The 69850-nt window shown below is 44.3% G+C and overlaps 3 protein-coding genes and 1 long non-coding RNA gene across 7 annotated transcripts; 2 read left to right on the top strand and 2 right to left on the bottom strand.

Moving 5' to 3' along the window:
- Nucleotides 1–10890: 10890 nt before the first annotated feature.
- On the bottom strand, nt 10891–29402 carry SAMD8 (sterile alpha motif domain containing 8). Of its 3 annotated transcripts, none has more exons than XM_027795529.2 (6): nt 29213–29402; nt 21253–21861; nt 19391–19486; nt 18559–18676; nt 17605–17755; nt 10891–16626 (listed from the first exon to the last, which is right to left on the bottom strand). In XM_027795529.2, the coding sequence occupies exons 2-6, from the start codon at nt 21831–21833 to the stop codon at nt 16322–16324; spliced, it is 1251 nt and encodes a 416-aa protein (XP_027651330.1). In that variant the 5' UTR covers nt 21834–21861; nt 29213–29402; the 3' UTR covers nt 10891–16321. The 3 variants fall into 3 exon arrangements, with proteins under 3 accessions (XP_027651330.1, XP_013159584.1, XP_005243592.2); XM_013304130.3 differs by having other exon boundaries at nt 29223–29402; XM_005243535.4 differs by lacking the exon at nt 29213–29402 and adding an exon at nt 29163–29181.
- A 7680-nt stretch (nt 29403–37082) lies between these two features.
- Nucleotides 37083–39107, top strand: DUSP13A (dual specificity phosphatase 13A). Its single transcript, XM_005243534.3, has 3 exons — nt 37083–37298; nt 37584–37801; nt 38858–39107. The coding sequence occupies exons 1-3, from the start codon at nt 37138–37140 to the stop codon at nt 39055–39057; spliced, it is 579 nt and encodes a 192-aa protein (XP_005243591.1). The 5' UTR covers nt 37083–37137; the 3' UTR covers nt 39058–39107.
- Nucleotides 39108–42733: 3626 nt separating this feature from the next.
- LOC101914719 (dual specificity protein phosphatase 13-like) lies at nt 42734–67052 on the top strand. Its single transcript, XM_027795552.2, has 5 exons — nt 42734–43184; nt 45875–46070; nt 63219–63426; nt 64547–64767; nt 65929–67052. The coding sequence occupies exons 2-5, from the start codon at nt 45947–45949 to the stop codon at nt 66153–66155; spliced, it is 780 nt and encodes a 259-aa protein (XP_027651353.1). The 5' UTR covers nt 42734–43184; nt 45875–45946; the 3' UTR covers nt 66156–67052.
- On the bottom strand, nt 46091–68839 carry LOC114013915 (uncharacterized). 2 transcript variants are annotated; one of them, XR_008745437.1, is made up of 6 exons: nt 68741–68839; nt 66342–66393; nt 61700–61826; nt 58444–58527; nt 51007–51435; nt 46091–47778 (listed from the first exon to the last, which is right to left on the bottom strand). It is a non-coding gene; the product is annotated as an uncharacterized LOC114013915 (long non-coding RNA). The 2 variants fall into 2 exon arrangements; XR_008745438.1 differs by having other exon boundaries at nt 46091–51435.
- Nucleotides 68840–69850: the final 1011 nt, after the last annotated feature.

The following is a 69850-nucleotide window of genomic DNA, read 5'->3' as shown; positions in this document are numbered from 1 at the left end:
CAACACATGCTGCCAGCCGTTTGATTTGTGAGGGATTACGTTCTCTTCTTCAACAAATAAACCATGTAAACATCGTAAGAATATTTGCTGTCATTCCAACCTGCATTTCAAACTATTTCCTCCTGAAAGCAAGTCTTTCTTAAGGTCACCTCTCTTCCTAGGGTGCCTGTTGGTAGGAGGCTTTACAAGCGCAGTAGGTGATGGGAGGCGGCTCGGGAGAGCCGAGCCACAGGGTTTCAGGCTGCAGTAACCTGAGCTCGGGCCACAAAGGGCCTCAGACTTCGAGGACGCTGCAGCCGGGGTCGGGCTGGCTGAGGGCTGGCGCGGGTGCCTGATGCCACTGCCCCATCTGGGTACGTAAGGCAGGCTGACTTGGGGTAGGACCACGTGGTGGGACGTGGGTCTTGAAATAGGTGGAAATGAGCAGATTTCTGGAAGCAGATATGTTAGGGGTAAGTTGGTGGTGCTGAGCAACAGGACAAGGTCAGCGGTGCCCTGCACCACGCTGTGGCCATGGCTTTTTTCGGCTGCATGTGACGTGATGCCAGTGAGCTCAGGACCAGCCATCGCCCACCCTTAAGGAGTGTGGGGTGGCCTCATTTTTATCCTGTAGGCACACAGGAATAAAGTCTGTACACGTCTGCTCTGTTCCTCAGCCCCAGCAGTCAAGAGAGTGCTGAACACCAATTCCCCGGCTGCTGCCTTTCAGGAGCGCAGGCAGTGGAGGGCAGGCTTTCCCGGCTGGCTGAGCACGGCCAGGTCGGGTTGTAGGAGGGAAACGCAACTGTAGATGCTGAAATACAGCCCAGACTTTGGGAGAAGAAAAAAAAAAAAAAAAAAAAAAAAAGAGAGAGAGGGAAAGAGTGGGGATTTGGGTTTCTTTCCACGGTCCTGGTAAAAGCAAGCCGACCCCCTGGGTTACGCTGAATGCTTGGTAGCTCCCGCACCACCCGGCAGTACATCCCATGGGAAACAGGCAACAGAGAGAGAGGTGACCTAAACCTGATCAATCTGTGATCAGCTAAAGTTTCGCCGGAGCAATCTGACACAGCTGGTTATCTGGGAGGAGAGGCTTATCTTGATAGGACAAGCTTGTTATAAAACCTACAAGAAGTGATTTACCTACAGATCTATTTTGACAGCTCTCATGCTAACAAATACAGTAGTAGTGAGTGACTTACCTTTTCCACCTGCATGATTTCCTTGGAAAACTTTGTAGTCCACACCCTCATGTGGCACAGGCATGTGCAAAGCAAGCAACCTTTGCCAACATATCTGAATCCTCCACTCCTCCAAGGGTTTTAATTTTCATTTGAATACCAAGGGTTTAGAACACACACACACAAAAAGAGCTGTGGCATAATCTACTCACTCACTCTGGCAGATTTTCCCTCTTTCACAGAAATTTGACTGTGATTATGCACTCTCAGGTTCTAGTCAGTTGCCAGGTGTAGGTGTCAGTGCAGCAGAGCTGATGATAATGATTCTTAGCATTAGGTCTGCCTAACAACCCCCAGTAAAATGTCAGATTTTAGTAATAGATTATTTCATTGACTCCTTTACTCAGAGAGGACGCGCTAGTCCAGAAATCTGTGTCAGCCTGAACGTTTGTTTGAAAGTTTTGATTAAAATGCTCAGTGTTTTATAAGGGGAAAATGCTGTTAACCTAGTTGAAATAGTTCTAATGGTTTAATTGAGATGGCTCTGTGCTTGTCATGTCAAAACAGGTATTTCAGCCATCGCCTGGAAGGACTGCCCTTTTGCTGTCTAGTAAAACTCACCCAAAGAATCTCCCCTGGTGCAATTTGGCAATTGATTTCTTTAAAAGACTTACTGATGGAGCATGCTTAATCTCTGCATTTAGCGTAATTGGTCAAGGCCATCTCCCAGGAGCAACTGTGCATACTTCATCCCACAGCTGAACAAGAGGGATGGGATTTCTTACGTGATTTTAACTCTGTATTGTAAACCCAACTGTGATTCTGAGCAGAACGGGAAGTCCCTACAGGTAACTCTTCACGAGCACGTGAACCCCAAATGCCTCCTGTGCGGAAAGCAAAGAACAGAAAATGATACAGAAACAAAAGGCAAGACAGTCAGAAGCTCTGAGTACTAACACAAGAAGATAATGAACTGTGACAGGAACAAGGGCAAAGGTGTCTGTTGCTAAGAATGAAGAAATCAGGGCTGTACTGCAGATTTACCTGCAGCAATTAATTTCACATCTCTTTCAGACTCTTTGCCCTTCTGCAAAAAGGGAGTAATGATATTGACCTCTTTTGTAGAGCTCAGCACAAAGCGAATGTTGGGGGAAAAAAAAAACTGTCCTGCTTTCCAACCATTACGTAACTACAACTTCTTTTTTTTAGTGTCACATTGAAAAACTTGCACACTCAGATGTAAAACAACAGAGCACGTAATAGAAAGGTAAGATATTACTTGAAAATCTACACAGCCAAAAATCCTCCACATTCAAGGGTGACGAGATAGGAACAACTGTGGCATCTCACAGACGGAAGAGGCAATATTACTTGTACACAGCCAAACCACCAGGAGAAAACACACACCGTTCTAAATTAAACAACTTCTTAGCTATCCCCTTTTCCTTCTGTTTGGAAGGAAGATGTGTCTAGGCATACCTATTTCATACCCTGAGAACACATTCACATTCTTAGAATTCAAACATTTAAAAAATTTCTCCTACACTATGGTTTGGAGAGACGTTGGTCTGGCACTGCTGCATATTGGTTTATGAACAGTGGGAACGCATTTTATAACACAAATGCTGAGCAATTTGTAAAATAATGAAGCATTAAAATAAATTTTAGATCACCCAAGAGTTCAGGCAGAGCAGAGGATGGACATACAGCCATGCTGCTTCATTAGAGCCACAGAGAGCTCCATCTCCCCGAGCTGGGAGCAGAGAGGAACCATGGCATTCCCGGGGTGGTGAGCTAACATGGATAATCTGGGCATTCATAAGCATATGCCACACGGAGGCTGACCCTCGATCCTGTTGCTGTACCTCCACATTTGCACTGCAGATTCCATTCTAGCAAAACAAGAAACAAAGCAAGAGTAACAACTTAAAGGTTTTTACCAAAATAGAGAACCCCATCTTTTATATCTGATGCTTTGGTTTAAATAGGCACGTGACTACTTTGGGTTAAATATTCATATGCAGAATATGAAAACTGAAATTTACTCAGCCTATATTTCACACGGACTTTGCCCGAGCACCCAGAAAGTAGCAGTTTTATCATATAAGTGGCTATAATCAAAAAGCATAAAGCTTACTACATATTGTAAGATTAAAAAAGGTCAATTTTTGAAAATTTGTATTTTGATGGAGGAACAGGAAGAAATACTTTTTGTATGGGTATCTGTATATACATGTGTTTTCAAAACTAGCCTAGACAACATGCATCAACCTAGGAAAACCATCAAGAACTATTCTAATGATCACAATGTTATTGTCTATGCGGCCTGGAAGGCAAATGGGCATTAACTTTTTTTCCAAAAGTTATCTTGTGTTAGCCAGATATAGCAAATGTGACAAAACTAGGTATAAGTTATTGCTGAAAATGACTGGCTTTCAGATACAGCGTGATGCAGAGACTTGAAAAGCCTGCGCTGGGGAAAATGGATGGCATGTGTTTGCAGACAGGCTCACAGGTGCAGGCTGTGGAAAAATTCAGCATCACTCACTTCATCAGTGTCAGTTACAACCAAAGACAGATCTTCAGAACAAAGACCTGCAAGCAATGACCCACGCAATACACATTTCTTAAAAAGAACATCACTGAGGACTGGCAACCGAACAGAGCTCTCTCACTTGATGGGTACTCACAGCAGGACACAGGCCAACAGTTCAATTAACCCAGCAACAGATTAAGGAAGCCATAAACATTAAGAGGCTAGCTAGGGCATATACAGAGAAATAGCATCTGCTTCATAGGCCATAGGGAGTGATCGCAAGGAAGGAGTCCTTTCGGCAAGAGAAGTGAGCCTTTGCTCCATTTTTGTCATGTGGAGGTAAGTCTTCTAGAAGGATGTTCTCAGACGCAGGAGGAAAGGTTCCAGGCTTCCACAGTGATTCAAGCCGAAAATAAAACTTACAAGATGCTTGTACACTGGCATCTCTGTTCTGCTTGACCACGGGAAATAGCTCCATCAAGCAGCAGCCTGCCAAGCCTCAGCTGGATGACTGTCATCCAGGGTCATGCCATCATGGAAGATTCACCCAGCAGCAGCAAACAGAAACACCTACACTTTGGGAGTGTGAATTCCCTCAGACAATTAAGTTCATGGTTTTTTCAAACACTTTTAAGCCAGGAAGGGCAGAATCACCTCCCTTTGAAAGTCAAACCCTGTGAAATTCAAGTTTTTTGACAGTGTCTCAGGTTGGGAAAAAGCAGTAATGAAAGTTGAAACAAAAACCCTAAAATAATGACCTTTGCATTAATAAACTGCAGTTTCAGCTGTATATCCACCAGCACAGTCCAGGACGACCGATTCAGTGGTACGATGGACTTCTGACCTTTGTGCCATTATCTGGCTGCTCCCATTTGTTCAGTACTACAGCGCAACGTTAACTGCACGGGCAGGTGAGCGCCAGATACGGGACAGGTCACACCGTGTACAGCTTCACCCCATCCCAGGCGGTCTCAGCTGAGCTGTGCTTGTTCCTGTGAGTGACACCTTCCGTCTCCGGGCTTCCATGCTTCCAGCACCATTTTCAAGAGTCGGCAGCTTGCTTCTGACACAGGCTGCAGTTAGTGTGAAGCGATGCTGTGGATGCATTCTGAGGCACCTGCCTCCCTGCAGCATACAGCATCACAAGCAGCCTACAGCCTTGCCTTCTCCGTGCCCCTGCGGCTGTCACTGCCAGCAGCCCCTAAGGTCGTGGTGAGCTGGCTTACGCAGACTGCTAGATGCGTGGGACTGAGAACAATTGTGTATGCTTTCTTTTTCTCTCTCTCTCTCTTTTTTTTTTTTTTTTTTTTTTTTTGTAGTTTCACTCAGCCGTTCATCGCAGGCACAAACAGGCAGTTTTACTAGCAGTGTGTTTATTTTCTTTGACTGCAGTCCTGATTTCTTACTGCTCAGGGAATTTAGATACAAGAGACTATTATTTGAAGATACTCTCACTGTTTTAAATAAGCTATCTGAGAAGCCAGATGCAGTATAATAGGTTTGTCTGATTAAGCCCACTGCAGTCTTTGGCATGCCTGGGACTACTTCTGTGCTTTCATTTTCCAGGAGGATGAATTTCAGATGTGCTTTGAAATCCTCAGAGCAGGATACAGATGTTCAAGTGACAAAAGCCAGCGCTTAGCAATCTTAATGCATAAGCATACTTCTTTTGGCGGGATCCTGGCACTCCAGCTTGCTATTCCGATCTGATGGCCGACTGCTTTCCATTAATCACTTCTGGCAGAGAAAAAAGGCTTTCCAAAGATGTTTTACCTTTGGCCTGTGCTCAAGCAGCAAAAAGGACGTCACAGCATGTAAGGCTTGTGCCAGAAGGGATCTCCAGCCTAACAGACAGCATGATTCTGAGTATTTTTGCCATGACATTCCCCACAGGTCCATCCTAAAAGACTCAACTATCTTGTCAGCCACACAGCATCGTAGGTTTCTATATCTAAATAAGGCGTCAGTCCTCTGTTACTCTGCCTGTGGTTGTAGGTAGCTGATAGGTTAGTTCACGCCTAGCAAAGATCTAGCAAGACACCACCACAGGAAGGATGATTAGAAGACATAATACAACACAAGCTTTGTAAGACTTCCATGGTTGAGGGGAAGAAAAGAAGGAAAAGGAATCAGGAAAATACAGATGTCAATCCAAGTCAGCCTCACCCTTTCTTTCCTGCATTTGGGAACATCAGTGTACAGAAATCCTTAGACAAACCTAAATTCCTCTTAGTGACCTAAAAAGGAGAAAACTTTTCTAGAACACTGCATTTCACTCAATATTAAGATTAAATATTTAGGGAAGACAGTGCACTTGATTAAGGAACCCAAGCTACCTTTATTCTGCTTCTGGTAAATGCCCTCAGAAACACTGATGAGTTTATTTGTCTCAGTGCGCTCTCATCAAACTCCCTCATTTCTTACTAGAGAGAGGTAAGGAAACCGCCTTCCTAAGCCAGCGTCTGTCTTACCTGTCTGAGAATGAATTCACACAGTTCTTCAGCTGTTAGACTGGAGTTGGAGATGCCAGGGACCTGCATCCAACCACCCACTGTCCCAGGATCCAACCGAGTTTAAATTACCACATCTTTACACATCTGGAGACTGGGGACCGGCGCCTCCTAAGAGCTGAAACAAAGAATGATACTGAAAGCTATATGCGCATTTATACATATACTATAAATTATGGGGGGCGGGAGGGTGGATTTCTTAAGATCAAGTCAAAGGGTTTCCGTAGGGTTCTTTAGTCTTTGCGCAACTCTAGGTGTAAACTATTCCTGCACCTGACGTGCTAGCATTTATTAGTATCGGATTAGTTGGCACTGGGCTTTGGACACCTAGATGGGACGTGGATACATACATACACCAGGTAGCCCAAGGTAAGCTCAGGCTACTGTCTTCTCACGGATAACGTGCTCACTGCACCAGTGCTGGCAGGGAAGGTCCTGTGACTTCCTTTTGCGCTGCAGCAATCTGGGCTGTTCTGTTGTTCCCCGCCTGTTCCCCCATGCCGCAGGGAAAGCGGAGGAGGGATTTCTGTGTATAAATAGTATGCGGAAAACCAAGGGCAAATCAATAGCCATCGCCTGACAGTCTACATCCCCAGCGAAAAGCCAAAGTGAAAACGACACAAGTTGTGAAGCATCCATCGACCACGCCAGCAAGCGCAGGCGTGGATTTAACTCAGATGCAGTTGGATGTGGTAGAGAATGCCCGAGCGGGAGCCTGGCCGGGGATTTAGCTGCTGCTGTAACTCTGTCTTGTAGGCAACCACTCCTGGAGCACAATAAGCTAATTCTGGCATGTAACCCCTGGTCTGTTCCCAGCCAGCGTGCACACTGCAGCAGCATGACACACGGTCATGCCATCGCACCAGCCCATCCCTGCTTGGACAATCCCCGTCGGAAGCACCGAGGCAGCATTTCTGCGGCGCTGGGGCAGAGGTGGCACCTGACTGTGCTTTCACGTTGCCAGCTGGCCAGAAGCAGTCATCAGCCTTCTGCTAAAGCTCTGGTTTTCAATTACTGCAACCCACAGCTCGGAGAAACAGCCCAGTTAAGAGAAAACCAGAACAATGCTTTGAAGACCGTCGTTGTGAAAGACCACCTTTGCAAGGAGCCATCTCGGGAATGGCCAGAGACCTTCAGCACGGGCTGCTTAGCAGAGACCTTCCTAGTTATTTCCAGTCTCATGACTGACGGCGTGCGATTGTCACATGAGGGGCTGTTACGCCCCTTGGCATTAGCCAGGGTGACTATTCTTAGTAGGCAGGACAGAAACGGAGGCAGAGCCTTCGGATGAGTACACCGCAACCCTCTGTTACTCACAGATTGAATCACTTTTTGGCACCCTCATTGAAGCGTTTGGCTAACCCCTGCTTTCCTCTTCAGAAACACTGCTATCAGCCAGCGGTTCCCCCGCAGAGGCATTCATCAGGGCACGGCTAACAGGGGTGCCCCTCCCCCCCAGCCCCCGAGTCAAGTCAGTACCTCGCAAGAGAAGGCAGAGCTTGCAAAGACACATGGAAATCTACTGAGAAATAAAATAGGGGCTGCAAGAATCTAGGCCTAATGTGGGCATTGACTGCGATTTAGCTTGGCCGGAGCTTGATCTGGTGCAAAACAACATATGTGGTTTCGCAGAAGCTGGAGCCAGTGCTTTATGTTACTGCCTTCGCTCTCCCTAACCTGGGCTCTTGTTTCTAGGTCAAACTGTCCCTTTCTGCCAACAACCGGGGCACGCCTCTGAAGGCCCCCTGGAGCACAGCGCCGCCGTCACCCCGCTCCTCGGGCAGGACCCGCTCCCCTTTGCTTCCCACCCTCCACGAAGCACGGCTCGTGCTTACCTTGGAGCACAGGAGGATGGGGAGAACATCACTTACCTCTGGCAGAAGCAGGCACAAGACAAGTGTAACAGTTTTATGGCTATTGTTTAAACATGCATAATCAGGTTATTGTTCTGTGCATATTCAGTATTACAAGCCTCCCCCCAACGTTAAAAAAATCCAAAACCACTACTGAATTTTTTTTTTTTTTAAAAGTACCATTAGGATACAGAAGTCTTAATGTCTTAGAATTGCCACTGCCTAACATGATGAAATCATTTCAATCCAAAAACTTAAGCTCTGGAGGGGGCCTTTGTGATGAGACTTGCAACGCAGCTGCAAAAGCCAGCAAAACTGCCGTTTGGTCTATCAGCCCCTTTCAGTGCTTCCGTTCGTACAGCAAACTGATTCCTCAGTGGACACAGTCACCTCTTTAATAATACGTTTTGGTAATCACCCCGAGCTTCATTTTCCACTCTCCACAGTATTTGTGAAATGAACTGCTTTTCCCTGCTCTACTAAAGACCCTCTGCAGTGCAAACTCGTTGCCAGCTGCTGTCTCCTTTTCCTCTCTACCCCTCTTTTTAGGGCTATTGCCTCCAATTACAGTACTCGAGACTCTACCAGTGAGCAAGAGAGACAGGCTCAGTTTTAGCAGAATGAGGGACAAAAAAAGTTAATTGCTTTTTATATTTAAATTGAACTATGCTTCTTTGAAAAGAAGCATTCCCTGTCTCTTTTCAAACTTATCTTGCTTGCTGTGGTATGCTAGAGATTAGAGCTCAAAAAGAACCTCTGGAACATACCAACAACTGTTATAAAAAAACACTGTTGGAAAAAAACCAGTTACCAAACTGGATGTCAATACTTTGCACAAGTCAAATTATTACTATAAACAGTCCAGCGAGTACCTGTCCAAGCATCAAACTTCAGTACAGTTTTGACAGCAACAGGAATTATTTATTATCTGGCAGCTGTTTAGCAATCCAGAGAGAGCCTGGAATTTCACCAGAATTTGTCATAGGCAAGTGCCGAAATCAAAAACCAACCTGTCCTAGGTAGCTGCAGGCTTAAGACTGTCGCTGTAACCTTTAATTACTATCTCACCCAGAGCAGCTATTTCTCCAGAAATAGTTTGAAGTATAGGCACATACTTGTAACAGATTCAGGTAGCATGTCCCAGCTATATTTCTGTCAGCATTCCTGTTTTCCATACTGGAGAAAGAGCTCGTAATACCATCACACCTATGCTTCAAGAAACCCATTTCAGTTAGCCCGCAGCGAGTTTTGAAAACATGCTCAGCCTTCATGAACTATGACAGCTCTATGAATGGCCAAGATTAACAATTCAATACATGTTTTGAGTGCTGAACGGTAAATGAGATTGACACCTTCACATTTAATAGATAAGAATATACTTCCTTGGAAGAGTTCACTGGAGATAGAATGCAATGATATAATTAAACACTTTGTAGATCCTAAAGGTATTTTCATGTCATGCATTTCACTAATCAGGATAGGAGCTTCTGTTCTGTACCAATTTCCTTACAAGAGTTTTGAAAATACACCTGAACAAAGCGGTCTGAGAAGGACCATCTGAAGTTGATTATCCCAATTGCACCCAGTAAGAGCGCAGGCTAGGGAGAGGTGTTCCACCTGCATTGTAACACCAAGCTCGAGCCCATCTCCATAGAGTCTGGTTTATTTCTTCATTACAGGTAGCAGCAACTATTTCTCTTGATAGCTCTGGTTGTAACACTGAGAAGTGCAAGTTACTAAAGAGGGGAAAGATTTTTTTATTCAAAGTCCACATCTCTGAGCAGTATTGTAACATATTCTTGGAAGCAGGCAGCTGTTTTCCCTGGAAGTTTTCCCAATCTGTTTTACCATGCACAAAGCACATACTCAAAGTTGCCTAGAACACAATCTACTGCTTCCCAGAATATTAGACTAAAGGCCACTGTAAGTACTCTGCAACTGGTACACTGGATGTTATTGCTTTTGCTCCCTCTCTTTCCCTGTACTTTTTTTTTTTTTCCCCAGAAAGTTGTGTTGTGCCACACACACCCGTTTCCTTTTTTAATCTGGTCTTTAACAACTGAGTTAAGAAAAAAAAAAAAAAAAAAAAATCACACTGAGGAAGGACTTCATATCAAGGATTCTTTCTCTAAATTATCAGATCGATCAAGATTTTTTAATTCAGAGCGAGGTAAATGAAAAACTTCCTAACAGTTCAGTATGCTAAGTTTACCTGGCTCACGCTAACTGACGAATGTTTTAGCTGGATTAAGGTCACAAAACACATGTCAAAATTGCCATTTACAAGTACGAACATACAACTCCAGGGTGCACAGCATGCCTGGTGTATACTGTTTTAAGAACAAGTACACATCCTTTCACATACCAGATGACTGAAATCCATGACTTAAAGTAACAACAAACCTAACATACAATCCCATTAGAAGGGTATAAAAGTTTTCAGAAGTTATCTTTACTCTTTCACAATTTTTCCAATAGTGTTTAAACTCTTGATTTACTGTAACGCTATTCACCACCAATATCCAGAGACATTAAAGTTACTTCAGCTGAAGAGTCTTTGAAAGCCCTCTTCTCATACTTCACTGAGATCTTCAAGATTAAATAATTTTTTTAATAACACAAATATTAAAGCTATCTGCCAAAACAATTTACAACTGACAAAAACATCAGGCATACCAATACACGCATTAGGCAGCATATGTTTTCACACCAGTAAAACAGAGCTTTGGGGAGAAACAACTCTAAACCCTAGATTACTCAGGCACACTTTTATGGTCACAACACTAACAGAGATAATAAGCCATCATTTTACATATAAAATAAATCAAACATTTGCCATCTTTCAAATATTTATTTTATTTTAGTCCTTTTAAATACGTTTTAATACAACAAAGATATAAAACAATATATTAATTCAATCCGAGTTTAGAATCAAAACAATATTTACTTATTTACAGTACTCACTTTAAACTTCACTGGCATACCTTCTAGCCATTAGGTAATACTATTTTCTCTGTTGGAACGAAATTGAAGGAACTGTTCAGTGTCAAAAGCCACGTTCCTGCATCCCTATTATGTTAAGTACCGTGTATAATGCAGTTTGTGGTTTCTCACATCTGAGAAATTTCTCAGATTTGACAAAACTTAATTGAAAGAGCAAACTAAAGTTAGAGTTAGTCTTTCTAACTACGCAGTCACGGGGCATCTAGGTCAGGTTATTGTGTTCCACATTTGTCACCTTAAGTTTTACACACCTATTACAAACTGGCTTTAAGAATGTGCATGTCACGGAATTATGTACATAATACTCACTGCAAATTTCTTAAGATGCAAATGGTAAGTATGCAGGACACTGCTACATGGAAAGTTCAGTGTTCACAATACTATAGTGTTTGAGCTGAGGGCTTATGAGGGTTTTTTGGGTGTTTTCCTTCATATAATGAACAAGACATCAGTAGGTTCACTCCAAAGGACTTTTTTTTTCCCCCCCCCAGAAATACTGTTTCAACTAGAATAGCGACAATGTCAAAAGATACATCAGAAATAGTAATCTGTATAAATCATCAATGGTTTATCAATTAACACTTGATTGATAAAGTCCACACGCACAAAACAGTTCAGACGGTAAGCTGGCTCACTGCTGCCAAATATACTTCCATCTCGACAAGACTATGATGGGTTTCATAGTTACAGGTCAAGTTTCTACAAAAGTATCCTAGACTATTCAAAAAAACCCAGGAAAATCAGTATTGTCTGTACATTACTGCAATTTGTCAACTCTTCAGTAGGAACTACGTGGACAGGATGAAAAACCACCGTCATTACAGCTTGCTTTTCTTGTGCTCCTCATCCACAAAATCTACTTTTTTTTTTTTCCCTAAGATATCTGCTATTTCTTCAAATGTGTATTTAATGATTAAGACTCAGCTCCACAACAGTTTTGGTGCTTGAAAACCAAATGGACTTTTGCACATCAAAAAACTAGCTAAATAATAATGAACAAGTAGCACTAAGTATGCGAGCACTGCTTAAAAAAATCCAAGGAATTGCAAAGGCCTTGCAAAAGACTGATGTCCCAAGTTCAACCCTTCTGTCCTCCCCTTCGGTGCTCTTTTTGGCACTACATGAGACAGCTGTACAGAAATGATTATAGGAACCCATGCTTTTATCCTCATTGCAGGGTTTCAATACTTCTAAATAACCTTATTTAACATGCGTGCATCAAAAGACATCTTCCCCCTCCCCCCCAAGTCATTTAACTGACTCTTGCTTCTCAAAACGGCTATCAAGGTTTTATTTTGATGCTTTGTTGGGGCTTTTTGTTGTTTTGTGGGGGTTTTTGTTTGGGTGGGTTTTTTTCTTTTACTGATTTATTCTCTGAGATCACAGTTAAGTAATAATTTCTTTGAAATTCTACTGGAATGTTTCCTTCTATAGTAGATGGGGGGGGAGGGAAAGATGGAAAACCAAAAGCGACATTACCTGTTCCCCATTACCGTAGCACGACACCACGCACAGCACGCGCTTGGCCTTATCCACCAGAATGCTTGAACTAAAATGGTAACCCTCACTGAAATCCAGAGTATTCAGTGATTTGCTTAAAGTTAAGCATATCTATTTGCTTCATCACAAGCAGTATACCAACAGGATCCATCCAATTTTTGCTAGTGTTGGACATGTAAATACTTCAGGCCTATCTACATTTCTGTACCAACACTTGTGTGTTACCTTGCTTACCAGAGGACATTAAGATAATTAGCATATATGGAAGCTTTCTGTATTGTTATTCAAGAACAGCTGGAGGAACCTTGCTAAAATATACACCTACGGAAGTCCAAATTCTGTATGCAGGTGTGACAGCATAAACTCACTAGTTTAAGGGATCTTCCAGAAAGTGAAAACTAAAGGCAAAACATTTAGGAAAGCTATTATAAGCAGCTGTGTCATAAGATACAATAACAAGAAAACAAACAAACAAAAAAAAAAAAGAGGGGGGCAGTGTCTATGTGTCTATCACTTGCAGGCATGGGCACATATATCCCCAAACTGATAATAAGGAAGAGCTCAAGACTATTGTTAAGTCTCAAATATTACCAATTTGCTAAGCTACCAAAAAAATACACCACCCTCCCCTGCTTCCATATATCCAGAGTTATTCAGTTAAGACTTCTCTACTTGATTAGTTACTGGACTAGATTACTAGTGTTGTTAAGACACTTGCACTCGCTGACGTAACACAGTAATTCACTGATTCCTCTGAATTCAGATTATGTGCGCGCTTCCCACAGACCACTGAAGATTGCTTTGCACACAACAGGTGCAGCAAGTTAAAGGACAGCAAAAAGATCAGCGCACAAACAGAAGGGAGAAGGACAACCTAAAAATACTCAGCATTAAATCCAAGGCCCAATGATGCTTTGCTGCCTTTACTTGAAAGTGCTTGTCAGCAGCAGAGAAGCTGCAAAATGTTTTTAGAACACCGATTCTCTGAAAAGAAGATATAGAATTTTAAGCCTGTCAGTTATTTGCAACTTGTTTCCATCTATTAACAATAAAGCTTACATTACTAACTTTACAGACCAACCTGTGCTCTTTGGCATGGGAGATCAGATTTTTTCTGTCTTCTAGCAATTTCAAGCCTTACCCTTGCATGTCTATAGACAGACAACACAAAATTCCAAAAACAGAAGCGGAGAATTGTCCTGACAATGTTTTAAATCCACTTTATGCTCACAAAACCAACCTCTGTTTATTACTTATCTTGGACTCAGATACTTAGCATCAAGAAAAACAGCACAAAAGAACAAGCTTCCTTTAAAAACCACCGACAGCCAATGCTGATTTAAAACATGGATTTACTTAACAGAATTTGAAAAATTAACTTAGAAAAAAAGAGAAGCCTTATGTTTCAAAGTATATGATCTCCAGTTAAAAAAAGAAAGTATTGAAATAATAGCTTTACTTTATGTAAACATTATTACACTGGGCTGCACTTGAAAATTCTCCTGCATGTCCAAGTTGCAAAGTAATTTTTCAGTTTAGACACAGCTACAGCAGTTAGCACTGACATGGTTCTTTTCAGAATCAGCAGCTTTGCAAGTTTAACTACATACCTCTCCATATGTTATAACTCAGAAAACAATCCTGCACATACAGAGAACAGATGCTTCCTAGAGTTTAAAAAAAAAACCCACCAACATTCACAACTGTGTGTGCATTGCAAAGGCAAATATAAATTAACAAATAGAACTCTTTGATTATAAAGTCTCAAGAGGAATGTTCAAATTGCTTTTCTGAAATCAGAAAGGTAAGAACGAGAAATGAAAAATCTTTCAAATCTTTCAGAATATTTTTTCCTTTTTTTCTAAGTGTCAGCATACTCCCCCAATCTGGATGGCAAGAGCCACCAGGCTACGGCAGATAGAACAATACAGCATTAAACCTGCAATTTTGCTAAAAAATTGGAATGTTACAAATATCAAAGTCTGCGGAATAGTACAATGTATGTGTGCTCAATACAGCTGGCAGAGATACTCTAAGACACACAGTTCCTCTGTGGAATAGGAGCTAAATTAAGTTACAAGAGTAACGTACTACAGAGAGGGGAAGATAGTCAAGTTAGTACAATCCAGGTTTATAAAAGAAACACAATACAGCAAGGAGTAGCCCACAGTAAGTTACAAGCCTCCAAGACATGTCTTGCAAAATTCCCAAGGGATTCCTTTTCATGCAAACATAAGTAATTGTGGCCATTAAAAGTCAGCTTGTATCAAACTGGCAATGCTTAATCTAACTTTCCAAGGCTGACTTACATTACCTTCTGCACATACCTATTCTGAAACTGCAATAACCAAATAAAATGCTCTAAACCATTTTTCTGATTTGCACCTTTTACCTATCAGTCTTCATTTAGCATAAATCTAACTTAAAAGTCTCTACAGCCAACGTTAATATTGCCCCCTCACAAACCACAGCACAAGAAATTACCTACCAGCTGTGTGACCCTTGTTTACACATTATGGACTCGGAGTGTTGGTTTGGGGTTTTTGTGGGTGTTTTCTTGTGCCTGTTTTGTTTTTTAAACAACCAAAACTCAACTGCTTATGGTACTTTTATCTTTCGGTATAGTAAACGAGCAACTTAATTTAAGAACTAGTCTCTTTTCACACTTGCTAGAAGAACTTATACTGCATGTGTTTACATATATATAAACAAATATACTGTGTATATATATATATCCAGAGATAGTCACCATATTGTTGACACCAGAGTGCTAAAACATACATCAATAAGAGCACTATTTCCAATACTCACTATTACTTTTCCTGATAGAGTTACTACATGCATTTTCCCCATCCATTTATGGGACAGTAAGATATATGAAGATAACTGTTCCATTTTTCCAATGTTAAAGAGCTGCTCCTAAAACGCATGCACAGGTTTGGGTATAAAGCAATTAAAACCACACAGAAGTAATTTTGTGGCTTTAAACTCACTAAAGCTAAATTAACATTACTTTCAGTGCATGTAGCATTTACTTTAACTCATTTAGTTAAACACAAAAGGGAAAACTTCCAAGTGCTAGAACAATCATACAGACAACTGATAGACTAGACTAAATAAGCTGTCATTAAAAAAAGACATCACTGCATAGCCACAAGGCAGACTTTCATTTTTGGCAACCTGTATGCAGACCATTTATACTGTCAATTATACTTTAAGACTTGTTATTTAACAGTTAAGAGACCCTTTTAGCAAGGAACTATACTGCTTTCTTCATTATGACACAGTACTCCTCAGTCTTTTAAGTATACACAGAGTTTGTTTTGAAAATTACGTTTATGACTGTTTTAGAAGAAAGTCTTCATCAGGTTCTAATGTTTTAGTGTATGTAAAGGCTGGCACGTCAGGTAACGAAGATTATGTGGACCTGTAAAGGGTCTGTTCTATTCAGTACAAGCATGTGTTTGAGGTTACACACTCACATACAACCTTTCTAAGGGTAACAGTATTCTGGTTTATATTCACGGTTCACTGATAGCCTCTACCGTTCCCTGCATCGTTTTCTATTTCAGCAACAAGAAAACAAAACACATCCCTGTGAAGTACAGGAACCCTATTTCACGGTTAGAAATCTAAGAAACAAGACAAGGAGGAAGAGATCACGGAGTGAAAAACGTTACTTTACATCCCCCCACAGCTAGCCTTGTAGGATCTTAAGTCATGACACTTCACAAAAATCTGAACTGTCACACACACTCTTCAGCCAATCAATCTTTTCAGTATGGTAGGTTTCGAAAAGGGCCAGCAATACTCGTTGGGAACAGTTCCATTAACATTGCACTCAAAAAAAGAAAACATTGGAAACCAGATCCTTGCTCTCCTACTCTGTTGATATGCTCTAGTATTAGCCAACGTATGGTAATACAAGAAGAGTCTTGTAGTGATGTAAAAGGCAATGAAGACGTCTATAGAATAATGTTCATGTGCAGCCAAAATGAAGAAGATTCCAAAGAGATTCAGGACCCAGGACAAGGTGTGCAAGAAGTTCCAGCTCCTTGGCGTATCTAGGAGAAAACAGAAAGCGACTAACCTTGAATGTCTCAACAGTCTGGGTCATTGTGAAATCCAGGCCCAAACGCTCCAAGTTTTTGCACAGATTTTTTTTTATCCAAAAATGTGATGAAGTCACTGTCTTCATCTGGAAATACTGTTTACATCTACAGGTCCAATAAACCCAATAAAAGCAACCACAGAAGTTATAAATGTCTATCAATGACTTCCTTTACAAATACAGCTATTACACATTTCTGGATTAACAGAGCATCCTGAAATGGTTTAGGACCACACAAAGCAGAACTGTTTGTTCAACTGATTTCTTTTAATGAAAATCATGCCTTTTCCATGTAGTAAGGGGAACTATGTCATAAAACATACATTACTTTGTTACTGCAGTCATTCAATCATAGATTAACTCAAACTAATTACCTTAGTTATTATTTACTTACTGTATAATGTATCAAATCACACTTTGTATTTACAGAGAAGCACTACTGTTTCATATACTCTTACTCATTATGAGGTTTTGTATTTTGGCTTTAGGGCTTACACTGAACATACAGCCACCTAGTCAGGTGTTTCCCCTGACGGGGGGGGGTGTGTGTCAGTGGCAGATACCTACAGAAGCCTACAAAGTAAGTATTTTCCCTAGTATTCTCTCAGTAGCAAATCAGAGAGCCTTCCTAATTTTCTTGGCTCACGTGTTCTGTCAAATGTGCCCTATCCGTCCTTTCATTATTCTGAGCAGTGCTGTTCCTCTCCTGGCTGCAAGTAAACAGTCACAAACCTGAGCAACAGCACAGAAATCCAAATTTCTATCTGTTTGCTTAGATGTAACGCTCTGAACTTTTTGAGGAGGTCACGCCGCAGATATTCTTAATACTTAAGGACATCTAAGCATTTACACTCTCACACCCTTGGTCGACAGCAAGCAGTACGTATTCTTAACACTGAGGGACACCGAAGTATTGACACACTGTACTTACATTCTGTGACAAAGAAGTTGAGCATGGTCAGGACGACAGTGTGGCCACTGAACATATAATCTCCACACGTATGTACTCCAGTCAGAGTCATTCCAAAGCCACTCCATATTGCAAATGCCCGCTGGAGTTTTGCCCAAACATTGCCATACAACTAAAAGACAGTAACATTAACCTTTACTAAGTTCCAACCCCACTGCCTGAACAATATGTCCTTACAGTTAGCTGTACAGCTATGGATGTTTAATACCGTTTATCATGTCGGGTCTTTTATTAACATGCAGGTTAGCACATATTTGGATTTCATCGTGGCAGTGAATCACATTAGTAACTACAATTACTAATTGTATACATCATACCTCTGGTGAATACTGGAATTTAGATAGAGTATTTTATTGCAAGTGATTTACACACAGGGTCTTCTTGAATATATTCAACCTCCCAATGTGTCTTTGTTAAGCTCCCAATATATTCAGCTTAAACTGTCTTCTAACTAAAAGTTAGGAACCATAAAATCCCGTGTTCTGGAATATCTCTCAGGGTGAAAGGGTGAAATAATAATAGGTTTTGGGGTTGGGTTTTTTTTTTTGAAACCATACATCCAAAAAGACAAAGACGCAATTACTCCACTTTCAGACTTTCTTCATGAAGTCATTATCTTAAGTGCACACTTCTATGATGTATTCTTTCCAGTTTACATTGTGAAATGCTCTGAACACCCTTCCACAAGGAACTGTCTCCTTTCCAATGTGGCAAGTGCTTCTAAGACCCCTAAGGATGCTTGCCTGCATAATGGCAGTTAATGAAGGTGTGTGGAGGGGAACAGCAGAGAAATGATGATGCCGTTTGAACAAACACACATCTAACATTATGGTCACAACAATCTTAATCATATCTGAGATACAATATTTTCAAAAGGGAAACAAGAAAATAATTTAAAGCATTTTAAGTTTTTACCTTTCCAGTACATTGCAAGTGCTGGCCTGGCACAGAGAGTGAGGTAACAAACATTGTAATGCAGCGTAGTAAAAATACTGTCCCCATGAGGCTGCACAGCCTTCGCAGAAGTATAGATCTGGGAAAAGTACAGAGGAACTGATTGCAAGAATCCTGATACAATGTATCTTTAAATCAGGAAAGCTACAATAAACATCCCCTTGCACCCCAACTTAATCCCATTAAATCCCTTCATCATTGTTGCAAGTTTCACAGTAAAAAAAAAAATAATTTTTTTTTTCAGTAGTACTGTAAAGGTATGAATCCACATGGCAGGGTGAAACACTGTAGCAGGCTTACTGTATAGGTAAGCTCCACTTCTCTGCAGCTACACTCCTACCAGCTTTGGCACTCATACCTTCTGTTGGCAAACTGATAAAAATCAACAAAACTGGTAAAAATTTAACTTAAAACACACACAAAAGGATTTCCTACCCTTTAGTGACAGCAAGCTGCTAGGCTGCCTCAGTCATCCTGCAGAATTTCACTCTCATACAATTTTCTTATATACAAAACTGTTATCGTATGAAGGTATTTACTGACAACTCTCAAACACGTGTTCTGAAGGAAATTACATACAAATCTGGTAGAAAAGTAAAGTCAGATTACTCCTTTGTAAGATTCACAAGTCACCATTCTTGATTAAACCCTCCCTAATCCGTTTTTACAGGGACATATTAGAAGCTTACATGATTCTCACTGAACAGAAAGTCTTAAACAATCACCATGAATTCTTGTCACAGTCCTTTCTCTGAATCTAAGTAGCGGTTAATTTGGATTTTATACACCGTACCTGTGTTTGTGAAGCAGAAGAACCAACAGCCAAATATAGCAAAGAATGACACCACATACTTCAGTCATAGCAAAAGCCCATGGTATCCTAGGGACGCTAAAAAAAAAAAAACAAAAAAAGGATGAAGCAAGAACGTTAACTTACAAATACAAAGGTTTATTTTTTCTTTCTAGTCTCAGTATTGAGTACAAAGGCATACAAAGTCCTTACTACAAAACTTGCATTAGTCTAACGACAGTTTAGACTACAACTAAGAATTATTTTGTTAGACTGAATGAAATAGAATTTGAATTATTTTTTATTTACATTATCTCCTTTCTAATAATGTATTTTCAGCAGGCATTTACCCAGAATTCATTAAGTCAAAGAAAATCTCTAGTATGCTCTCTTAATTAACGCATCATATACTGACAGGATGTGTTCCTCTACCACTGTTGCCCAAGAGCTTTTTTCATTGTGACACAAACTTGCATCATGTCAATTATGCTGCTTATGCTTATAAGAACGCCTTGTCAACACCATTAACGATGCAGTCTAAAATCCCAAATACTTGTAATGAAGCACAACTGCACAGAAGTGTTAGAAAAAATAGAAATTGTTTTCACATTAGATTTCAGTGATAATCACTACATATAAATCTTTCAGCCTTGCTTATCAAAAGATTTAAGAATTTCTTGCACACGTATGGCACCAATAACAATTTCCACTCTGCAATTAACCAAAATACATATCAACAGGTTTCAAGAGAGGCTGCTCCTCATAGTTACATGTTCCCCCTGATACAAAGGGGTAACAAAGCACTGCTCAAATTCTAGCTTTGTAGTAATCCCCTCGCATTGTTTTGTGAACTGCTGCTTTCCAACCTCCCCCATCCTCCTGCCCACTGAAAACCGTGGTAGTGCCCGAGGAACAAAATCCAGTAGTGCCATAGCTCCTGTCCTCTCTCCCCTCTTCCACTCTGCTGGATGTGGTCCATTCTTGCTGAGTTTTATCTAAACTTATGGGGGAGTCTGCAACTTACTCAAAAGATTAAAGTCCTACTGACTTCACGAAAATGGAAATTACTGACAGGGATAAGGAGATCACAAAGACTGAACTCTTAAATGGTTTATCTTGTCTTTTAAAACTTTCTAGACAGTAAGTTCTCTGCGATGCACCTGCACTTCCTCAAAGGGAGCATTTATTCTCTATTAATCTGCAGTCAATGACTAGAATTTCACATGTGCTACTGTCTTTCTCTTCTGCCTGAAGTGGAATATTTTCTTTACAAACTGAGCAGGGTGCCTGAGCCGTAACAGTGTTTTAGTACACAGATACCCTACAGTTAAAAAAGATACTGGTCTATTCATTCTGCCTCAGAGTTTCCCTAAACCACCCAACAAGTTGACAGCAGCTCGGGAGACAAGAAAAATACAGCATCAATGCTATTCCCTTTCAATTTCCTTGCTCACTGGCAGACCAAAATACTCCTTCATCAAAAGTTTTTCTGCATCAAGATATGTTAAGCTTCATAGGAAACATCTGGATTTCAGAAAAAGCATATGGCTGCTTACCTATGCCAGCTGACCATTACCCTTTTTACTAGATTAAGAGGATGGAAATTCCCATGTTGTGATTAGATGAAGACACAGAATTAAATAAAAACTGGGTAGAACAGCAGCTCAATTTATTTTCCCCGAGAATACTAAATCTCTGCATTAACTGATGTGCATTTCAATCTTAGCAGATGGATTTACGACAATCTAATTACTACTATTTTGCAGAGGCATCTTCCAGAGCGTATGAAACTTTGAGAATGAAGAAAAGACAGCCTACACTTTCACCATGAGGTTACTACTTTGTTTTAAAAGAAAATTTCTTACCTATCTAGAAATATGTCTGGTAGAGGTGGATATGTTTGCATGTCAGGTACTCGCTCATGCACTATAACCATGACAAATGATGTAAAGCCAAACACTATGAAGACATACACACAACTTAAAACCGTCTTCCAATACTCTGGGTCCAGTCTTCGTGTAGTGTGTTTGTTTTTTCCATTTGCATATTGATACTGATCACCATTCAAGTCAGTAATTGCTCCGTCATAGTCCCGAGGTACTTCGCCGTTACAAAACCAATCTGTGCCCTGTAGTGAACCAACACTTGGGCACGTTGTGCCAACATGACTATCGCTGTTGTAACCAAGCTCTTCCAGGACATCAATATGTTGCTTCTGCAGTTTGCGTATGGACAACATTAGCCTTTTGATATCCCCCAGGACTTTGATTTCCAAAGGAGGGGATCGTAAATCATACTCTGTAAGTGTCAGCAGTGTAATTCCATCTAGCCTGTGTCTATAGCACAAAACATCCACATATTCACAGAATCCTTCTTCCTTCAGCCACTTGGCCACGTTCTTGGTAGTCCAACGTCGAATGCAGAGCTGGTTATTGCCTGCCATCATCCTTCTCTATCCGCCAATAAAAAATCACCTGTTACATAACAGAGAAAGAGAAGACTTGATGTTTAACAAAGATTACTGAAATGCCACTGTATTTTTGTGTGATTTTAGATCCTTCATTAGCCAAAGGCTTTTTATGTAAGAGCCAGCTAAAAATCAGACCTGTAATTCATTAGGTAAATAATATAAAAATGCTTTAAAAACATTTTTATTCAAGCAAAGTTAAATTAAGATTTTTCTCACTTGTTCTTAAATAGAAATTTAAAGCTGCCAAGCAGCAGAGTACTTCCTAGATGTACCCAGTTTACTTTTATTCTTTTGTTAAAAAAAATAAATAAATCCAAGTTTGTTAATTACACTAGGTGATGAAAAGCAAAGATTACTCTGTTTAAATACCAGATTAATCATTAGTCTTTTCTACTGTTGGTAGTTCATAACTTAAGCAAGAATATATAGCCAGCAACCACATAAGACTGAATTAAAGCTAAAATAGTATATTACAGGTCCAATACATTCTGCTGTTTTAAAACATATACTGAAGCTTTGGTGGCATGACACTTCCCCCTCCACCTCTTCCAAGTAAACTTAAAACTAGGGATCTACGATTCTATTGACCTGAGGCACCTTAGTTGTATGTTGACAGTGCAGTCATCATATTTCTTTGTTCAATCTCACTAATTAAGACAGATGCTTGCTTACTATATTGTGAAGCCTTTACAAATATTCAGCTTTCGAAATAACATAACTAGAAATTAGAGCATAAGCTTTAATTCCAAAGCATCTTCAAAAGCAATGTGGTAATAGCTAACATCACACACCAAACTCAAAAAAAGAGGTATTCTCTTCATACAGATTTCTCAATAATTGTTTTCTTAAGTCTAGAATATTCCTTGAAGGTAGGCAAGACATCTCAGCGCCATTTTAGTCACATGTTGATGACAAGTCACCAGAACAAGTTAGAACAACCACCAGGAAAAAAAATGCACCACTGAATGTTACATGGGATACATGAAAAAACTTTCAAAGGCTACCGGTGATGTAAAAGTAATAAAAAGCTTATCCAATATTTAAGACCCACAGCAGTACAGAATGGATTTGTGCATAATTTCTATTTGGTGGCTTACGTACAGCTACCATCTAAGAAACAGCTACAATTTCACAGCTCTTTTGTACTTGAAAGAACAGCTTAATTAACTAGAATGCTTCAATCATGCCAATCAAATCTCAGAAAATACAAGATAGTACAATACACCAGTGCCACATATATCATTCAAGGTTTTCAGAATGAAAGCAAGGAAACAGCCTATTTAATCTATTATTTAGCTTCTCTATATAGTAAACAGGTACTCAAACCCATCATGAATATTCAACACAGTTTTACATCTTTTTTAGGGGCAGAGATCTTGCAAAACCAAGAAGCTCTTCCCTTCTCCCTTCTCTTTTTAAAGAGGTACTGTACCTATTATTAGAAGTAGCTCTTATTATTGGATGCAACTTTTTCTTCCATCTAATTAGCTTACATCTACCAGGACCACACGCTATTTTATTCTGTATCAGAGAAGATTCAATTTGTCCAATGAGACCTCCCAGCAGTACAAAAGCTTAGATTAGAAACAAGCGCAAAGTTGCCCTTCTAAAAGAATCAAGGGAGTGACACTTCTGAATATATTCTTGAGTTGATTGTGTATTAACAACATGTACTTAACACCTAGTTTTAATTTCTCAAAACTCCATACACAGCCAATATGTATACATGTGTTCATATTTTGACTTAAACAGTTGACAAAACATCCATAAAGCCCCACTAGAATCTCTGCATTTACTGTATACTCTTCCTTCTACACACAAAAGGGTATTTTCTCACTTCTGTGTTACCTTACCATTTTCGAAAGTCTTGTTCAGAACACCTGTAACAACTACTTGGCTCACACAGCTATTAACAAAAGGAATTATGACATATAATTTGTAATTAGTGATCAATTAATTGAACTTCTTTGTACTACCTATTTTTACCTTACTCCAGCAAAACAAGCAAACAAACTCGAATTGCTTATCTGGACTTCCAGCTTTCCTCGTTCAGAAACACAGATGAAATACTGAAAAAATCCTTAATCAGTGGTTTTTTATAACACTGTAACCATCACAAGTTTTCTAAAAGCAGTAAATTCAGACTCACCAAAAATATGATCCACTTACTATTTTGTCTTCTAAGCAAAGCAACTTGTGAGGACAAAGTCAGGCAACGCTCCCTAACGAGAATTCTGTTCATTCGTCACTAGTCAAGTAGCCTAACACCAGCCTGGCATTTCTTCATCGGGCGTTACAGGAATACAAATCAACCCTTACCAAACACGCAATAAAAGTAACATTACAACACAGAGTGAGCATACTCATCAAAGGTCACTACTGAATAGGCTGGACCTGGGAGAAAGTCTACATTAACTTTAAGATGAACCTGATAGGACCCGCTCCTGTTTTTAGAGCTGTCAAAGACAAGACATGTAACCAACTGGAAAAGACGAAGAAATCAACAAAGAAACAACCACTTATGCAAAACAAATTTAAACCACTGCGCACAGCTGGTAGCTAATTTCATCTCAACAGCAACAGTTAAGGATCAGTTTTGATGACGAGGCAATTTCTTTAAACTCAGAAACTGCCTCCTCCTTCAGACTACTCATTTAAGCGCCACTCTTGTGGTTTAAAGGGTAAAAAGGGCCCTCCCTAAGAGTCTCCGCACTTGGCATACAATACAGATCTCTGCGCCCAACTGCTCCTATCAACTTTTGAAGCTTAGGAAGGCCAGGCCACAAAACATTTGTTACACTAACGTAGCAAGAGACCAACAGATAATAAAGAGATTACCTAGATAACTGTACTGGTTCTCCTGAAAGAAAACAGCACCAGTAACTACTTCGCCTTCTACATTACTGGTTTTATCACTGAAACCAAATAACGGATAACATTATTTAATGATGAATAATATGCATGAGTAACACAGAGCAAGCAGACTTAAGCATTAGAGGGCAAAATATACTTTTCGCTTGACATCAGCAATATTTGTAGCTAGCTAGTTGATTACTTTCCTGGTACTGTGACTTTATACTTAGTCAGCTCATCAGCAGTACATATCATGTGTCCCATTTCTCTTTTTCCTTCCCCAGCCTCTCAGTTAACAGCAAAACCACAACTGAACGCGCACTTCTTGCACACGTGTTACATGTTTATTTTTTTCAAAGAAAAACTTTACTTTATGAACCATGAACATTTCTACAATTTGGTTAGGGCATTTTAAGAAATGAGATGCCAAGTATACCCTAGCTGTTATCACAATATTTTTCCTAGATGTATATTTAAACATGGAAAAGTAACCTTTCTCAGAATGACTACCCAATATTCCACCATTTCTTCCTCTACTGAATTACTGCCAGTCAACCATTAAATCCCTAACTTTCCCAGCATACAGACTTTGAGTCAGTATGTTTAGGTAAAAACACGGGAAGCTGAACATGCTTATCAGTACTCTAGAATAGCATTAATATCACACTAACTGCAGTCTTGTTACAAAAACAAAATGTGATTTTATATATATATATATTATACCAGAATCATGGCTGAATGGTGAAATAAGAACCTAGTTATGTCCGCAGCAGTTCACAGCACGTTGACTAGATTTGTTTACTCCGGACAGGCATGCAGAACTCTACCAGCACTATTACTGCTTCACCACCTGCCCTCATGTGCCTGGGAGAGCCTGTGATGATATGGGCTCTTGATTTCAGCCCCGGCTAGGTTCAATTCTCAATTCCTTGAGAGGAATTTTAGGAAGAACGCTGAAGAACTATCAGATCTCAAGTGATTTAACCTACATTTCTTTGTGGAAGGTTTCAGGCTGAAGTCTGAATATAGGCAATTCCAACTCAGCCTCTCCTTCGCTGGCTCTGCTGGCCTAGGAGCACGACATCTCGCACCCAGGGGAAAAGCTGTTCTATACGCAGGCTGCTGGTTCACAATGTGGGCGAGACCCAGGTTTGAGGCCTCGGCTCCCCAGCACAAAAAAGCTATACTCAAAAACATGTGCTGAGCCAGCCTGCAATAATAAGGCTACTGTCACATACCAACTTAGTAATGCTGTGCTGGAAAAGGAACATACAGCACTGCCTTGTTATGTGTCAAAAGCCTCGGATGCTCTGCTGACTTGCATCAAAAGCTTGTCGCTTGCGCTTCCTGAAAACTCCGAATTCTCCAGTGCTTATTTAAAGCAAACAGCACCAAAGGTTTCATTGCCATGTAGTATACAGTGACTTAAGCCTTACCCTCTAAATGCCACCATATACAGTACAGTATCTTGTAAACAACTGGAGAAAGAGACCGCTTGCAAAAACAATACATGATTTTTCAAGGTTTTTTTTAATACAATAGCTACTATAGTATATATAAAACTGATCAAACGCAGCACAACACCCACCACGAGACTGAAAAACTGGGTATTTTCCTAAGGCAAGCATACAACAATTTCAAATGCAGAAATATCCCTGTAAAACTTGCATTCAGTTTTACTTAGTGCCTTTGCTGTCAGAGTTGTTTCATAAACATTTATAGTTAGTGAGATTATCAGCAGTACCTTAGCTGTACCCAAAGGTCTTAGTGCTATTTATGAAGGTAAGATAAGAAATCTCATAAAGTAACACTTGTTTAGTTTACTGTATGTCTTGGGTTTTAAACCATCAATGAAGACGTGCTTTTCAAGAAGTATTTATTGAAGTGCTGCATTGTGGAAAATATAGAACCAGTACTGTAAAATCAAAGATTGGCTCTGTACACTCAGAAGTCTTTCTGTTGGAACGCCTCCATGCAAAACTGACAGCAGCTGCTACAGAAAGTCCCGAAAGCTAAACATACTTGTCTTAAGAACCACTAAAAGCAGTTACATACAGCTGCAAGCTGAACAGAACACATACTGCTCCCTGACTTTTACACCTCATTAAACCAAAGGGGTTGTACTGTACTCAAGTGAACACTAAGAACAGCTCAACTCCTAATCTACTAACCAGCTAACAAAACATTTTTTATCCTATCACCATATTTCGAGGTACACACAAGTGATTTTTAAACAACTGATCAAGTACTCCACCACTCATCTTAGGATGCAATTCACAGTACTGCATTAATATTTGTATAAGATCTTGAACATTTCACATACTAAGTGTCATGTGTCAAGTGTTTTTTCCTCCAGCTTCAAGAAACAGCATATCCATCTCATAACGGAACACTTTCTGCTCTTTATCCTTATACAACTCATCAGCAAAACAATTCAGATATGCTTTTCCCCCTTTTATTTCTTTCTTCTCTTCCCACAGCCTCATCTTCGGATGGAAACAGGGGAAGATATGAGGAAACTCCCCATCCAGATTAAAACCAGCACACTATCTTAAATGAAACTCTGTTCTTACTCTCTCCAATCATTTACAACCTCATCTTTCTGGTCTAATGAAAAATCTAGGAGTCTTCCTTATTCCAGATGTATTAAAATAAGTAAGAAAAAAAAACCCTTAAAAAAGTTATGTGATTATCAAATCAGCGTCTATAATGTAATATGGTTTATGGATCTCAACCTGCTTAGCAGGCTGCAAAACTGAGCTCTGTATGAAGAGTGATAGTATAGAGCCTGAAAGATCTCAACTCCTAGGACAACTTGTGTTTTTAATTGTATATTACCAAAAAAGACCCCAACCAGCCAGCAAAAAGAAGGTCACATAGAATAGCAAACAAGATAAAATTCTTGCTCTTTACAAATCTACAGGATGTTTCCTTCACATCCAAGTAGCACTTTCGCAACAAAATCTTGCAAAACCTCCCGAAAAACTTCCTTCCACTGGGTATAAAAATCAGTTCGCCCCAGCCCTGCGTTAATTCCACCTTTTTTCTGTATCACAGAAAGCAAAAGGAAGAACAAGACTACCTCCGATACCCAGAAAGGGCCCCCACCCATCAAACGGGAGGGGCATTTAATTACCAGGAAACATCTTGCTGAGCTCTTGCCGCTCCAAAACACTGCATGAGCAGCAGCTCTGCAGGGGTGGCACTGACGCTGTGCTACACTGGGCCAACGGCACGAGGGCTCCGTGGAGACGGAGCACACTTAGCACAATTGGAATGTTCCATCAAATCATCTTACAACATGCAACATGTGTCGGGTTTTTATAAAACAAATTTTGCAAACTGAGGCATCAAATACAAAACCATGAGACCGCTTCAACTCCAGTTACAAACCCACTAAACACGTGGATGTCAAAACTGCCTCTCATTTACCTCTTCCATCAACTTACAGAGCTGATAAACCTATGCTTTTTAAGTATTGTTTTTTAAACATAGCAATCAGCAATCGTTAAGTGAATAGCGCCAGAGGCCACCTAATGCACTGTCAGCGTAGGTTTGACAGCCTGAGTGGACAACAGCTCCTGCAAAGTTTCAACTTTCTAAATACACCCAGGCCTTGAACTCACACAAAATCTGTCGGGTCCAGGCAGACTCCTCCATTTAACCCTCAAACCTGAACAGCAGGTGTGCAAACCAGCAGCAGCACTCTCCCATGATGCCTTATCAAATCCTACAGGCTCAAAAACTTTTTGACTCAAAACTAAGTACTTTGCCCTTAGAAAATCCACTGATTTTACACCACTGGAGTTGAAAACTGCAAGATAGCAGCCTCTGTTTGCCTTGGCACGACTGGTTTGTTATCCAACTGTAAGACTGACACAAAGCATCATTTCCAGAAAGGATTTGTTTCCTGGGCAGGCTGACACAGGACTGAGAAAACAAGTGATTTCCCTCTCCTCCTACACCTGCTACAATAACAAAAAATAAACCCTGCAAGAAGCCAGCCCCCACCTGCCTGGGCTGGGAGCCCCCATCCCGCCCAGCGCCTCCCCTGCCCCCTCAGCTTGTCACGGAGAAAACGTGCACGGTTCAGAGGGAAACCGACCCGGCTGGGCACAGAGCCTAACCCCCTCCTCCTTTCTACAGCAGAGGGAATAACTTCAGGGAGAAACGAGCAGGATTTTAGTTTCTGAGCAGAGTGGTTTCCTCAGCAGCCGGCAGGGGAGCGCCGGGCCGCCAGCACGGGGAGCCGCCGCACCTCAGCGGAGCCCAGCCCGCGCACCGTACGCGCACGAACCACGGCGGAGCGGGCTTCAGCGCAGACAACCCACGCCGGAGGCTCTTCCCGCTCCTGCGGCGGGCGAGCCCACTTCCCTCCCCTCACACCCCCGGCCCGAGGCAGCTCTGTCCCTGCCGAGACCCGCGGAACACACACACCGCCCTCAGCCCCACCTCAGCGGGACGAGCGCCCGGCCCCTTCCCGGCGGGAAGAGCCTCCTCACCTCCCCTCACCTGCCGCCGCGCCAGCAGCGCTAAGTAGCGGTGCCGCAGCGCCCGGCCCCGGGGCGGCGGCAGCGGCGGCGGCTCCTGCGCGCCCTCCCTCTCTCCGGCGGCGGCGGCCACCGCCAGCACCCCATCACCCCGCCGGAAGTGGCGGCCGCCGGCGCCAGCTCCTCGCGGGCGGCGGAAGGGGCGGAGACAGCGCGGGGGCCGCTTCCGGGCGAGGTGGTGCCTCAGCGCGGCCTGCCGCCGCCCACCGGGCCCTGTCGTGGGCCCCCGGGGCCCTGCCGCCGCCGCCGGGCCCTATTGTGGCCCTCAGGGCTCTGCCGCTGCCCGCCGGGCCCTATTGTGGCCCTCAGGGCTCTGCCGCTGCCCGCCGGGCCCTATCGCCCAGCGCACGGCCAGGCCGTGGGCGGCCGGACCCCGCCGCTGCGGGCTCGGGCGCTTGAGGCGTTGCCTTCGGGAACGCCTGCAGCCCTGTGTTCCTCTGCGTTCCTGCCGCGCGGAGTGCAGGCCGTGCAGCTGGCGGCGGGGTCACTGGGCTGCCTGGGCCCGGGGAATGGACGTCTTAAATCTTAAGTATATGGAAGTACAGTCACAAGTGCTTCAAGCTGTGTGAAAACCTCAAAATCTGTATACATAGGGCAGCATATTTTTTATTAAAAAAGAATGTCGAGATTCTTTTGTCCTAAGAAAAGAACAAATCATCCATAATCACAGAGATCAGCTGAGGGGAGAAGGAAGGGCTTTTTTTTTTTTCTAACTGAAGAACAGAACGTGCTTCAACAAGGCTAAGAGTATAAAGCTGTACTGGAAGATGCAGTGGTGTGTTTTCCCAGTATGATCTTTCTGTCCATTGTCAGGAAGTACCTTGGTACAGCCTGAACCTGAGAAAGATGGAGGTTTCTAACAACCTAAGTAGTTTTTTTTCGCTGACTTTTTTATGCAAGATGAATAGTCAGAGAATGATCCTGACGATTTAAAAAACCACTAGTGCAGTAACAAAAATACACCCATCCTTCATTTAAAGGCATATGTCAGGACAAAATCACAGAGGAATCTTACAGGAGTCATTCTGCCAATTTTCGTATCAAGCAATCATTACAAAACATTTTCCTTCCCTTGAGATGCACCGGTTTTTGCAACGTTACTCTTTTCTGATGTCTGCAGGAAAAAATACATCAAAACTGGCAGCTGGCCGACAGCGCTCACTCAGGTCTCTCCAAGGTGATCCAAAGCACAGATGTGAACAGCACAGATGACTTATGAAGGCCTCAGCAAGGCACCTTAACTTCAGGAGCCAGGGACTCCATAACCTATCAATAATACAGATGGAGGGGATTGGAGACAGACATTTTAGAAACAAATTGCTTCAGAAGTAAACTTATTCTGCAAATTCAACTGAATGTGATAGCAGCCAGCCCTTTGCAGCAGTCTGAAGAACCTGCAGAATTTGCTTTGTTGGTGATGTAATTACTATCAGGTCCAAGACAAGTCTTAAATTGTAGCTTCTGTTGAAGTAAAAAGCAGGTGCCAACATAGCTCCATTAAATCAACTACACCAGCCTTTTCAGAGAGCTTGGCCTTGTATTCTTTCTTCACAGAGGAAAAAAAAAAAAAAAAATATCTTTTGCAATGCTTACATGCCACTACAGTGAAACAAGGAAATTTTGCATTTCAAAATGCTTCAAAGCTACATCAACTTGCCAAGTCATCAAACAAGCTAATACAAATGTGCAATCCATGACTGTACAATCTCAATTGTAACAGGCTATACACATTTTAAATAGATCAAGTACTGGATGTTCAGAACCGAAACAAGCTCTAAGAACTGCTCATTGCCACATGCCCTGATACCTCTTCAAAGATGCTTATCTCTAAGCAGCCTGTTCCATCCTGCTTTTATTTTTTTACACCAAAGAATGTGTAGTTTTCCAAATGAGTTGCTGAAATTGGATGGAATATACCACTGTTTGCCAGTTTAGCAGCTTCTGCAAATAACGTAGGAATTAAGTACAATTTCAGTCCTCACAATGTTCCCCTTCTTTTACTATATGAAAAATGGACAAGTCTGAATTCATCAGTGACAAACCATAACATATGCATTAATCTGAAACCTGCCTCCCCCCCCAAAAAAACCCCAACAAAACTCCAAAACCGCAAATGGACCTTGTCTTCCTGTTAATAAAGCAGATTGAAAGTCGAGGCAATTTTGCTTACTCCATGTCCACATAGTCACATCAAAATAACTAGCAGTTATCTGACAAGGAAAACAGAGTTGTAGCAAGTAAGGCACTTCAGTTAAACAAGAGATTGTGCTTCTCTATTACATGCATTCTTTGCTTTTCCTGCCATCAATTTTTCTTCACCAACTGCTAGTCAATCACAACTTTTTGCACACTTTGGGACGCCAGGTTGATACAACTTACAATACTTTACCACATTTGCTTATATCTGAAAAACTGGTTTAAGCTACAAATGTAAAGCAGAAACTGAAATTAAAAAATGCTGCAGAAATAATTGTAGCAGGCTACAGAAGTATCTCATCACAGAATTTGTCACCCTGTCAGTGTTTGAAGCACAGTCCTGGAGCTAAGGCACCTTTTGGGATCTCATTCTTAGCTTTTTCATGGAGGTGCCAGGAAAGTGCTGCTTTGGTCAGTGCTATGGCTTTGGTGTGGGCTTTTTTAACATAAATATGCACTGGAGTCCACCAGCCCACCAGACTGCAGGAAAGAAGCAAAAATGAAAGCAGAATTTTCCTTACCCTGTTTCCCTACACCATTTATAGCAAGACCAGCAATCCACCTACAAATGACTTATCAAATCCAGCCTCCAGACTTCAGAAGCCCAGGCTGGAAAATGAACAATATTTATATGTGCATGTGAATCCAGGACCATCTGAAGTTTACAGGCCCTAAGTATGTTATATCAGCAAAAGATTTCCGTGCAGTGAACCCCTGGCCAAGAGTTTCATCCACAGTAAATGTGGAGAAGACAAGACATACACTGCCTGGCCACACATCATTGGAGAGAGCCCTGTGCCTGGCTATGGAGGCTGCTGGGCTGGTTTGCAGCAGTGATTTGGCAACCTCTGCACTGGGGAAAGCCTCAATGGTTAGTTTCTGTCTGAAGTTATCACTTCTAATAGCATTTTTCTGTTCTGTCTAGTTTCATCACCTAACAAATATTTTGAAAATGACCAAATTAGCTTGCACAGAAAGGTGATAAAGAGCGTAATTTAAAACTTGTGACTTTTAAATGAAAGTAGACATGTAATAGCTACTTAGCCACTGCACTTCAAAGCTGAAAACTGTTTCTCCTTGCTAACATATTATGTTCTTTAAAAGGGTGAATTATCTAAATAGTTTGTGCTTTATTTAACAAAAATTTCCAATAAACCTCATTCCGTCACTTTGAGTTATGTCACTTCATGCCATGTGACATGAAGGCATTGATGTAAGTTTGACAGGCAGTGCCAATGCTGACATGTCAGTCTGAGAATTTATGACAAATTATATGCTACAGATATTTTTAAAACTACCACAGATTGCTAAGAAAAAAGGTCTTTAAAATGTGTAATTACACTGGGTGCATCTTTAGATTGAAAACAATTTATTCAATTCACATAGTTACATTGATTCAATGTTCAGGATGACACTTAATCAAAAGAAAAAGAAAGAAAATTTATATTGAAATCTGTATTGAAATTTCCTGACTAGCTCCAGTTACAATATATTATATAGCAAAAAAAAATGAGCTGTGTTAATGTAATAGGGTTTTTATTCTTTAAACACTCTGTCATTAAGTAATACTGTTAGCATTTAATAATTTGAAACAATCAACCTCAAATAAATCTCAAGACCCTGCACAGGAAAGAAAGGCCCCAGCTGAACAGAAAATGAATTGCTTATGAAAACTCTCTTCCAGCAAAGAATACAACACGGCAAGAGGAGATCTTTCAACAGAAGAGCTAATTGATCTAAATAATTACGTTTTTTCTTTTTCCAGGTTTTGGGGCGGGGTTTTTTTGTAATCTCATTTTTGTACAGATCAGGTCCTGCCTTATAATTTCTTTGTAATCTCTGTGCCTCAGTTGAAGGCTACATAGATCAGTCATGTGTGAACTTTCAGCCATCTATTTTCTCTTCGAATTTCTTACTCCCTTAACAGAAGGAAAAGAGACTAAATGCCTAAGAACTAATCAAATTAGTGAAACCTAATGTTTTCCAAGACAGAAAATGAATTTATTGGGGGGTGGGGGTGAAGAAAGTAGAAAAAAAAAAAGAAAAAAAAAGATTAAACTATGTGCTAATCAGACAAAATTGTTCCATACATTAAAAATACATTAATGTTGTAGGACACCAGAAAACAGTGTCACTTAGTATTGACCTAAATGTACCAGAACTCAATTAGTTCAATCTTCCTCAATAGCGAACCATCCTGAAAATCAAATCCTGGAAACAGGCTGATGCGTGAAATGAGTAGAAGTTTTGCAGTTGGAGATGACTGTACGTATGGAATCATAGCTAGCTGAACTTCCATGCAGTTAACACTTTCAGTATAAAAGCTTTCTTCTCTCAGGATATGTGAAAGGAGTTTGATTTTGGCCCGGTTTTCACTAGAGAGAGGGAAAGATGTCGCAGGCGTGGCATCAGTTATTATCGACAGCAGTATTTTCAGTAGAAGAGCCTTCATGAATGTCCTGGTTTCGACTTGCACGTTTTCCTGGTACTGCCATGCTGCATGATACTAGAGCATTCCATGGCAGTTTACACTGTTGCCACTTTCTTAGCCAGGGAATGTTTGATTTAGATTATTGCACCAAGTACTACCTACTAAGTAATCACAAAAGCATAGTCCAATTAGAAGGACTCCTTCTGTTGGGTGTTCCAAAATTAATCCTGCTCTAATTTCACCTGAAACAGCAGCTATTTTAACATCATATATAATTGCATGCAAATGTTTGGCTTAGAGCTGCCCACCATTCTAACAGTGAGAATGTCCAAATTCTTCAAATCTCAGTAAGTCCCTACTTCACAGAAAACCAATTTTGCCTCTATTCAGTGTGACCATGTATCAGTTAGTTGCTTTTTACATCCATCCTTAGTAGCTTTAAAAGGGCCAGGCAAGAAGCAAAGCTGTAGAAAGCTAAATCCATCCGGACAGAAGATTACACCTGGAAGGAATCTCCTGCCAAATTTGAGGACAAAGCTAAGTTCATGCTTTTCACAGTTTTTTAGCATTTGCATTCAGGCTACTTTTATACAAACTAAAATACAATTATTCACAAAGTCAGAGAATCATGGACTTTTCCTGAATGTTAACTTAAGGACAAAATAAGGCGCTGCAGGAGCAAGGAGATGCTGGAACAAAGCCTTCAGCTTCGCTTAGGGGAGTTTGCACTTCTGCTGAGAAGGATCTCCAGCTTCCTGGGCGCTACCTGTCAAGGCACATCTTGGCAGCAGGGAGCCTGACTATCCGCAGACCTGATGGCTAAATCCTGCATAAACACACAGAAGGAGACGTATACTCTTGAGACACCTGACTACAGTGCTGTACGCCAAACAGCAGCCCAGGGGGAACACAGAGTGGGAAAAGATGGTCTTGCTCTCTCTAGTGGGGTTACATCCTGTGGGTTGGTGTGTAACAGAGCTGGCCTGAAAGCCGGATCTTTGCCTCATGTCTGTTTCAAAGACAGCTCTTAACAAAAAAAGTCAGTAACAGCTTAAACAAAGTCGTGTTTGACAGACTATTACATGTTTGGATGATGCTAAACAGTGTGGAAGGCTGGAGTTTTGCAGCAGATGGCTGTGTGCCATACAAATGTTGGAGGCACACAGGGTTTGGAGATGATTCTTCTGGAGTTCCTGTTTTTCTGCTCATCAGCTTTCCTGCTGCAGCTGAACTCTGAATTCTTAGCCAGTGCACTTGGAGTGGAGGCCAACAAAAGTTTTACAGCTGAAAAGGGCTAGACTTAAACAGGAGTGTCACCTTTCTGACAGAACTTGATTGGCAACAAATGGGCTGTGCTTATATTTTAAAAAACCCTGCTAGTAAAGCCTCACCTTGGGCCTCCACCCAGAAGCTTGAGAAAAGTAAACTAAACTACACATCTGCACCTGCTCAGTCAGTTAATTGCCCTCATTCATGAGCACAAATAAATCAATCGGCTTAAAACCTGCTAGTTTACCAAAGGAAAAAAGAACAATAAAACAGAAAACCAAGGTGACATATTAAGGACATACACATAGTGCTTGAAGTACAACCGTAACCATTTTTGCAGCCCTCTCCTCCGCCTGGATGCGGCCAGCTGGCTGCCTGCCCCCCTGCCCCCTCTAGATCAGCACTGCTGCTCATAGTGCCTCTTACTGCACCCTTTAGGCCAGAACCTATGTGGCAGTGGGAATTTAACAGTCTCTTTGTAGACAGGAGGCTCTTAAACAGTTTCTTTGCTAAAATTCCGTGGATTCAGAGATTCCTGCTTCATGAGAGACTCTAAATGAAGTCACCTTTTTTTCTTCTTGCATATAACTTTTGCCCCCTGATGCGGCAAACTATTTTCTTGTATTAGGGTGATCTCTCACCGTAAGTACTCCTAAGCATAGTTAATTAGTCCAGACTTCAATACCCTGGTTCACATGATATGTATCTTGGTAAGATAATATTAAGCAAACCTCCTCTCCATCATAGTAAATAAATGCCTGTGGAATAAAGGCAGCTCAGACCTCACCAAGGGTTCTTTCCATTCATCACCTTTTTTTCTACAGAGCAGCAAGCTCCTCCTCTTGGGTCACCTCTTCCGGACTGCTTTGGTAGAAGAACTACGACTCTGCAGGTCAGCTGCTAGGGTTACAAAGGAAGAGCATCAGCATTCCATGTGCTTTGCCCAGTAGCTCCATCGCTGACAGCTTTGCAGCCCCCTGCCAGGAACCACACATCCCACAGACCAGAAGCACAAGCACTCCCTTGCTTGGAAAAAAACTCACCAGCATTACAAAGAGATACAATAGATCTCCACCCTGTGGCTCACCAGACCTTCCTATATAAACTATCTCAGTGGCGTACAAGTTTCACCTGACAAGCATTATCCTCACGTTCTCTGTTCTCCTTTCAACAGAGGGAGCTAGCATACAATACGTGGCAGGTGTATTGTATTAACACAGTGATGAAAGCAGTAACTGCGACAGAAGTGATTGAATGCATAACACACAGTTAGGCTCAGATAATTTTACTTGGTGAAAAGACAGTAGCTTCAGAAACATATTTCTCTAGATTATTGATGATAGGCAAGGCATCATCATCATCCACTTGGTGTTTAACCTCCTAGTGACCATGCCGGTGCATTTCTGACCCTCTCACAGCTATGTTTTTAAGCACCTCAAAATAAACAGGAGACAGTTGTTACTGGGAGAGAGCTGCCAGTCTTCTTGCACTGGACAGGTTGCTGGTTTTCCTTTATCAAGCCTTTAATTGCTTGTGATGAACGGCCAGATCTCACTGGCTGCAACTGCTGCATCAAGGACCCACTGAGGATGGTCACAGCCATGTCTTGGTGGGCATCCTGCAGGCTAGAGCCCCCAGCACCGAGGCTGCTGCGCAGCAGAGCAGAGCAGCTCTAGGGACGAGCCCTGGGGAGTGGACTTGAACCAGTGAGGACTCAGTAATGTCCAGTTTGGTACATGCATCTGTTTCAACTGACTGTGCCTGTCAGGGGAGCATGCAGGCGAGCGGCCAACCCTGGGGAGGGGGCCTGGGGGCCGCTGCAGCACAGGGGCAGCGTGGCTCTGTGGCGGGAGCTGCTGCCCAGCACCTGCCCCGGCCCATCTCCCAGCCGCCCCCGTGACTGTGCCGGTGGCTGGCGGCACCCCAGCGCTCAGCAGCATGCCACTGGCCGGTGGGAGCCACGTCTCTCTCGGATCTCAGCATGTCGGGGTCAGAGGCGCTGGGCCCCCCCGGACCCGAAGGTGCTGGGGCATGCATAGGGGACGTCCCCTCCCTTAAAGAGATCGAACAGCTCCTGAGCACTGGCCGGCCCTCTTGCAACCATGTGGATGAAGTGTGGCCTAATCTCTTCCTAGGAGACCTGTAAGTACAGCTTTACGGACACACCTCGCCACACTGTCTGTCTGTTAGTATGCCTCATAGGTGCTTAGACAGCTCATAGTTTTGCTAATTGCTGTCATTTACACTGCAGACAGCAGGGTTTCTGAGGTAAAATTATGACTAAGCTGGGGCTCACTTCTCAGTTAGCCCTTAGAAGCAATGCAGGGGCTGATGCTCCAGCAAATGGCTTGGGACATAAAATTGCAGCGTTTCTGCAGCTCCCTGAGTGTCTCTGCACGCATCTCAATTTGTTTGTCTTTTCCTTAGAGTAACAGCTCACAACAGATTTGTTTTGTGGAAGATGGGTGTGACCCATGTTTTAAATGCTGCCCACGGCACAGCGTACAGCCATGGAGGCCAGGACTTCTATGGAGTGACCATCAATTATTATGGTGTACCAGCCCATGACCTCCCAAGCTTTGATATAAGCCAGTTTTTCTTCTCTGCAGCACAATTTATCCACAACGCCTTGAACACGCCAGGAGGTATGAAAACTATCATTGGTCACATTTTGATGCGAGTCAGCAGCCTCTCATAACAGGTCAGCTCCACGAACTCAGTGGTGGACAGGTCACTCCGTGGTCTCCTGCCAGCTGCTGGTAACCTGCACCGTGGGTGGCAGCAGGAGGGAGTGCTGGGTACGTGGGTGTAGCTCTAACTAGGTACCAAAAAGTTGACATAACGGATGAACAGTGCAGGAGAGAGACAGGGGCAGAGAGGAGAGGAGGCAGAGACAAAAATACCTTGCATGAAACGCTAGTTCAAAAAGGGAGAGGTAGACACCTGTATTTGTAAGAACAAATGAATAAAGAGACAAAAGTCCTGATTTCTATGGCCACCGACTGCACAAAGAGGCTCCTATATTGCAGATGAGCATCTTGTGTGAACGGCACCTGTAGGGCTGTGCCCCCAGGGAGAAGATTTACCTTTACCCAAGGAGATTTACAGCATGTTGCACAAGAGACTGAGCTTCTTGGCACTGCTGCAGTAAAACACTAATTAACCTGTGTTGCATAAAAGGCTATTTCTTAGCATGAGTAAACTGGCATTAATGGAGCTCTCAGTTTGTATCACGTTCTGCCTTCAAAAGAGAATTACAGTCACAGCAAATTGCCTTATGATGCAATGGTACTAGGCCAGTCATTTTTCTTGGTGGCTAATGTGTTAGTGCCACCCTTACGGGCCAGATTTTAGCATTCTTCACCTAAGTAAGCCCTTCTGAAACCAATGGTCTCATTTTCCTCTTGTTCACAACAGAACAACTTCATTACTTCAACAGGGCTTTCTTTGATTTACCAGTGTTTCCAAAATCAGGTTGGGATCTCATGGCAATTCTCACACAAGTGAGTGTAACAATTGCAAATTAGAGTTAATTGTTAGTTCACATGATCTATCATAAGGGTAACATCATGTTTGTGGTGTTACTCTGACCAAGCTGGAGAAGGCAGAAGGGGGTTTCCTTCCTTTTAAATTATCCTTCATCCACTGTACTGCTTCTCTTCTGTGGTTATAATTTTTATTTATTTTCTTTTTTTAACCAGCTAAAATTTTGGTACATTGTGCAGTTGGAGTAAGCAGGTCAGCTTCCCTAGTCCTAGCATATCTCATGATAAATCACCACCTCCCATTGGTTGAAGCCATCAAAACAGTGAAGGAACATCGATGGATTTCACCCAACCGTGGCTTCCTGAAACACCTGCGAAATTTGGATGTTCAGCTACGGCAAAAGAAAGGCTGCTGAAAGGGCAAATCCATTTACATTCACTTTTCTGAGTTTCAGCCTTCATAGCCATTGTGCATATACAGCTTCCTATCATCAATGCATGTTGAAAAAAATGAAGAAAATTACACATCAAAGGAAAAAGTCAACAGAACTGTAAATGGATTAATTCTGATAGCTCAGTTCTTCCAAGACCAGCGAGCCAACGCCACCACCGTAAACACTGTGTGCTGCAGAGCTGCTGTGCCTAGCGTGGTGCTACCAGAATACTCCACCAGAGTGGTTAAGATGGGCTGAATTTATTCCTGGTTTGTGCTAATGCCAGAGGCAAATTCAGTAATTGCATTGAGCTGTACAGTAAGTTTGAGTCCCCTCTACTTGGGAGCGCAACATAACCAGCTTCCTTGGTTTGGTTACAGTTCTCATAAGAAAGGTTTTTTGTGTTTCAGGCCTGGTGATGTGGCGAGGGCAGTTTCTTAAGAGCCCAGGCACTGCTATGGAATGCTACAGAAACATTCCTCTCTCACTACTCATAAATATTCCAGTGCTACTGAGAGCTGTGGCAGCCTGAAGACCCACACCAGCAGAACAAACTTCTGTGCAGCTCTTGCTGCAGTCTCTGGGTCAGCAAACCCATAAACATTTTCTTGGGTAAATGTGTTTTCAGCAAGATGATGTATATTCTGTAGTATATTGAGGACATTAACAAAGAGATGTCAGATCCTCAAAGCATTTTGTAAGCTTGAACTCATCAGTTTGCTTTCCCTCCAGATTATCCCAAATCAGTTCTGCGTAAGTGGCTTTGAATCGTCCCTGGCTGAACATTGGGTAGGAACTTAGTTAGCTTATATCAGTGGCTAGGCTTCATTGACACAAATTCATTTTTAGCTGTTTCGAAGATGTCACTTTTCCTATTGCCAGTTATTCGGTACTTAACCAATGTGATTTTTAATACAGCAACGGCATTTAAAATTCATGCTACCACTCTGCCTGAAAATTAGCTTGTTAACTTGTGGTGAACCATGAAGTGATAATCAAATCTATTTTTTGCCCTTTGCTACTGGTTTGATTTATTGATTAGCTGACCTTATAAACCTTCCCTGTTAGATTAAGTAAATACATTTCTGCTTGTTTGTTTGCATCTGAAGCATCAGTTCTAATCATTTTCCTCTCTGCTGGAAGCGATTTGCAAGGTTATTAGAAGACTTAAATAGTGGTGACTTGTGAGTTGAACCTCTTCCTTCTCAGACCCCCTACACTCCTTAATTCTTGGGGAGGTTTATGACATGAATGCTGATTCTGGCTAGCCCTTATGGGAATATGGAAATCCCTCTCTACTTCAATGTACACAAATGCATTGCAAAATAAGTATATTTAAGATCCTTTCAGAGCTCTATTTGGCTGTCTGTTCAGATTTTCCTAAATCTTGCCAAAGAGCTCCACTGGCAAGAGAAAGAGAAGACATTGTAGTGTAAAAAGATCAAATAGAAAATCACATTTACAACCCAACAGTGCTAGGACAATCTTTACACCTCACAAAGCAGCAGAGTGGGGAAGGAGGCGCTGGTTTTGCTTTGAAGTTCTCCATTAGAGTTAATAGGGATTTATATGAGTTAATATTTCATTATAATTTATACTTCATTCACCTTACAGTAGGTTTTAGTCTGGAAACCTTTTGAAGATGTGGCACTGAAAAATCTGAAATTCATGTGAGTGAAATAACACATCTTAATGGCTTTAGGCTGGGCAAAATTAGACACATGTGAGCAAGATTAATGGAAACCTCCATCAGGATAATGCCTTGCATGCCCCTGAACATCTGTCCCACAAAGCCACAGCTGTGAAAGCTGCTCCTGTTATAAATTAGTACCTGCTCTCAGACATACTGCTCATCCTGGGAGAGTCTTGTTTCACCAGGGACAGAGAAGAGGAGTACAGCGCGAAGCTGAGTCAGTATGGCATTCATACCACCAATGACATGCTAGTGATCTTGTACAGAAGACTTACTTATCCCAGTGGAGGGAATGAATTAGAAACTCTTTTCAAGGGCACTGGCAAATCACAGCAGTTGTTTTAATCTGTTGGGTTAGTGTTGCCTATATTTCCAGCCTGCCTGTATTGCTCCCTTCCTTCCATACAGTTTAGCTTCGGCTCCAGGTCTGCTCAGGGAAAAAGATTCCAGGCAACATAAGAAAAAGTGGTAGAATTAGTCTTGTAACTTCTTAAAACAGAAAACATTGTCTGCTGTGATGTTCTAGGAGGAAAAGAGACCCTCTCACCTGTCACACTACCTGTAGTCCAAGTCATGATGTGATGTGACATCAGTACGTCACTGGTTTTTGCTGTCCACAAGAAAGCTTGTATTCCAGATATTGGCGTGGCCAGTTAGACTAACGGACCCAACCAGAAGAAAAATACTGCCTCAGCGGTGGCACTTTGTTCAGAAAATGCGCGTCTTTCAAGAGGGTCTACGCAACGTCGGGAGACTAATGGCACTGAATGTTAACCCCTAACTGAGGAAGGGTCCCGTTTTGGAAGATACTGAAGTACCTAAAGGTAGGCTGGGTCCTGGCTAAGCCGACCAAAGCACCTAGGCTCTGGCAGCAGTGCCTGCCCAGCCTCCCGGGAGCCCGCAGGAGCTGTCAGGCCTGGAGATCCAGCCTGACCAGGAGCCGATTGCCTCCCATCTCCCCTGAAACAAGCAGATGCGCAGGTCTTCCTGCCCCAAGGCTTGCCTTATCATCCCATCTTTCCTCAGCCTGTTCTTAATTCCTTTATGCCTTTTCAACTACTTTTAGTGTTTAGCTGAAGAATGCATCTGGCAAAGCCCACTGCAGAGTGCATACAGTTCAGGAATGAGCTTCTCCCGTGGGAAAAGATTATGCCTGAAAGAAGAGTTAGAACTCCTCTGAAGAGGATCTGAAAACCAGTGTTTTGTTCTTTTGAGGCACTTTTCATCTAGATCCAGTTCCTGAGCCACCTTACCAAGTGGGTCAGGAGGGCTAGTGCAGGCTCAGTGGAGGCTGCGTGTGTTGGCTGCGGGCAGAGAGCACAGTGAAAGGGACTCTTGCAGCTACAGCTGTGGCAGACTTAAATCTGCTTAAAACAATCACAAAACCACAGTGTCACCTGAAGGGAGACATGTAGAATTCCAGTGGAAACTTTCCTTAGTTTTATTTTCCAGTACAAGAACAGAGGGCATCAGATGGAGTCAGTAGAAGCCAGGTCTGAAGCGAGGAGGGGGGTTAGGTGAGCTGTGCAACGCCTTGCCGCAGGGTGCTGCAGAGGGTAAAAGCCTATAAACATTCAAGGCATAACTGGAAACGCTTGTGGGACAGAAGTACATTCAAGGTTACCCAACATTTAGAAACGCCCTCCAGATCAGGAAGCTGATGAACTGCAGCCAGCTGGAAGGTGGGGGAATGTTAGAAAGCAGTGTAATTCATGCTTGTGCGTTCTTATTTTCTGTAGGCATCCATTTAGAGCCACAGTCAGGTGCAGGACAGTGAGCTCAATGGACCTTTGGTGAGGCCCAGGACAGCTGCTCTCACAGTCTTTATTTTGAACTCACCCTAAGATGAGCTGTCCCCTCTTTCCTGGTAGCTTATTATTAGAACTGGGTCACATGAGGCTTTTGGGACTGTGTCTCAGTTGCATTGACCGACATTTCCTTCAGAGGGAAAGCTCTGTGCTGGCAGGCACAGCAGTATAGCTTACGTGGGGAGGGGAGTAGCCCTTTTTTTGCATAAGATCCGCTTAATGCAGAATTTTTATTTTTGTGGCCGTTCCCCATCGCATCGGGGATGCAGCGCTGAGCTAATGCGGCGAGGCGTCAAGGCGCGTGCCGTATTTAGACACAGCCACCTGCTTGCGAACATCAAGCGGCAGCAAAGAGCACGCTTCAGCAAAAAAAAAAAAACCCTCCCCTGTGGATTCTGCAGCAGCGGCATCCAGCAGGCTCTCCCTGCCTAAATCTGCGGGTGGCCACCAAAGGGGGCAGCGCCAGAAGACGGCCAGAGCCCGTCAGCCCAGGAACGCTCTGAGCCTGGCGCTCCCTCTGCCCAGGAACTGCCAGATATTTTGGACAGCTGCAAAGTGGAATTAAATCACATGGGTGAAGAGTGGCCTAATCTCCACATAGGCAATATGTAAGTGTTATTTGAGGCTGAGCTGTTCTGAAGGGCTGGGGAATACAGTTCTTGTTAACATATGCTGCCCAACTACTTTATTTAGTTAGCGTTGTTAAATTTCATTGCCTTAAAATAGGTTTAAGATTAACACAGAAGAAAGCAAAAGGACTATCCATTAAAGAAAGAACCTACAGAACAGAATAAAATTACTTTAGAGTAAGACTCTTTTTATTGCTTTGCATTATTTTATAATTATTCAACATACAGATTTTATGAATGCTAAAACATTTACCATATAAAGCACAAGACAGACTCATGATTCTGAGTAACCTTAAAACTGAACTATGATTGGGTTTTACCTTTTTCAGTTTAATTTTAACCAGAATGGAAATTTTCACATTAAAAAAAAGTGTTCTAGTTTTTGCAATTTGTATGACAACTTGATTTGCAGTTGAAATTTCTGGGGAAAAATTAAAAAAAGGTGGATATTCTGTGTGACAGCAGACTTCACCGTTTATTTCTCAGACTTGTGCGGATGGTTGTTTCTCTGTGGAGCACAGAGAAAGCATGCAGTCATCTGCACTCAACATGCCTAGTGCCCAATGTTATGCCAAAACAAGTTCTGTCCACCACCAGTGGGTTGCAAACCTGTTGAAATACCTGGAAATTACAATTACGATAAATCCTAAATGAGAGAAGCAGGAAGAACAAACCATCCTTTGGCTAATTGCCCATTGATTACAGCTAAATGTAGGCATTCTTTTAGTTACCAAAAAGCAAAGCCTAAAAACGAGCTAAGGTGATGCCAGGGAAATAAAATGGCATTTACCAAACGTGATTTTACAAATTGCAGCCTGCTTCCTAACGGCAATAGGGTTCCAGTCTGGAGTGTGCCATCCTGCAGATGAGCCCTACGTGTAGCGGGTGGCCGCCTGCTGTGACATGCCGCTTGGGCACCCACCGACACGGCTCTGCTGGGCTGGCCATGGGTGCAGACAGGCAGGAGCCAGCCCACCGTGCGGTGCTTCACCGAACTCCTGCCTTGGTGACAAGAGTGGGAAACCAGCCTTTGCCTTTCCAGTTAAACCTCATAACTATACTCGGAAATTAACTTTTTTCCTTTATTAGAACCATTTGGAGAAATAAGGATTTGCTGAATTGAGCCCAACAGGTAGTAAAAGCAAACATTTAAGACTCTGTAAAAATAACTGAAATTGTATTGTCTTAATACCATCGTTTGATTTTAGGTGTTCTTCTAAGTGCAGTTTTAAGACCTCCTTTTAATGCCTGTAGGTATATATGCTCCAAATTATTCTTGCATGTTTATTTGCAAACACATTCTGTCTCTTGGGGTGTGTGTGTGAAGAATGGTGGGGAAAAATGTGTGGATAACAACAGTGTGTACATGCAGTAAGGAAAAGATGAACTTGGAGGACGTTCAGCTAACAGGAATAAAAATGAAAACAGGTTGGTTTGCTGATGCAACAGCTGATCACTAACATTGAGCTTCAATACGACAAGTTACAGACTGAAATCAGTGAAACTGGAACTTTATGAAGTGCTATAGATAGAACTTTCTTTATTCTGCCAACACCGATAAGATAAATATGAATGACACCTGAGAATAAGGTTTCCTGGGATCTACCTGAGGTGGAAATGGGGAATAGGGGAAGTATTTGCATTTAGGGCCCAGCCCGATACTCAGTGAAGTCAATAAATGGAAGGTGTTTCTGAGCAAACCTGTGCCAGCATCAGGACTTGTGCCAGAGCTAAAATAACCCGAAGCAGTACCATAAATTGTCACTGCTTGTTTCTGTGGAGCCAGTTATGTGCAGTTTCTAATGAGCTGCTTGGAAATCAAAGATCAATCTAGAATTAATGCTGTATTTTATAAGAATTCTCCTTATGACTTTATCAGAAATATGATGGTCAGCTTCTTCAAACAGGTTAAATATCTCTCGTAAAATAAAGTAGGGATGGCTGACTATACATGACGTCTTTCATCCCGGAGGACTTTGAAGTGGTCAACAAACATTATTAAATATTTGTCTGGCTATCAGCCATTGCTGATATGCAGGGCCAAGGCCAAGACCCTTTGGGCTGAAAGGTAAACTATTTTTTAAAGTCCTACTTAATAAGCAGCTGAGGGCACAAGATGTAAAACGGCTGGCACAAATCAAACTTCATGCCGACCTTAAGCAGGCAGGTTTATCTGCTGGAGTTTAGCCAGATTAGCAAGGCTAATACCACTCCAGCAAAGGAACACCGTACAATTACCGGCTGAGGCAAAATGGTTACAGGCCACGCTAAAACCTGAGCATGTTCTTTCAGCATACATGTTTCAAGTCAAACTACAGGAGGACCTGAGCTACCTCATGAAGTGGATTTTTGTCAGAGGGTTGGGCCAGTAATTCCTAATGCTTTTGTAGTCAACTGGAGCCTGTAACACATGTTAAATGTACAGGAACTTAGAGGCAGTAAACTGTTTTGCAGAAGTGAAATAACTTGGAATTCTGCATTTCCACATAGATTTTGAGTATATTCAGAAATCACAACATTTTACCTTTCTTTTACTGCCTTACTCTTTCTTCTACAACATGTCTCCAAGTGTGGTGGGCACCAGGCCCCACAGACAGGAATGCACGGCAAGGCAAGAAGAAACCTTCAGTTGCTTTTTGTCATGAGCTTTCATACATGATTCTCCACAGCTCCATAGCCCATAACGAGGAAGACCTGAGGAGGCTTGGTGTCACCCATGCACTGAATGCAGCACGATTTGCATGGGGAAGCAAAGGAGACCAAACTTTCCACAGCCAGGAAAGGCGTTACTATGGAATAACTGCAGCGGACTCAATCGACTTTCACCTTGGTGCGACATTTCTGTACTGCCTCTGAAGCCAAATGGTGAGTCCCTCTCCTGGTGGTAAACGGCTGCTCTTATGCAGCACTTTGATTAAGCAATCACAAATTACTTTAGCAGCATTAACTAAACCTCACTCAACCACTTGGGTAAGCCTAATTATCCACTTACAGACATGTCTCCGTTGGCAGGTGGGAGGACAGCAGGATCCTGAAAGATTAGGAGTAGCCACAAAACTGTGTCCAAATCAGTGGCAAGGATCACACACAGTCTACTGGTAATCATCAGCATGCATCTTCTGTAGCAGGAGAAAAAAACCAACCAATTATAAAAACGAATGATGCTGTATTTTGGTGGAGGAGAGAGTTCCGAATTCTCAGTGGGAAATCACTGATTTTTTTCTGGTTTTCTGTATTGATTCATCAGAATACAGAACACAAACCCTGTTACTTTCTGCTTTGAGAAACAGCCAAAAGCTGCAAAGAGCTATGGCAGAGACATGCCAATTGGCCGTTTACAAAACCTAACGCCATGTGTTTTCCTCTCTTTCTGGATTTAGATCTCTAGTAACAAAAAGCAGTTCTTGATTTATGAAAGGGATGAATGTAATACCCTGGAGGCTACTTTATCTCAGCTACCATAAATTGGATCTCTCAGAGATAAGGCGAGATGAGATGCAAGTGAGGCAGTATGAACTTACGCAATCTGTGACCGTGGCACCATTCCGTGCAGCCTGGAACAGTGCTACATGAATTCATTTCTATTTTGAAGGTAAAATCTTCGTTCCCTGTATTCTTAGAAAAAAGCAGATCTGCTTCTCTTGTGCTGGCTTACCTCATGATCTTCTCCCGCTTTGCTCTAGGCAATGTTATCCAAAGAGTTATCCAGTAGCAAGCAATTTCATCAAGCTGCAGGATTTACATATTGAACCGAGATACAGGATACACCTATGTAAACTCTAAACTCTTATGAAATAAAAAAAGATCAAAGTGACAGGGAGGAACATCAGACAATCTGAATATGAGATAAAGATGAAAGGAACATGACCTAAAGCTCTGGCATCCAACCTATCTTTCCTCTCTGTTCAGGGGGTAGAAGGTTTCTGAAATTCAGATGCTCCAGTCACTCCTCAATCATTTGGTTAAGTGGAGGCAACAAATGTGCTAGATACTCCATTTGGATACATTCCCAGTTTGCTGTCCCTTCTGCTCATTAAAACTCAAGTCCAAGAGAAAACAGGCTCCTGTTTAAAGCTCAAGCTCTTAAGGATATCCCTGGACAGAAAGAGAAGCTAACCTGTTTTGCTGCATTGGGATCAGCAAGTGAAAAGGGGGAAAAATGCTGTAGTCCAACATGTACAGGAAGTCACCAAGATGGGAGACAGAATTTTCCCGCCCCAGTGACAATATATGCTCAATGGCTGAGGACTTCCCAGAGGTACCTTCCTGCCGCCATGCCCTCTGCCCAGCTCTATCTTAGCTTTAGGGACCTGAGATTTACAGCAAATATAATATTTTTTCAGCCACAAATTAGCCTTCTTTTCATGCTCAGAATTCCCCATTCCTACCAAAATTCTTTTTACACAAACATTGCTGTGTCTTGAGCAATGGTGAATGCACAAAGAGCCAAGTTCTTTAATCTGACAGGGGTGTTTCATAAAGGAACTGGTCTTTCAGCCATACCTGGCTTGCTCCAAGGGCAGGTTTCTCCCAGTATCCTGTCTTTCATCCATGTCTCGCAAAGGAAAGGGGCCTGCAAAGATAAAATACTAATCAGACTTTTGAAATGACTACCCAAATTGGAAAGCTAAGCTAGACCACCCTGGGGTAGTTCTTATCTTAGAACAGGTCCGGGAAAACAAATTATAGTTTTAGACTGAAGTCCTAGACATGCCGAGGTAAAATACCTGGGGAAAGTTGCTGGTGGCAATTCCAGCACGTCAGCAGAACTAGGTAGGATCTGCCCAGATGTCATTTGCCACACACATGCATTCCTGTGCGAGACAGCGCAGCGCAATGTTGGAACACCAACACTGGGGCCAAATTAATCGCGGGAGAAACTCCCACCAAAAAACAGCGGTGCAACCCCGGGCTGCATCCACCCTCCTGTTTCTGAAAAGAGAAGCCTGCCAAGGACGGCATGGCCTAAGAGGTACACAGAGCTGGCAGGCTCTCAAGTGTCAAAATAGAACCAGCATCGCCGGGTGCGTACATCCCGTGCCTCGCAGGCGAGACACAGACTAGAAAAACAATCAAGCTGTCTGGTGGAAAAAGCGGCTTCCCAGGATCGCTCAGGCCACGGTGTAATTGTGATCAATCCGCATTGGCAAGTACCAGCTTTCCATGTGTGTTTCGCCTAATGCAGGCTGCCTGCGGAGAGCAGCTCGGGCAGGCTGATGCATGCTTGTTATCGCCGGTGTAAATATCTCTGCCTTGTGTTATTGTGGCACAAAGCAGCTGGACCATTTGAAAATCATTTAAAAAGCACTATAAAATTAGGGCTCCAGTGCTCTTATTTTATGACTTTCATGAGCAGCCATTGCCTAGAGAGAAATTATCCTCTTTATTTTCAAGGCTAAAGGTTCTTCTAACATTCATCAAAATCAAAGTGCACCCTTGATAACACATCGAGCTGTTACTTATCTAGTACAGACTCTTTACCTTCTGCATAATATCACATTTGAGAGCTCAGTTCTTCGTATACAACTCATTTCATTGTGTCTGCTGTTGTTCTCACCGAGTGAATTTGCATAGTTTCAGGAGGCTGGCTGATGCCCTGAAACATATTCTTTCCATAATTCCTAATTTTTTTTTAATTTCTAGAACAATAACCTGGAGTGGTTTTGTTACTGATCCTTCTATAAAAATGGTCAATTACCTCTTCTGGCAATGGATTTGCGCAGACCAATTAAGCACTGTAAGCAAAAGATTTTCAAGGGCATAAATAGTACTCAGGCACATAACCTGATAGACTCTCCTTTCTGCCTTTGAAAAATCTCTCCCCATATGTAAAACAAATTCCAAAAGTCTTTGATAGTTTTCTTTTTCTCCATTCTTGTTTTCAGAGACAGCTTCTTTAGCAAACTTGGGAAAACGGTGGGTGAACCAAAGCAGCATGACAAAACGCACACAGTACAAAGGGACAGCCATTCCTTTTAGAAATAAAAAAGAAGCGCGACTGTATCGACCAGACTGCAAGCCCTCATCTGAAGGGCTTAGGAAGAGACGCTGCATGAAATCCTCAGGCACAGAGGCTGCGAGTGAGCAATGGTGAGGCTCTGCACATCCTCTGTCCTGCAGCTCAGGAAAACCACTGTTTTCCTCTGGGTCATTTAACCTGCCTTAGGTTTCCGTAGGAAGCCGGTCACCTTGTTACCCAAACATCAAATACAGACTGAAGATAAACATTTAGGCAGCCAGAACCTTAGCTCTGCTCTCATGGCTCCTGCTTTGGCCAGGATTTTGTCTTTTATTTCCTCCGGGGGTAGCAGGCTGCATTCCTGTGCCAAGAGGTGCCAGGTCTCTGCCAGGGTGGGGTGGCTGGTGCTATCAGATCCCACTAGGAGGCTGTGAGTAGCCACGCAGAAAAGCTGTGAAATCCAGGTGCAGCATCCTGCACGGAGACGTAAGCAGCCAGCAGGTGAAGGGAGCCTCGCCACCACCATGCCAGCACCTCTGCTAGCAGAGGGAGCCTGAATTTTCAGCCATGGAGGTCTCGCCTGCCATCAGTCGGGTTGTGACCGATCAACAGGATGCTTGAGCTAATGGAGGGGCCGGACGGAGTCACTCGATAATGACAACTGTTTATGACTTGAGAAAGGCAGGAAAAGGGGCAGGGGGGATCAGCAGACCCTAGCACAGCCTGCTGTCACCACGGGTGGAGAAAGCGGGGCAGGCATTTAGCGCGTCAGGATAAGAAAGCACCTCAGCTCTACGGGCTGCTTTTCTGTTCCGCTAGTCGGCAAGTGTGTAACCGCCTGCCTGTGCCTGATGGTGCCAGGAATACAGAAAAGGGCGCAGGTGAGCTGAGCCACCGCTGGGCTCCTGCATTTCAGAGCAGATCTGACCTTTTGGGTTAGAACTGACCTACGCAATCTCAGCCTTTACTTGTGGCAATGGTCAAGAGTAAGTGGCAGGAGAAGGGCAGAGCTCAGGGCAGCCCTCTCAGGACCCGATCCAGCACCACAGCAGCCATTATGTCCCCTGAGCAGAAGCATCCTCCCTTCTGAGCCGACCTGCACGTACGCTTGTTCCCTCACCGATACATGCACCTGCGCAACAGAACAGAAGCAGAAAACTCTGGTATATACACCTCACCCAGCAGAATAGAAATAGAAAATCCCTTCTACCCAGAGCTTCCAAATTCCTGGACAGCCATGAATTTGCTTTTGTTTTGGGGGTAAACCACCTGTGCTGAACAGTTTCTCACTATTGTCTTCACTGAAAAAAGACAGCAAATTGGCATTTGAAGGTAAAGGTTCAGTGCTGAAATGGGAGGATTTTCCTTTCAAGCATGGAAGGCAAACAGATGTCTGTAGTGTCGTTTCCCCCATACACACATACCTACTAAAACCTCAACATGTAAAGGATATGCGCTCGCTCACCTCGTGTCCAGAGCAGGATTAAGCATACCCTGGAGCTGCTTTTACCTAGATGCTGGAAGCCTGGCAAAAGGACCCAGTTGTAGGATGTCCTGGATGAGACAGATTCAAAGTAATTTTGTGCTCTGTTAAACCTGTTCATTTTCAGAAAGGCTTAATCTCCCTCCGAATAGCAAGTGGGACCCTGTAACTCAGAGGTGGGCAGCCGAAGGGCAAAAGAAAGCTCCCAGATGCTGGCAGTGCTCTTGCAGCATTGCCAACAGCTGCAGCATTTCCATCACTTGCCTTCCTCCCAAGATGAAGGGGAATCTGTTCCTAACTGCAGAACCAAGCTGGGAACAAAGTCGTTTCACCAAAAGAAGCAGTATTAGAAACAATACCTTAAAAAGCCAAGTAGGATCCAAAACCTGAGGGGGAAGGTGTGAGGGCACTGGTGTCTGTGTTAGCATCATTGCATGGGGCAAGGGTGTTCCTGCCCAGGTGATAGAGATCCATATCATCAGTTGTTTCTCCTCATCATCTCAACCATTGAAAGTTGCTTTAAATGTTTTTCTTTTGCTGCTTCACTCTGGATCTCTCGTCATCCTCCTCCTTGCTGCCACTGTGAAATGAATCTTGGTGTGTAGTGACAAATATATTTCCAGCCTGTGAGGCAGATGCTGGCTGTTTGCTGCCCACATTATATAATTCGATATTTAGTAATGGATATTGTGGACACCTGATTCCCAAGACAGGTGCAAAAAGTGCCAAGGCAGGTTTGACCTGAAGGTCTGGCTAGTCAATCATTCTCCAGCAGCCCAGAGTAGAGCCTAGGGGAAGACAATATAAGAAAGAGGAAAACTTTCAAGTCATTCTTTCCCTGTGTATCTTCCAGCTTTTTGTCTTCAATAGATTGGCTGCCTCCTAATCCTCATGATGCTTTTAATTACTGCAGACTGGACAGAAGGGCTGGTCCTGGTACAAACCTTCCCCTGACACTGCCCCCAACAAGCCCCTTGCCTCCATCAGCTCCAGGGAGGTTAGCTCAGGCTGTGGGGATAAAAAGAAAAGGAAGGGTGAGACATAGGTGAGAAAGCTGGCACTGGAGGAGGGCTCTGGGCTGGGCCCGCTGCCGTGGGCTTTCCAGCATGCCTGCCGTGGCCGTGAGGCTTTGGCCCCTGGTCGGACGAACCGCAAAGGCTGCTGATAAATTTCCTCAATGCTCGTTCTGAGGTGGACTACAAGCTAGTCAGCAGCAGGCTCCAGCTCACATTTCCATCGGCTGCAGCAGCCAGCACAGTGTTGCAGGGACACTTGGCGGGGGGCACAGGGCAGCCAGGGCCACAGCTGGGACTGGGACCCCATCACCAGGACCCCCAGAGTCTGCACAGTGCTGCCGCTCGGAAAAAACTCCTACCAGTTAATAAGCACCCAATAATGTCCACTGATGCCCAGTAACCTTTGCAAGTTTTCTTTGGCTCACTTTTATCTTTTAGAAGGCTGCAAGGGAAGCATCACTCTGGATGGGGAGGAGGAATAACACCTTTGGTTAACTCAAAGCCTCCAGCCAGGCTGACTGCACTTCCCAAACCAATTTCCATTCTTGTAGAGGGTTTATTTCCTTTAAGCACTTGAAGTGAAAGCAGCTGGGGAGAGAGCATCAACAGCATGGGCTCCTCCATCTAAGCCCTCTTTCGATTCCCTGCCAGCTCCTGAGAGAGGCTCAGTTCTGGCAGTGGAAATGTCCCCTCGGCAAGACCCATGTGACTGTAGGGCCAGTTTTTCCCTGCAGAACAGGCAGGAGAGACGCTGCCTGAGGTGACCACCACTGCTAGCCCACCACCCAGTCCAGCAGCCCAGGGCAACAAGTTGTCAGCGCTCGGGTGTGTTAATCCACCCGGCACCTGCCCCTCACGCCTCCCTCGCTTCCTGACAGCTGGTGGAGAGGATGTTTGCACTAGCTGGGCTCTTTTCCTACCACTGGAGGTACTGGGAAAGGGCAGATAAATATATTTGGAAAGAGAGGGAATGAAAGACTAAAAGAATCATCCTGCTTTTTACTGTGAGCGATTGCATTATGGCCTGAGCTGGTTTGTACAACAGATTTTGCCAGTGGAACAAAACCAGGCCAAATCGCCCCACGAACAGGAAAAACGAGCACCGTGACAGGCCCTTCTTACACAGCAAACCTGCATGGAAAGCAGGCAGTGTAGGTCACTTGATGGATACACCCAGGTCAATACCAGTTTAATTCATCCGGTACATTTTGCATTTTTCTTCCACCCAGCCAAGTGCAGTTTCTTGTGCATCGGTAGCAGCTCCGTTTACACGCCGTCCCGAGGGTACTGCGCTTTTGAAGCCTTCAGGCTTGCTTTCCTCTGCCATCTCCTGGTAACAGGGGAAACCACAGCGCTTCAGTAACGGCACTGCTGCTGCGCTGGTCTAAGGCAAGGGTTGTCAGGAAAAGCAGCGTATAGATCAGCTGACATAACTGGGACAAAACATAGCCCTTCTTGCATATTTAAAAGCTAGGCTAATTCCTCCAGCTCTACCAGTTGATCTAGTAGCGGTAGTTCAGTGGTTATCCCAGAGCAAAATGTCTGGTTTGTAGACCTTGAATGTCTTGTAACAGCGAAGGAGACTTGCCTAACACGTGAGGCTTTATCATTTTATTAACAGGACCTCATCAGTGTACCTTAAATATTTTTGAAGAGAGTCCTTTTTGACAGCTTTGCTTTCAGGTCTTCATAGCTCCTTCACAAAAGACATCTTCGTTTCCTATGAAAGCCCGGGAAGATCCTGTCTGATAGGCATGTAAAGCTTTTCCTTCTACTGCCACAACTGTTTCTGTCTGATCTCTCGATGTAAACACCACAAATCATGCCAGAACATCTTGCATTGTTTGCGTAATTCTAAACCAAAGCATTTTCAGTATTTTCTTGAAAACATACATAAGATTTATATATATAAATATATATATTAAAAAAATATATAAATATATATATAAATATTTATATAAGATTAAGTTTGGGTTCCTCTGTGTGTGTGTGTGTGTTTCCCTTTTCCTGCAATCACACAGAGGTTCTTTGCAAAGGACTACTTGTGATGCCCACTCTCCTGTCACAATAGCTTTTCCCACAGAATTACGCTAAAATTATGAAAATGATATATGACAATTACAAAAAGAAAAAACCCAAAAGGAGAAAATGCCAATATTTGCCCTTAAAATAAAATAATAAAAAAAAATAAATCAGAGTCAGTAAGAAAAACTACTCACAAAATTCCAGCCTACAAAGAGAACATAAATAAATGCCATTCAAAGCTTTGTTCATTTTCACTAGCACCAGCAAAAATGACTGCTTGGGATGCCAGGCATTGGAGGGAAAGGATGTTAATGCTATTTATAGCTCATGGATGGCTCCCCTTATCATTGTACCTGAGAAGCACGCAGTCCTTAATGTATTCCTGCTCACAGCAACTTTCTCAAGCAGAGGACAGCCTTCCCAGGGCTGTGCTGGAGGCGCTGAGGTTTGCTTTGAGAAAATGGACTGTTACATTTGCAGCCTGTTCCCAAACTGTCTATTATAAACCGCCTGCAGCAGGCACAACCTCCCGCAAGGCTGCACCCCTCCCTGCAAGGCCCCAGTGGCATCAACGCGGTACCTGCAGAGTGATGCAGAACCGCACTGCCAGCTCCTCGCAGAGACAGCGCAGCAGGGCCTGGTGAGGAAACTCCTTCCCACCAGCCAGCAAACGGCAGGACAAGCTCTCCCTGTGACTGGAATTCCATAAAGCAGCAAGTGTGTGGCCCCAGCTCTTGGCCACTCATCCATCACAGCCCGGAGAGGGAGCTGCACACGCCGCTTTACCCACACCCCCTGACCTGGCAGCGCCCTGGCTCACTCTGCTTTACCCGGTACCCCAATACCAGAGAGGAGCAACAGGAAAACCACCCCCAGCTTTACTTTTTCAAATTCAAGATAAGAAATTAGGAGCAAATATTCATCAGACACATAATCAAAAGTTTGCAAGAGAAAGTAAACTCCAGTTCTAGTTCTTACTATCTCCTCTTAGTTGTCATGCACCTCATCAGTGGTCAATTCCTTCATGGCATGCAGTCACCCTACATAAAAGATGACTTAATCAAAAAACAAATAATGATTTTTAAGTCAGCAATTAAAAAAATCTAAAGAAAAAACATTCCACTCCTCCCCAAGTAAGCAGAGAGTGTCCCTTGAAAGCTCTGCAACATGCCTGAAAAAACTTCAGTGCCAAAATAGATCTTCCACCGTAGAGTTTTGAAGTCTTTTTGCTCTTGATGTCACTGCAAAGAGTTTGTACAGCTTTGCCAACCTCAGAAAAAACGTGCCTTTTTCAGATGTACCCTTTCAAGCATGGCAAGGCAAGGCAAGCACTTCACTGCTCATGTTAAAAGTGCAGGGAGAGGCAGACAGCTCAAAGATACCCCTGCCAAATGAATGAGGAATATCAAACCCCCTTTACTCGTGCCTTCAAATATGCTGAAATCTTGCAAGCTTGACAGCATTGTCAATTTTGTATTGACAGCAGCAGTCAGACAAAAATCATTTGAGGAGTAAATCAAGAAGAATTTTCAGCCATGGTCACACAAATCTATACCGCCCTGCAGAAGGGCAAGCGCTTTGGAGCCCCTTTTGAAAGCAATATATTAACATCCTTGTTCGTCTTTGCTGAAGCTCGCAAGGCATCCCCCACCCCACCCCTGAGCCTGGTCTCTTTGACATCATTCATACCAGAACTGCCATAACTTCCACCTACGGACAGCCCGTGGCACGGGCGAGAGCTCGGCACAGCGCTGGCTGCGACAGCACTCACTGAACTGTTATCAATGTCAAGGTCACTTTGTTTTCCTTGCTCTGGCTGGAGCTCCTCTGCCCTGGGGGCACAGGCTGCCCAGGGAAGCTTTCTGTCTAAGCTCCTCACAAGCCCCAGCCTTTCTGCTCTATCGCTGCCCTTACGTAAGATCAGAGTGAAGTTTCTACAATTAGAAGCAGTTAGCTGCACGGTGATGGTGTGCTCTCCCGATTACAGCATACAGCACAGTTATGGCTGCTGGCAGCAGGACTCAGAACTACAGCTATTTTAATCCAGGGAGAAGCACGACTGTAGCTGAGATGCGTCAAGAAAAACAGCAGGTTTGGGGGCTTTAATTCCTAGCTGTGGTACCCTGGACAGGAGTGCCCCAGAAGAGAATTAAAGGGGAAAACATCACCCTAGGCTTGACAGATACCCGCAGATGAGTTGGAAATTACGGTGGGAGCCGACAGATACTCACAGACGAGTCGGAAATTATGGTAGGAGCCTGTGGAGGGCAGCGCTGTCTTGCTGGGGATGGTGCATTGAATAGCTCAGAGATGCCAGCTGCTAAGGTAATACTTTTTTTTTTTTTTTTTTTTTTTTAAAAAATTCTTCTTTGAATCAGAAAGCTGCAGATGTAAAAGCTGTCGTCCTGCCACATGTCACTGCAAGCACGATTCCTCATTTTTTCCACCCACCACCCCCATTTTTCTAAACATCCTTTCCTGCAGCATTAGCCCCGTGTGTGGGCACCTGCCTCTTCTTGGCTGCCTGGCTCTTAAATGGGAGGGTTGGGGAGGCGGGGAGGGACTGAGGGCAGCACGGAGGTTCTCCCCCCTTGGAAAGGCAGGGTCCTGGGAAAACATCTGCAGACGTGTTATGCTGCAAAGGAAAGGAGCACTTCTATGAGCTAGCCGTGACCTCCTCTCCCCAAAAGCCACTCAGCACTGGTGGGGCCACACCTCGAATACCATGGTGTTGTGGGTCCCTCGCTGCAAGAGGGACGCAGAGGGGCTGGAGCATGTCTGCAGATGGGCAACAAGGGCTGGGGAAGGGGCTGGAGCACCAGTGTGATGGTGGGGCGGCTGGGGGAGCTGGGAGTGTTCAGCTTGGAAAGGAGGATGCTCAAGGGGGGACCCCATTGCTCTCCATAGCTGCCTGAGAGGGGGCTGTAGGCTGGGTGTGTGTGGTCTCTTCTCCCAGGTAACAAGCCACAGGACAAGAGGGAACTGCCTCAAGTTATGCCCCAGGAGGTTTAGATTGGATATTAGGGAAAAAAAAATAATGATGGAAAGGGTGGCCAAGCACTGGAACAGGCTGCCCAGGGATGGAGTCACCATCCCTGGAGGTGTTTGAAAAATGCATAGATGCGGCGCTTAGGGACACGGTTTAGCGTTGGCCTTGGCGGTGCTGGGTTAACAGCTGGACTTGATGATCTCAAAGGTCTTTTCCAATCTAAATGATTCTGTGAATCTAAAATCCAGCCAGACACAGGTAAAGTTCCCCCTGCCAAGCCTGAATCCTGCTGGCAAGGCCATGAGCCCGGCTGGGCAAGCTCTGCCCCTCCTGGGGCTCACCTTGTCCAAGGACATTTGCAGCTCCGCACCCTGGGATGGGGCTGCTGGAAGGAGCTGCGGGGGAGTCTTCGCTAGGGCTCCCCACCTCGCCCAGGAGCCCACCCGAGCTGAGACCCTTGGGCTTCATCTCTGCCTTGTGTCACCTCGCAGCTCTGCCCGCGCCAGCCCTTGGCTTCCCACTTGACCTGGGACCTGCCCCGCTGGTGACCCTCACCCGCCCCCGCCCTCTGACTACTGCCACTCCTGGAAGCGCCTGGTGTGTCCCTGCCGTCACCAGCTGCCCACAGCTCCCGTGGGGCAGCAGCAGGCTGTCCCTGCCCCACAGCCACCCCACGGGCAGCCCTGCGCAGGGACGGGAGGCTGGCAGAGGAAGGAGCCTCTGGCTGCCCAGCTTGGGCTCCCTGCAGGCAGGAGTTGGTACCTTTGAGCTCAGTCTGGAGGAGTCGGAGGGCCCCATCATAAATGTACACGGCCAGACGTGAACGCAGGTGGCGGGAGGGAGACCAGGCAGTGAAGAGGTGTGAAGACTCAGATTTTCTCCCACCCAGTAAAACACGGCTGCCAGTGCAGGGCGAGGGGCATCTGCGGGCTGAGCCGAGTGGGTACCCTGGAGGAGGCCCGCAGGGGCTCCCGCTCCTTCCCGATGCTGCGGTTAAAGCTGGGGCTGTGTTTTCCAGAGCCCTCGATCTGGCATCTTTCCCGGGTAGTAAATTCTCTTAAAAACCGAACCAAACAGAGCTTTAATTGTACATTCTGCTTTTCTCTTCACTCTGGAATAATGGCAACGGCATTAATACAGTGCTGCATTGAACACGTACCCACAGTGAGGCCGAGGGACCGATTCTGCTTCCCATTATGCAGGGGCACTGCCTCTGGTGAGGCCGATCAGGGTTTAAACAGCGAGCAGGAGCAATGAACTTCTGCTGTTCCCTGCTGTTTGAGTGTGGGCAAAATAAAAGGCCATAATATATGATGCAGTCAGCCAAGAAAGCAATATTACTCTGCCATGTGCACGGTCTATGCCGAGACGAGTCCAGGATCTCATTTCTAAATTCCCATAGGTGCCTCATTTAAACCATCAGCCATAACCTGCTTCTCATTTTCAATACCACTTGGTATTAGAGCTGCAGTGAACTGCTGGTGAGAGATTCTAATTCCTGCAAACAAGCCCCAGTAGGCTTGCAAGGAAAACAGAGAGTTCCCCTCTCGGTTGCCTGCTAGGTTCCCATCTGGCTGTTTTAACTTTGCTATTGCTTTTAAATGTGCCTGTTCCTGCACACGAGGCTTTCAGCTCTACCTCAAGAGACTCCTGGGTTCTCTTAGCGTCGGATTCTGACCAAAACGTAGAGACACACACTGGGTCTTCTTAACAAAAAGGAAGATCAGATTTCACATTACAGTATCTGAAAGATTAATTCCACTTACATGATCATTTCCCTGTGAACCACACTTCTTTCCATCTGGATTTTTCCATCAGGAGGACAAAGAGCCATAGTGTTAAAGCACTACCTGAGAGAAAAGAGCAAGAAGAGTTCAGAGATGCTTGCTGGGAGAAAAGAGAAGAAAACCCAGAGCAGACAAATTTCAAATGCATCGAGAGGCTTTTTCTTTTTTCACATAAATTATATTCTGATCTTATGCTTTGCTCTTTTGAACCATTTAGTTTGTCAGCTTTTGATTCAGGGAATTTAGGATATTTGGCTGCAGGAGCTTTCTGTATCATGTTATTGTTCACTAGTGTTTGTGTTATTGTAGGAACCACAGGTGCAGCCAAACTCGGTGCCCTGCGGTGCCCGAGGCTAGCAATAATCTCACGCAAGACCTTGTTATTGAGAGACACCTGTCCCCGGCTGGGCTGGTATCATAACCACAAGCAGAGCTGTGCCAGCTAGGAAGGTGCTTGCGAAAGGGAGAGGAACGATGACTTGGGGCCCAACTTACGCCCTGCTACGGACTCCTCCTGGGGCTTCAGACAGTCATTTCATCTCTTTGCGCCTCAGTCTGGTCTTTAGGAGACAGCAGGTAACAACCACGGCACAATGGCAAGAGGCTTGCTCTGTTACAGCAGGGAAAATGAGGGGCAGGCAGATAGGTGGCTGCTCAGGTAGTTTGTGTTCATTTTTAATTCAAGAAAACGCATTTTTCTCAACCAATTTTTCTCAAGCTACTTCATCTTGTTTAAATATTTCAAAAGATTTTGTGCAATGCTGAAGTAAAATTCCAAAAACAAAAGTAACTTTGAATAGAAAGATGGAAACGGTCATTTTTTTGGCAATAACAAGATGAACCATTTCAAACCTACAATATTGGAGGGTTTGCTTTTCCCCCCCCCCCCCCCCCCCCAGAACTTTGCTGAGTTTTCTTTCACTGGAATCTGCAAATGCAACACAAATCTGCTAAATGCTTTAGCCAATTCAAGTCAGTGGGGGTTGTGTGGGTTTTTTGCCTTTGCCAGAAAAATCTTCAGTAGAATAACGGCAATTGTTTCCAGCGCAGAAAGGGGGGGTGGGGGGGTGGGGTGTCAGGGAATAAGCCTTGCAGACTGTAGTAACTCAAGTGGCCAGATAATATCAGGGAGATACAGAGCTCAGCTAGGGTGTTGTAGATGAGGTCCCATGGAATGACTGAGTCCCTTGGGAGCCGCGTTCAGCTGGACGTGGACAGCGTGCGGAGCGACCCCCGCAGCCCTTCCTGGGCGCTCCCCGCAGCCTCTGCCCCACAACGCATCTCGTCCCCCCCCGGGGAAAGCCGAGCTCCCGTGACCCCTCAGTTCAGCCATGGGGCCAAACAGGCCCTGGCCATTTGGGGTGCACCCCGGTGCTCTGCCTGTTTGGGAACTGATGCGCAGTGATGGAACAGTTCTAGAGCTTGCACTACCTTGTGTGAGGCTAATACATCTGGATTGCCCTTAAAACCTCTCTCTGGGCTTGAATATCTCCTATGAGTGGAAGTCTTTTTTTGTTGTTGTTGCTTTTTTGGGGGGCGTGTGTGTGTGTGTGTTTTGTTTTGTGTGGGGTTTTGGGTTTTTTGTTGTTGTTTTGGTTTTTTTGTTTTGTTGCTGCTGTTTTGTTTTTAAGAAGAAAAAAAAAAAAAAGAAAAAGAAAGAGGAAGAGAAAGGAAGATAGAAAGAAAGAACCTAACAAGATAGTCTTTCAGTACTTCCAGGCTACAGTTTAAAAGAAAAGTAATCCTATCCAGCTTGCATGGTCTAGATCTCTACACAAAACATTAGTGACCTTGTAAGACATGGATTATTTTTTTTTTTTTCCAGCTACAGGGGCTCCTGCCCTCCTGCAGTCACTGGCTGCTTCCAACTAGAGCAGCTTCTGGGAGCCACCCAGAGGGAGAAGCTTAGAGAAATTTAATCAGCGGCAGCACTTTTGCTAGCTTTGCAGTGTCTGAAAGTAGGAGGAGGGAGGGGGGGAACCCTCAGCAAAGTCCCTGGCCTTCAATTAAAAAATTCATATTACTTTTCTCATTAGTCCAATCATCTGGTATAACTATTTCCAAGCTTACCCTGAAGGCCCTGCAGAGCATTTCCATTCAAGGCCAGGGCAGCGCAGGACGCAGCGGCATGCTCGGCAGGAGCTACGCTTCGCATCGACACGAGGAGCTCGCTTGTCTGGCACCGGGCGTGCGAAGCAAACCCCGCTGGCGCACTTGGAGAGAGCACTGCCCTACGAAAGGGAGCTTGGTTGCAAAGCGCTTCCCTGGCTGCACCGGCTGGAGTCGCCTTTGAAGTTTCACCAGCACCAAACGACTTGGTTCTTGGAGAACCTCCTCAAAGTCAGGTTTTGAACGAGAGGCCTCGCAGTGTAATTCTGCTGATCATCCCTTTCCCTCTCTCTGCTAAGCCCCTCCACTGCTGTAACTGGCTGACAGCTACGGCAGAAGTTTAAGGCAGTGAGGGCTAGGAGAACTGCAAGTTCAGCATCCATCTGCCAGCCTCCACAACTTCAGCCTCTGAACACATGCAGCGACTGAGGGTCAGCCACGCTCCTTGAAAATGAGCCTGTGGCCTTATGAATCTCCTGATGCAGAAGCTGTATTATCTTTTTCTTGATTTCCTTTTACTGCCTCAGCTTAACGTTCTGTGTCGGTGAAAGTACAAACAGGTCATCATGACGATGCTGGTAGTAACTCTTGAGCATAGTGCATGACTTTTGCAAGGCAGTAAAACTTGTAGGGCAATGCACAATACCTTTTCCTGTGCTATTCTTCATGCTAATCTGTGCTGGGATTGCACAATGTACTCCTTTGCCACAGCTCTTGGTGTTATGTTATCTGCCCTGAAAAATTCATGGGCTTTTTATCCCTATATTCCTCTTGACTTCCCTGCAGTTCTTTTCTTTCATCATTAAAAGTAAAACCAGTCAGCTTTTTTTCCATCTCTCCCATCATTTTTATTGCGCTTTTCATATTTTGCTTATTAAGTAGTTACCCTAGGGAGACTTCCTTTTTATGGGAACATACAAAAAGCTATAACTGCTCTTACCATTTGTGGGGAGGAGGGAGAAAGAGGCAGGGGAAGCAAATTTAGGCTGAGGTCACAGAAATATATGGGGCATGTTCAACCATATGCCTTGCCTCCTCTCTACTTCTTTTTCCACAAGCAACAAGATATACTCCCTTGCTTTCTGCTTGTTCCCCAAATCAGCCTACACTGTTAAAGGTAACGTACCTGGATGTTTGGACAAAGTTGTGGTTGTTGGTTTTGAAGCACCATCCACCTGGCTGCCGCTGCTGTGGGGCAGGGGATGGAGTAGATGACTTCCAAAGGTCCCATCTGCACCCATCTGCTAGAATTGCTGAAAAAATAAACCCAAAGTCCAGATTTAGGAATTCAGGCATTAGAGTGAAAGCTGATGCTGCATCAGGATAAACACCGGCCACTCCACTTTGGGAAGAGTTCTGATGTGGCTCCCATGTTGATTATGGCTTTAAACCCACACAAGCGACCAAAGAAAGCTCATCAATGTTCTCCAGGGGCAAGAACAGCAGTTCAAGGTAATGAGATCCTGGCAGGAGAAATGCTCCTAAAGTCTCAGAGAAGGGACTGCTCAGATATCTTTGAACTCTTGCTCTCGACTGAGCTCTGCTCCTGGCTGGCTTGAGCCTGACTGGGTCTAAACCAGCAGACAACGCTGCCAAAGGGATGCCCGTATTCCACTGCATGGTCTGTGAGGGAGCAAAACAGTCCTAGATGGAATTCTCAATGGGGCAACAAAGCCAGAACTTTCAGTTCTATATTTCGCCCAGGTTCAGATACTCTTTTTTTTTTTTTTTTTTTTTTTTCCCCTCACCTCCCAGGCAAGTACCCTACCCCTCAGACAAGAGAAACACCCTCTCCCTAGAGGCAAATAGCTATCACGTTATTTATACAAAGTGGAACAGTTCCCAGAAGAGGGACTGAGACAGACAGACGCAAGTATACCAGTACAGCTGAGCATTCAGGGGTATTCACCTGAGAGAGAGAAAAAAACTAGTTCAAATTCTCTCAAGTCCTATTTATATACATACAGACACATATATAGATATGTACATATGCGTGTGAAAATCTGCTCATATGTATAGCCATATGTATGTGTATACATGTGTATAAAAATACATCCCTGTAAATGAAAGAAAATTGCATGCACACACATTTTTTATACATGTACACACACACTATATGAGTGTCTAGATATGTCTTATGTCCACCTCCTAAGATTTCCACCTTGGCCCTAGAAGTTTTTTTAAGTATAAGTCAGTCCAATGATTGATTCTTTCAAAAAAACTTCCAGTTCTAACTAACCAGAATTAAGTGTGCACAAACACTTCAGTAACTCTCTGACATAAAGTACCAGAGCTTTCCTGCACACACTCATCAGCACTACAGTAACAGAAATAATACCTGCACCTACGAGGTTCAGCCAGCGCTGCGTTCGGGTGGCACAGGATGTTCTTTTTCAACAGCATTACTTGACAAGAAATTAAATCACACCGTCTCATGCTGCTGCTGCTTTCTCAGGGGATGAATTACATGCCTGCAGAGTCCTACCACCGACTCAATCCTGCTCCCTGGATGCTTTTAGCAACACCTGCAAGCCCTGCTGCACACACTAGTTATAATAATGTAATGCTATTTGGAGGGTAATGAACAGGACTACTTCCTAGGGAATATAATTTCTGTATGAAAATTTCCTCTTATTTCATTTCAGAAAAGCTGTCTGTGATACAGCCCGAGTGCATGCAAGAGAGCAGCAAGATGCCTCACACCAGAGACTCTCCATCTCCGACCAGCAGTGCAGGGAGCAGAGCTTCCTACGAAACCCCAGCGTTACCAGACCTCCAGCGGCTCTGTTGGTTCAGAGGAGGGTCTGATAATCATGTGGACCAAGTCTGGCCAAATATTTACCTGGGAGATGCGTAAGAACATATGGTCCTATCATTAAGCTATTACTGGTCCCTGGGAGGAGGAGGAGGAGGGGGGGGTATGGTACACTGGGGAGCCCCTTTTGGGTCTGCAGGAATGTTTTTGTGATACAGGCTTCCAAAACTCTTAACGTGAGGAGCCTGGATGTCGTGAAAAACACGGCACACGGGTCGGTGACTTACTCAGTGTGACTGAGTTGGGGTTTCTATATTCTGTGAACCACAGCGGATTTGGCAGGGGAAGAATTATTTGTCTTCTAGACAAAAATCCTTAAAGAACCCATCCCAAATTGATGTCAGTTCTGAGATGTGTTATCTGCCCTGGAAACTGTGCTCTAAGGCAGCAGAGAAGGGCATAGGAGCCCTCCCACTCCAACAGGAGCAGCAGGACCAAGAGCCAGATGGAAGAGGGCCCAAATGAACCATACAACAGGGCTTTTGCCAGTCCAAATCCCAGCTTCCTTTCAAAGATGGTAAAACTGAAAATATCAAACAGGATTTTTCGTGCAAACACCTTAATCTTGTGATCACTTCTATTCATTGCCATTTCCTTCTATTTGGATTATTGCAGGTTACATAGCCCATTTTCCCCAGCTCCTCCTCATGAACACCTCAGTTAAGGATCATAGTTTTGCAGAATAACTTCAGTCCCAGTTCATGGTGGGAAGCAGGGGAAGAGCCCAGCTGGTGAGCACGATACAGCCGCTCCACATCTGAACCAGGAACGAGGGGCTGCTGCACCTCTGTGGGTTCTTGCCCTCACGACTCACACACACTACGAATGAGAGATGAACTCTAGAACGTGCTAAACAACTATTTACAGGAAAACCTTGACCACTTTATACCATCAGCCATGTTCCCAGGGATTAACTGCTGGGAGGCATTTGCTTAACTAACAGCCCCCCACTGGCAAACCCGCGCTCTTGCTGCTCTCACGCCACCATATCGCATTTTTCACATGCAAAGCACTATGGGCTTCTCGAAGCCTGCTACCCTGGAAGCAAGGTGCAGTTCCTGCCTTCTTCCCTAGCGGGAGGAAGCACTGACTTTAAGCCATGCTATTTTAGCAGCACATTAGGAGCGTTGCCAATGAGCCCTTCATGTCTTTCAACAGGTGGGCTGCTAGGAGCAAAACCACTCTTCAAAGCCTCAACATTACTCATATCCTCAATGCAGCAGATGGGCCATATAGCATCAACACGGGAGCCAAATATTACGAAGATCTGCAAATAGAGTACTACGGAGTAGAAGCATTTGATGATCCTTCCTTTGATTTAAGTATCTTCTTCTACGATGCTGCCAATTTCATAGGCAAAGCCTTAAACACTTCAGGAGGTAAGAGGGAGGCAAAGAGAAGCTTTGGGAGGAAGTTTCAAAGAGCCAAATGGCTTCTCCTTGCAGGAGCAGGCAGCCAGCAAAGCTCGGATTCAGCACACAGTGTGGAAGGCACACCGGGAACCACGGCGCAGAGGATGGGAGGAGGGTGCCCGCGCCGTGCCCTGCGGGGAAGGGGCAGTGGCCAGGTCCCCGGGAGCTGGGGGAGGCTGGCAGCACCCAACCCAGCACGGTGGAAGGACGGACCAACTCCAGGAGAGGGAAGGGCAGAAGTTACGGCACTGCGGGTGCTCCCCTACGGGTCCATCCCGCAGGCATTGGTGGGATCCCTGTGCCTCCACACGTACATCACACCCCTCGCACGGTGGCAAGGCTCCAGCCTGGCAATCCTGCCCCACACGCCGCAGCCCCGCTCCCCTTGGGATGCTCTCGGCTGGGAGCGTCGGCACTTCAGCGCTGCCTTAAATGTTTCACATGCTTAAGTGCTTCATGGAATTGGAGCTTTATTCAGGCTGTCTATTAAGCTAGAGAAGCAGCAGAAGTTAATGAACTAAGTAAAAAACTATGAGCCTGACCCACAGCCTGCTGAATTTTTGTCAGCAGAGTTTGGATTATGGCCTAGTTATCATAATTTCCATTTGTTCCAGAGTTTGCTCCGACTCTGACTGGCTGCGAGATCGCTGCTTTCACTGGAGTGCTTTATTAAATCCCCAGTTATAGCTCACACTGGGCTGCTGAGATACAGTAAATTATGAGTCCATTTTTACAGGCAGACTATCCTACAGAGTTTATGGGACTTGCCAGTGATCGCGCTCAGGGCTGGACCAAAATTTTCTGCCAAAAATGTTTTGGGTTTGGTTTCGGGGGTTTTTTTCCACAAAAAACTACACTAACAAGTTTAGTTGCAGAAAGCTTTCCCTTCCCCAGAATATTTCAGCTGTTTTAATCCGATGCCTAAGTTAGATGCATGAGGGCATTATGAGATAACGCCTTGCCTGAGATGTATGGCGCGATGGTGTGCCAACCCGCCCTGAAAACAGGAGTAGCCACTAATTTCCCAACTTGTCTCTAGTAGGTTTTGTCCTCCTTGTGTCCTTCTTGCTTTAGAATTGCTAAAGCCCGCTCACATTGCTGTGCCTCGCTTGTTGTTTTTTTCTGCAGGTAAGGTATTTGTTCATTGCGCCATGGGGGTGAGCCGCTCCGCATCACTCGTGCTTGCCTTTTTAATGATCCATGAAAACATGACACTCGTGGATGCTCTGAAAACGGTGAGTGCTCACAGAGACATCTGCCCGAATTCAGGGTTCCTGAGCCAGCTCCGGGACTTGGACATTAAACTAAACGAAGAGATGAAAGGAACCAGAGCATCTGCTACCAAAGAGCTGTAGGAAAGTATTGCTGAAAGAGGCCAAAACGATATTTGAGTTTCCGGTATCTCTTTTAAATGAATTGCAATTGTAAACTAAGGATGCAAGTTTATGATACTTATGATAATAACTAGAATGCATGTTATTACTAAAAGTAGATTTTACTTGATCTTTCCATTTTTCAAAGCCCTCTTAGGTCATACTTACGATTGGTTGGATATTGTATCCTTCACTCTCCACCTTAAAACATTGCTCTCTGCTGGTAAAATAAAATAAATAAATTAAAAAAAAGGTATCGGGTTCCACTTCAGAAATAGCTGTGTTTCAGCAACTAGTGAAGCTCGTATCACTTTATGAAGTGTTAGGCTATTTGAGGTGAAAGATGCCATATTATTTATGTTACAATAATACTTAGAAGTTTTCTTATGAACCAGCCCCCCACCCTTTTGCTCCCCACATCGAAAATGGTTTGTATTTTGAGACTTGAATCTGGCACTGGTTAGTTCTTGCTTTTACAGTTGGTGGAGCCCCTGATTCGGGGCTAGGAGGCTGTTTAAAGGCAGAGCAGCTGGGAAACAACACAAGCCACTCTTTAAGAAATTATTCCAGATCTCTCTATGGTGGTTTTTTTCCCCCCCTTTGACTGTTCATCAGATTATTATTTTTCTTCTGTGAAAATACATTTGTTTGAGAGGACATCCAAATATTGCTCATCATCCCTAGTAAGTGTCATCCAAGAGCTGCTGTGGAAAATGCTTCTGAAGAGGAAGGTGGGTTCCCAGCCAAGCCCCGGAAGGGCTGCATGGGCAGGGGGAGCGGGTGCAGGGCACCGTTTGACAACAAAGTTCAGCATATCCCAAATTTGCCTGACAGTTCAATGTTTTAAAACTTGGGATGTTCTTTCTCAAAAATAAAGGTCATCGTTAACATTGATTGCGACATCGTGTTCTGTGGCATTTGCTTTTGTGAGGGGACTCGAGTGAAAACTGAAGGGACACAGGAATAGCAAGGGAGGTGCTGACAGGCATCAGGCTTTCATCTTTGTGTCTCTGGGCCACCATAAGAGTGCTCAATAGTTACTGTCATCTGATGGACCAGTGCTGCCTGGAAGAACATCTGGCTCTCTGTTCCCAGTGGACAAACATTCGCAGCACAAAGCCAGCTCAGGGATGGCAGTTCTTTGCATTCCAAGTACCAAACTGGGGAATGCAAAGGCACGAATACTCCCCACCGTGTGAGCTAGCTACTCATGAACAGAACAGCAACAAGGGAAAACATTCCTTGCCGTTCCCAGTGCTGTCTACAAGGCAGATTCCTGCCTGCAGGACAGACAACTCAGCACCTTTTGTAACGCACTATGGCAACATCCCCATCTGCCAGGCGGGCCAGGCTCCAGCAGCACAAAGCGCAGCACCAGAGGCCTGACCCTCATGCCCAGGGCATCTCTGGGGGCTTTGCTTTGGGCTGGCCCCGTGGCTCGGCCACCCCCGCGCAGCAGGGCAGCAGTGCCGCAGCGCTTCGCTGCTTTGCTTCCCTGCGTGGGGAGACCCATGCCTGAGCTCCAGGGCAGCTCTACAAGTGCAACACCCCCACAGCGGGCAGGAGCGGGCAGCTTGGAAGTCTCCTTCAGACCCAAATGAAAAACATCACCTGCGCGCCACGGTTAGCCTGAGAAACCCATTTCAAGTCACAGAACAAGTGGCAGGGGGACACGGCGGATCTGGCTGTAGAGATGCCCCCAGCCCCAAGCACAAGACCCACAGTTCGTTATGCTCCCCACCCACAGGAAAACCCTCCTCGCCAGCAGCAGCAGCCATTTACCCAGCCAGTTTCAGCTGCAGAGCAATGGGCGCAGCTGAAGACACACTCACTGGTGGTACGAGGGTAGTCACCCGTTAAACCCAGTTCGTACCATAAAAACTTACCGCGTTTGCAAAATACCGACTGCTGCAACGGGAAAAGCTGCATCCTGCTGGGGTGATAAATCACTGCGGAATAAGGGGCAGGGTGCGATTTCTCTCGCTGCGGGGTAAGACGCTCGGGCCTCCCCGCTAAAAGCGCAGGAGCATCCCCGCAGCCCCGGCCCGGGCGCTGCCCCCGCGGTGCGGTACCGGATTATGCCGCCAGGTGGCGCCATACGCACGGCGAGCAGCGGCGCGGGGCCACCACCGCCCCCCTCGGGCCACCACGGTCCCCCCCCTCGGCCACCCACCGCCCTCCTGGGGCCCTTCTGCTGCAAATTCGGGTCAAACCCCGAGGAAATGCAAAACCCGCAATGCAACGCCCCAGGCTGGGGCAGAGTCCATCCTTGCTCACCCCCCTGTCAAAATGGACCCCAGCCCCACATCCAGAGTACAGCCCAACAGCCCCCCCTCCCGCGTGTCAGGGGTGACCCCAACCCCGCAGGGGGCTGGGTCCACCCGCCTGCTGCGAGGATGGGCCCGGCTGCCCATCAGCAGGTGTGGGCCGGGGGCAGGCCCTGCCGGCCCCCAATGGCTCCATCCAGGGTCAGCGGCACCACCCCCACCGCCACGGCCAAACCCGGGGGTGTCCGCCTGAGCCCCACCGCCACGCTGCCCTCAGCACCCCCGGTGTGACCCCTGTACCTGGCGTGCCTGACCAGCCACGTTGGCTGGCACCGCCGGGCCACGGATCACCATCACCACCCGGCCACCGCCCTGTCGCCTGGCTCCTGCCGCCGCTCGCAGGTCCAAAGAGGGCAGAGGATGGTGGTTTATAATTAACACCGTTAAAAATAGGCTTTGGATAAGCTGAAGGCAGAGAGGCTAGCAATCTGGTGTGCAACCGGCATGTTAGGAGGAAAGCGAGGTGGCATCACTGAGACTGCGGCCAGCCAGGACACGGCGCGGGAGCTCCCACGGCCAGGCAAGTGCGTTTGAACCAGCCCCTGCGACCTGCACCCCCGCACCAGCAGCTGCACCCCGGCTGGCGCGGCCAGGCTGCCGCCTCTGCCCCTGCACCCCCAAACGCTCAGGATCTGTGAAATCCTAGTTCGCTCCCCTGCTGGACTCCCAGGCTGAGGACCGCTCACTGAAAAAGATGCTTAAATTCGAGGGGCTGGGGTTTTTAAATAGCAATCTGGCTTGTATTTAAATTTCGTACCAAGCTATCTTTAAGATAATAGCCATGAAATGCTGTAGCTGGGTTTCCTTCTTCACTGATGTTCACAAGAGCTGTTTCTGGGAAGGGAGAAATTGGCCAGGCAGTGACACGGGAGAAAATGTGAAACAGACTATGAATAAAATGCTGTGCTGTTCAAAACCAAAACATGGGGGGAAAGAAAGATTAAGAAGTTTGAGGGTGTGTGCATGAAGGGGGGTTTTTGCCCCCTTCCCCCCCCCCCCCCCTTTTTTTTTTATACTAACTCGTTATAGTTGGGGGCTTCTATAGATTATTTATAACTAGGATAGAATTTTCAGACAGAAATGGGAATTTTAATATCAGCAGCCTTCCTCAGAAGATTTTTATTGAGGAAATATATTTGTATGGCTGTGGAAGTCATCGGGATGCTTGGAGTAAAAGAGTACAGAAAGAGAAGACTGGGTTAAATTAATTCCTGCTAAATACCTACCAGCAGACTTGCTGTCTATATGGGGAGCCGGAGACAGAATTGTACCAGGGTAAAAAGGATACTGCGACTATTTATAGCACTGCCTTCAACACTGTAGGAATTCAAAGGAAAACTCCAACTCAGC

The sequence above is a fragment of the Falco peregrinus genome, chromosome 1 (genome assembly GCF_023634155.1).
Source record: "Falco peregrinus isolate bFalPer1 chromosome 1, bFalPer1.pri, whole genome shotgun sequence".
Lineage (NCBI taxonomy): Eukaryota > Metazoa > Chordata > Aves > Falconiformes > Falconidae > Falco > Falco peregrinus.
The sequence above is the reverse complement of the archived record's forward strand: the minus strand, read 5'-3'. Positions and strand labels throughout refer to the sequence as shown.

Excerpts from the sequence above, each read along its gene's own strand:
- SAMD8 (XM_027795529.2), bottom strand. The coding sequence starts at position 21,833 with ATGATGGCAGGCAATAACCAGCTCTGCATTCGACGTTGGACTACCAAG. Across the intron at positions 18,677-19,390 it reads CTTCTGCTTCACAAACACAG|ATCTATACTTCTGCGAAGGC; the intron begins GTACGGTGTATA and ends TACTTTTCCCAG. Across the intron at positions 16,627-17,604 it reads CAACTTCTTTGTCACAGAAT|ATACGCCAAGGAGCTGGAAC; the intron begins GTAAGTACAGTG and ends GTTTTCTCCTAG.
- DUSP13A (XM_005243534.3), top strand. The coding sequence starts at position 37,138 with ATGTCGGGGTCAGAGGCGCTGGGCCCCCCCGGACCCGAAGGTGCTGGG. Across the intron at positions 37,299-37,583 it reads AATCTCTTCCTAGGAGACCT|AGTAACAGCTCACAACAGAT; the intron begins GTAAGTACAGCT and ends TCTTTTCCTTAG. Across the intron at positions 37,802-38,857 it reads CGCCTTGAACACGCCAGGAG|CTAAAATTTTGGTACATTGT; the intron begins GTATGAAAACTA and ends TTTTTTAACCAG.
- LOC101914719 (XM_027795552.2), top strand. The coding sequence starts at position 45,947 with ATGGGGAAGCAAAGGAGACCAAACTTTCCACAGCCAGGAAAGGCGTTA. Across the intron at positions 46,071-63,218 it reads ACTGCCTCTGAAGCCAAATG|AAAAGCTGTCTGTGATACAG; the intron begins GTGAGTCCCTCT and ends ATTTCATTTCAG. Across the intron at positions 63,427-64,546 it reads AATATTTACCTGGGAGATGC|GTGGGCTGCTAGGAGCAAAA; the intron begins GTAAGAACATAT and ends GTCTTTCAACAG.